We start from the raw sequence: 72,089 nt of genomic DNA, 5'->3' as shown, positions 1-72,089 counted from the left end.
GATTTTTATTATTCGTCTAATTCCTAATTTAGAAAACTTTGAATTTAACACAATGGAGGAAACTCTTGAGAAATATGCAATGGCTTTCTAAATTGTAAACATTCACAAATCAGGAGTATACAGCAAAGCAGGTGTTCAATTAATATTAATATAGAGGGTTTTGTGGACATTATGAAACTTTTATAGTTTAAATAATGTACTTATGTTTTCAAGATCACAACTAGTAAGCTGGGAACGGCGGGTAGCTGTTTCGTCCTACTATGGGATTACTCAGTAGTGAACACCTATGACTATGCATTCGGGAATCGAATCCAGGATCTTCCATTTAGAGTGCAAACACCTAACCTCTAAATTTAAGCCTAATGCGCCAAAGGTTAAGTGTTAATCCTATATACCGAGTGTGCTAGGTTCGATTAACGGATACAAGATGGCGTATGCGCATTGTTGAGGAGTCTGATACTAGCACAAAATGGACATCCAGTGCTTCCAGGTTTATTGAACACTAGTGACATTCAAAGGGTTTCCGCGTTATCAGCTGCCTTACACTTATAGTTCAACCTGGATATAAAACATTTTAAGTTTTTCATCTTTGAGAAAAATGTACTTTTAAGTCGTACTTCATAGCTAGAGTTTTATAAAAACCATATATATGGTTAAACTATTAAGATTCATTAATTTGTAAGTGATCACTAAACTATCATAAGCAATATAGCAATCTGTAAGAGTTGTAATTTTAATGTTATGGGAATAGTGAGCTTTATAAATACTTTTAAAGTATGGGAATCACTGTATTTTTATTGTATTTTCTATCTAGTTATACATAAGAACAGATTATTCATAATGATAATACAATAAAATACGTTACTGTGGTAAAATTTATAGTGATAGAATCATGCAAGACACTTTCAAATATTCAACAAGATTTTGTTTTAGCTGATGAATATCGATATTTTTTAGCGGTTATCAACTATAGTGGGAATTAGCATTATATTTCACAAATAATTTCTCACCAATAAATTGACACATAAGTGTAAAGCAAACTATCGAGACTAGAATGATCAGATTATTATTAGATTAGACATTATTACGTTTATATCAGTGATGTAAATTGATTCCATCAGTTATAGAATGGAATACACTTTCGAGACAGTCCTCATAATGTACATAAAAAAATATAAAACTATTGAATTAACTTATCAGAAATATAAACAATCAATTTGCTCAGAGCTCATATCCAGACAAATTAGGCAATATACTTATCGCATTACATTTAGAACAGCAAAACTGACATATAATTTTACGAAATGCTGCATTCGCACAAGAATAAATTAATTCTTCATTAACTGAAAAGAATTATAGATAAGACTTGGATATGATTTGATATGCTTATTTCTTTAGTTTTCATATATGAAATGGTCTTGTAAAACACATTATCAATGTCTTTTCAATCCATATATTTGTTGTTATTAATCAATTCTAAACACGTTCCAAGCCTTTCATGATCTACTCAATGGAGAAGAAACTACTATGGAGAGCAACTGGAAGGGGATCAAAGAGGCAATCACTTTAACATGTCATGAGGTTCTGGGATACAAGAGGCACCATCAAAAGGAATGGATCATTGTTGATACACTGGATAAGATTCAAGAAAGGAGGAACAAGAAGGCAGCAATCAATACCAGTCGAATAAGAGCAGAAAAAACCAAGGCACTAGCTGAATACACAGAATTAAACAAGCAATTAAAGAGGAGCATCAGAACTGACAAACGTAAATATGTGGAAGATTTAACAATGACGGTGGAAAAGGCTGCAAACGAAGGAAACATGAGACAGCTGTATGACACGACAAAGAAACTCTCTGGAAATCGCCGCAAACCAGAACGACCAGTAAAAAGCAAGGAAGGCGAGGTAATCATCAACATTGAAGAGCAACAAAACAGGTGGGTAGAACAATTCAAAGAACTCTTGAATCGACCAGCTCCACTGAACCCACCCAACATCGAAGTAGCACCCACGGACCTCCCAATCAATGTTGGCCCACCAACAATTGAAGAAATCAGCATGGCCATCAGACAAATCAAGAGTGGCAAAGCAGCAGGACCAGACAACATTCCAACAGAGGCACCGAAAGCAGACGTGGCGGTAACTGCAAGGATACTCCACATTCTCTTCAATAAGATTTGGGATGAGGAACAAGTACCAAAAGACTGGAAAGAAGGACTCCTGATCAAAATACCGAAGAAAGGCGATCTCAGCAAGTGTGATAACTACAGGGGCATCACTCTTCTCTCAATATCGGGAAAAGTCTTCAACAGGGTATTGTTAAACAGGATGAAGGACTGCGTAGACGCCCAACTTCGTGACCAACAGGCAGGATTCCGTAAGGATAGATTGTGTACAGACCAAATTGCAACTCTACGGATCATTGTGGAACAATCAATTGAATGGAATTCATCACTCTACAACAACTTCATTGACTACGAGAAGGCATTTGATAGCGTGGACAGAACAACACTATGGAAACTTCTTCGACACTACGGCGTGCCTCAGAAGATAGTCAATATCATACAGAACTCATATGATGGATTACACTGCAAAATCGTGCATGGAGGACAGTTGACAGACTCGTTCGAAGTGAAGACCGGTGTTAGGCAAGGTTGCTTACTCTCACCCTTTCTCTTTCTCTTGGTGATTGACTGGATCATGAAGACGTCAACATCTGAAGGAAAACACGGGATACAATGGACATCTAGGATGCAGTTGGATGATCTAGACCTCACAGATGGTCTGGCCCTACTATCCCAAACGCAACAACAGATGCAGGAGAAGACGAACAGTGTAGCAGCAGCCTCAGCAGCAGTAGGTCTCAATATACACAAAGGGAAAAGCAAGATTCTCCCATACAACACAGCATGCACCAATCCAATCACAATTTATGGAGAAGATTTGGAAGATATAAAAACCTTTACCTATTTGGGCAGCATCATTGATGAACAGGGTGGATCTGATGTAGATGTGAAGGCGCGGATCGGCAAAGCAAGAGCAGCATAATTACAACTGAGGAAAGTCTGGAACTCAAAACAACTGTCAACCAACACCAAGGTCAGGGTTTTCAATACAAATGTCAAGACAGTTCTACTGTATGGAGCGGAAACATGGAGAACTACGAAAGCCATCATCCAGAAGATACAGGTGTTTATTAACAGTTGCCTACGTAAAATACTCCGGATCCATTGGCCGGACACTATTAGCAACAACGTACTGTGGGAGAGAACAAACCAGATTCCAGTGGAGGAAGAAATTAGGAAGAAGCGCTGGAAGTGGACAGGACACACATTGAGGAAAGCACCCAACTGAGTCACAAGACAAGCCCTCACATGGAATCCTCAATGCCAAAGGAAAAGAGGAAGACCAAAGAACACATTACGCCGGGAAATGGAAATAGACATGAGAAAAATGAACAAGAATTGGATGGAATTAGAAAAGAAGGCCCAGAACAGAGTGGGTTGGAGAATGCTGGTCAGCGGCCTATGCTCCATTGGGAGTAACAGGCGTGAGTAAATAATAAATTAAGTAAACAAGAGAGTACATGTTAAAGAGATGATGAGACTATATTGAAAACCTAGAACTACTACTTAGATAACATTGCAAAGTTATGTGGGTATTTTCGCTCACTCTAAATATACATAATATGAACAAATGATCATTAATCAGAAAAAAGAAATCTAGAAAGCATTATAATGTCTTGAACAGAACTGAATTTCCAAATACTGATTTCTGTTACTGTTACATTTATTTGCTATGACTATGATTTGACTCATACTTTCTGTTCATTGGAATGGAACTAGACTGTTTTCTCGAAGGAAAGAAAAAATTAACTGAAGAAATAAACGGACTTACTTACCAACCACTAATTAAATGACATCCACAACAATAGTAATTGTAAATTGCATAGCATTTAAGATTTTTCTGTCAATCGATAGATTTTAATGATTCCAATTGATAGTTAATCGTTAGTCTAAACTGTGTACACAATTTTTAAAATCAATAAATTGACTGACGAGTAAGAATAACAAGTCATCCCGGAATTATGTGACAACGACATCAAGAATCGAAACAAACACGTTCGAAAACGCACTTGAACGCTTATGCTCTAGATCACTTATATGTGGTCGGACAGTGTTAATGTATAACTTTAATTAATTTATAATGCTGAGCAATTTTCATTAATTGTCTGGGGTAGATAATGACCACTGGTAATCGTGGCTTCGTACTAAAATTATTCGAACCCTAGATCGACGGTTACGAATACGATTCCTTGTGATGAGGTCATGAATGCACACTACTGAAGTGTCCTGTAATCGGATGAAACGGCTTTGCAGTGCTTTCAAGTTTTCAATGGGGATCTAGTAAAGAGGAGTTCATGATTTAAATTATGAAAATTCCATAATCCCCACAAATCGCTCTGTTCTAATAATTATGTCATTATTCTTAACATTTACAGTACATTTTTATTTGTAAGAAATTCCCTACGTTTATGTGCTGTAAAGTAAGTTAATGTGAAATGTTGGTCACGAGTTACTTACTTCGATGTGGTGCTAAAATTCAATTCTTCATATGACAAATTTATATCAAGACTATCAGTATCTTAAAATTAAAGGTTCTAATTAAAAATGTTAATCATAATAAAAACGTATCACTGAAATAATCGATTAGTTCTGTCTATGCTTTATTAGTTCCGGAAATGTACAATTCATAAAATCATCTTTAAACTAGAATCATTTTTCTTTGTTAGATGAACTATGGTTAATCGGATAGCTGGTAAACAAAATAAAATCTACCAGATATACAGTAGGTTAATTCACCTTTATCATTTAGAGCTGTCAAACCACTCTTCTTGTTAGAAGCAATACCGTAATGAAATAATACTCTCAATTAACGAACTATTAGATAATGAATTTCTACTAGACTTTGATGATATACATCAATCAATGAATTAAAATGTATATACATTCTCATAAATCAAGCAATTTTTTGAAAGGTACCGAATAATCTGAGAATATTTTCTTTTTAATGCTAGGAAATCAGTATGTTTAAATACTTTAGTGGCCCGGGATCTGACTCCACCTGGATCGTACGATTGATCGTTATTCAGATATACATGTCGAAATTTGTATGTTGCCAATCCTCGTGCATAATTATCAACTTAATCCGCTTTAGTAAATAACGTATTAAGTAAGTCAGTTACGAGAATAAATTTCGAATACCTATATTTTGTACACTCACTGTTTTGGACAGGCAATCAAAGGTATGAAGTGAAGGAAGCGAAGTGAAGAAAGCAGAGCGAAATGACGCGCAGTGTAAAAGGCGTGTGAGCTAACTCCGTTTAATCAAGTGTTAATCAATATTTACAGTCACAGTTACAGATATATGATGAATAGGATAAGAAGTGTACACATATACGCCCATATATGAACAGTTAAGATTGATCAGTGAATAACTAACATGGTCAAAACGTGACTCAAGAAGAATGGATAAATTGTCCTGTCCCGAAACTAGAATAAACTATATGAGCTCGACATAGGACCAGCCACTACTGTACTTACAGTCTTCTGTATATTTTAGTAATGAAATCATACACATATTGTGATTCATTTGTTATATTCACATTCACATGTATATTAGATTCAGTTCATAGATCATTTTGGCAAATATTTAAACACAGACACATTTAATTTGGATTAGTCTATTATTTATTATCCGTATTGTTTTATGATTAATTATGATAAATGCTTGAACTGGTTTTTGAATTAGTCCATCGTTATTTATACTTACGGTTAAAAATATTACATTGGAGATAATAAAAGTAGGTAAAATGAAAATACAATTTATGATTATTAACAAGAAATGAATATAAGGGATTTGTGGAGATTGCAGAATTTTCAAACTTTTAATCACTAATCGAGCTAAGTTAGAAAACTATTGAAAATCTGTAGGAAGTGAGTGACTGTTTTATTCTAGTATTTTACTGATGAGTAGAACGCATCATGGCCCATTTACGAACTATAACACTTACGACGTTTTGTTTCATATGAGAACGATTAACTTCAAGACCGCAATCTCCACAACCACATACTAATAATTATCAAATGCTCAATAGTGATAAGCTTCAAAATGCTACTTCAAGAGTTTTAATGATAAGCCGTGACTGGTTTAGTTCAACCATGTCAGGTTTAAGACCGTTATCTAACACAAACAGTTGTGCAATGTCATGAATTGAATGGAATTAGTCATGGATGCAAGCTCATTGGTCTATTAATTAAGCGTTCTCGTGTAAGGTCAAAAATCGTGAGTTCAATGTTCTGTCGTGAGGTCGTGGATCAGAACTACTCAGTCATACACGGGGAAGAAATGTCCGTTCAGTGCTTTCAGATTTTGAACTTAGATCATATGTATTCGTCAATATGACATATTTATTCACCAAACATTTAGACTATAAATATTTTATTATTATTTTAGATATCGTTTAACTCAGTGGTTGTGTAATTTGTTTGTTTGTTTATAGGCAAATACTCATCCAGTAGTTTAGCTTCTTTCACTGCATCGAGCCATTTAAAACTTGTTCCGTTGTACAAGTATCTGAAAGCAGTTATTTCACAGTCATAACTACAAAATCATACAATATAGTAGGAATTAGTAAATTTTGGCAAGATATAACAAATTTCCATTATTTATTAATCACATTGAAGGACTTCAGTGTCCTGTGTCAAGGAGACATCTCCTTGATACAGGACATGAAGTCGATACACTGAAGTCCTTCTAACAAACAATCAAACTTCAAACTTTAGAAATTTTGGATATCGTGCATTTTTTATAAAGTAATACATCAAAAACGGGACGATAGATCTTTACTGAGAAATAATCAATATTCGATTGTTTAATTGAATGACTAACCTGATTACCTCAGTTCTATGAACATGTTTATTATTCAATGTATATCAATATAATGTTCATATGTGTATTTATTTTGTAATAGTGTAACGTCAACTTCTACTATCTTAAAAGCTTTTTGAATGTAAACTTAATTCTTTAATAGTTTTTAAAGAGTAAAACATTAGTGTCTTTTAATCCAAATGTAAATGAAAAATTTCTGTATTTCCTCTGTTACATATCATTGAAACATTGAAATTACCTACTCAATTCATATATGAAAATAGAGGAGAATGTGGTGAATTTCATTTATCGCATGAATCTTATAAAGTCGTATGAAGTGATTTTACTTAACGATTTACTGTTAGTCAGTTGCATGGTAGGCATCAGTTACAAGAGCATCCAGCCTTTGCAAGTTGAAAACGCCAATGAGGTCCGTTAGTCTTCTGAGGATTATTTTTATCCCTTGTTATCAGGATTGTGATGGAGTATACATTTACTGGTAGAAACTTGTATTACAAATGTCGAACCACCGATTAATCATTAGAGACTTTGAGTAACATGGTTTTGAATCTTCTGAAGTGGTACAAGACCATTCACTCTTTATGTGGTATGATAACTTAAGCCGATGCGAACTTATGTCATTTTTTACATAGCGTATCACTGACTGATTCATTTGGTGTATACTGGGTTCTTATGTATGTATGTTACCGAACTTCTGTTTGCTTGTTCTGTCAGCCTCATGAAGATATGGCTAGGTGATTGAAAGTTACTACTTAAATATTTTACTAACTGAGAATGATAATAACTGTCACGAAGAATATTCTTTTCAATAAATTCTCTTCAAGCTCTACAATTATACAACCGAACGAATAATCGAAAAGCAAAATCTATTCAGCATCAACCTCTATTTACTAATACGTACCTAACTCATATTATTTCTATATATCACGTGATTTCTGATTTGTAACTACATCATTATCTCCCTCATTCCATGTTAACCACATATATTCTGATCATTTATATCAAAATCTCATTTAACGTATAAATTGATTCAAGTTAACACTTCATATTAGTTACCCCAACATTAACCATTTTATTTTAGTTCATATTACAAACAATCCTAAACTCAAATACTATGATTTTAAACGATGTACGTTACCTTAAACTTAGCCAGTTTTTCGGATTATTAATTTAAATATATAACTATAGAATATTATCAGTAAAGGGTGAGAATTGTTGAGTTTTTATTCAGATTATGAATCGATCGATGTTAGATAACCATTGAAAACCTGGAACCATTGGACGGCCGTTTTTTCCTAGTATGGAACCCATAAGCAGTGCGCACCCACAATCCTGCACACGGGATTCGGACCCAGGACATTTGGTCCCGTGCACGAACACTTGATCCCCAGATCATTGAGACGGCGTTTAGTGGTTTTAATATCTATCTCCCTCCAAACGTTTAGACCAACAAAGTAACTTTCACTATTGATCAAAATGACTAGATTTTAGAAAAATTGCTAAACTTTGAATTTTGTTTTTCAGGTATACAGTTACATTGATTCATAATTTCTTTTCAGATAAAATCTTTTTTTCAATTTCCAGACATTTGTATCGTACTTGCAAATGTACAACTAATTAAAAAACACATGTCTTCATACCTGTAAATTATGGTTTTTCATAGCAATCGTTAGGTTCAATTGATTAACATTCTCACAGTTTTCATCATCATCAATTAGCTGTCAAAACTATGATTATTTTTCTCTTTCAAAAAAGGTTTTATTAATGTAGATAAGTATTTTGTCAAGTGATCATTTTCTTTGATAGTTTCTATTGATATAAAGAAAATTGTGGATTGGTAAAAAAAAGAGCACAGATACGAATGTAATCATTATTGTGATTATCAGTATGCAGATTGTGAAGACTGTAAAATTTTGTTAAGAACATGAACTGATCTAAATTAGGCAATCATTGAAAGCCTGAAAGCATTGAACTTCCGTTTCGTTTCAAAAGGAGACTCACTAGCAATGTGTTTCTACAACTCGTTCATTACAAAATCAAACTCATGACCCACACTCTTACGTACGAATTCATAAAAACTGGTGTGTTTGCCTAACCCAAATTGCTTCACCGAATCAGGTTACCATCTTCCATTGTTTTCTATGGGTAACAATTTCACATCTGACACAATTGAACATTACTGATTACAGTTTTCTCATTAGAACTCAGGGAATTTCCGCTCAAAGCCGGTCATTAGACAATATGTGATAAATTATGATCTTCAGGATAACTTTAATATAATTACATAATATATTTTGTGTTCAAAGAGACAAATAGTACTTTAATAAACACCAATTTTATTATTACTTTACAGTTAAACGCAATCGAAAACTAATTCCCATATGATGAAAGTAGCTTATCAAGTTATTGAAAAATAAGCGATAAAAACAATTCAGCGAAAAAGATTTTCTGCTCGACAATATCACTAACTGATGCTGCACAATCGAATTTATGGTTATTTAAAATACAGTCTATACAGTGCTTGAAGTCACTAACTTCTAGTCTTAGCCATATTGGTAGATGCAGACTACTTGGTTGGGGTCCGCGTGACTATAGTGACCAATGGTTAGAGACTCTTGGTGAAATGGCTCAGAATCGATCACAATGGCGTCGATGTACACACTCTCTGTCTTCCCTTAAACTAAGAGATTAAAATCGGTTCATATCTTTCTTTCTACGAACTAATTCTTTCTTCCTGTACTATATCCTTATTGCAATCTTTCTTTTATACATTACCACCTCTGAAATAACTACTTTTATGAATCCGGTTTTCATCTTGTTGTGTTAATGAGGTATGGCAACTTGGACCGATGCATATATGTGCCTGGTCCTACGTTGTAGCTGACTGATTGACTGACTGTAATTAAAGATAACCAGCAACCTCAAAAATATTAGCTGAAATTGGTTAACACAGCTAAATATAGAAAGAAAGTTATGCAATGATGTGAACGTAATGTAATGTATTTTGTAGAAAGGGGGGTGGGCATAGTTATTAATCTGGTGAATATGAACGAACAGGATAAATAAATGCTACACTTGTAGCTAATTAATAATTATTAAAAAAATAATAATGTAGGATTAGTAGTAATACATTATTGTATATTAACAATAAAAAGAAAGGTTAATATCATGGTAAACTTGAGTTTTCTCTCTCTCTCTCTAATAATCACGTTCTAACTGTGGATAATGAATGTGCTACAGACTAATAAGTATCTAAGAAATCTTCGTGAGTTGGCATGATAATTAAAATGTAAATGAAATATATAACAGAAAATTTATTTTATTCAGAACATATAACACTAAATTAGCATAGAATAATGTAAGTTTAGCATTGAATAGAACGAAACGTTTAATCGCTGTTCAACCTATTGCGTTGAAAAAAAAAGAAAATTAATATCAGAAAGGGTTTTGTGAATATTATAGTAATTTTAATAGTTGAGATAATGAGTCAACTGAAACTAGACTACCAAGTAAAACCTAGAAGCACCGGACACGAGATTCTGGGTGCGCGCTACGGAAGAGTCTCAAAATAGGACGAAACAACCATCTAATGCTTCCAGGTTTTCCATGATGGTCTAGCTTCATTTGACTCATGATCTCAACTATTTAAAAAGAACGAAAATTGTTAGGTTGTTTTTACAAGAAGATCATCATAATCTTAACGGTATGAATTAATTTCATCTCATAGTGATACAACAATTTATTCTAGTTCATCTTTAATTATCCTTTTATTTCTGATCATTAAGTCAATCCTGTGTTATGCTTTTCTTGAATTTAAATTTATGTTTGATTGACGAATTAAGTGATAAATCATACCAGAGATTATATTTTTATGAACGTGAATTCGAGTAATCCAAGTTGTATTTGGCCTAGTTGTTTTGACCTAGTTTATTACATATCAATAGTATAAGAGTGAAGTATTCTGATCTGTCAGCAATAATGTTCTTTATAACAAAACATTAAAACGAAATCCAGTTGTTTACATTTTGAATATCAAATGGTTAGCGATTTAATGATGGAATCAACCCGTTCCAGGTAATTTGTGAACTTCGCTTAATCTCGTAATCCCTAATCTCATTTATTGATTTCTAAATAATACCATCTTTTGTTCATTTTGGTTTTTATTATATCTTATTTTTTTCATCGGTTCTGTTCATTGATTTAAGTTTAATTGAATTTACGTTCGTCAAACTTTGTTTGCAGTATGCTGTTTAAATAAATTTATTAATTTAGAGGTTCGTAAAGATTAATGAATGTTATTGATTTCATGAATCATCCAAATTTAAGCATTCATCGAACATCACGAAGTACTGGACAACTGTTTCGTATCAGTGTGAGAACTCTCAGCACTGAACATATATGACTCTACCGTGGATCAAACCCAGGACCTACAGGTCTCTCACGCAAATGTCTAGCCTGAGGTCAGTTCTTAATATCAATAACATTCAACTTCTCCACAAACCTCTATATTGATCATTTTGATGTGGTCACTGGTGAGCAATTTCAAGAGGTAGTTCTGGAGTCATCTTGAGAAACTTTGGTCCGTGAAGTTCAAGCGTGTTGAGTGTGAGAGAGTTACCCATGGGAGATAATAGAAGATAGTTTCTTAATATCATGAAGTTAGTCATGTACACTATTTAATTCCAGTCTAGTGGTCTAAAGGTTAAGCATGTAAGAGCATGATTTAAAGTTCGACCCTCTGTGATGAGGACGTTGATGCTGACTGCCGAGTAATCCCTTACTATGACAAAAGAGTTGTTCAATGATTACTGATTTTCAATCACCTGCACAAACTTATATGCTCTTAATATCTTAAATCTTTACATTAAACTAGGTATCATCCATTTCTTTTCGAGAACAAGATATACAAACCAACTCATCTAAAATTAAAGTTACTGATCTGTTTAAACCATCGACTCTCTCGTATGCTATGGCTCTTTTATCAAATATACATTGCTCTGATTTATTCTATATGAAATTTTCATGGCTTTAAATCACAAAATGGTCTTAATTAAACCTTCAGCATCTTAGTATGGGTTAACTAAGATCAGTAAATTATTAAAAGAATAGTGAAAATTCTACAATCTTCACAAAGCCCTATGATATGAAATTGCTTCAATAATTTATTTTACATTACATAAGCGCAGCAATTCATAACGATGTTGTTATGTCCTTATTCCTGATGAATTATATCACGTGGTACAACCACCGACTTATACGACCAAAAAAACGACGCATAAACCTGTACGAACAGCCTAGAATTCTTATTGGTCCTTTGAAATAGTAGCTTCTCTCTTAACCCAGATGGTTCAGTTCAGGACGCCAATATCAGCCCCCGCGATACGAATAATATATTTCAGACATACTGGGTTTATATATAAACAAAGCAGACCGCATCACACCATAAAACCGAGAATAACAATTATACAAGATCAAGCCAAAAAGTGGTGTGATTGTGAAAGACTGTTGCCAATAGATTTGAAATATCCTATGAATAGAAAATCGTATAATAATGGTCAATAGGTCAAATAAATTCTTATAACTAAAGAAATATGAATATACATATAATGCAGTTACTTGATGGTTATACAACAAGAATATATATTATAGCAGACCATAAACAGATCCTAATGGTTACTATTCACTTATTCTTTGTTCGGGTATAACAGATACATCACTATGTACTGAATATTGATGCATTTGTCATTGTTGCGATCATAATCAAGTGTAATACATACTTGTATCATCCCATTGTTATTTAGGACTTCATTTGATCAGTCTTATGTTGGCATATGTGCATCCTGTGCGGGTTGCCTCGATATAGTCTGAAGTCACAAGCTTTTTAAGCAAAGGTGGATAGTGGCTAGTAGTGGAGTAGAGGACGCGCGTTTCTTCTTATTTGGGACGCGATGGCGTTTGAAATGAACCGTGCTGAGTTCGAGTCCCGGAATGAACATCAACTCGTGCATTTACACCCAGCTGACGAGTCCCAAATAGGATGAAACGCGCATCCTGAATTCCATAGTCACTATCCATCTTTGCGTAATACATACTGTTTAAGAAATTCAAATTTGAGTTAGTGCTTCATCTGTCTTTATCATAAAACCGCTGACAAGTCGTCGGTGAGTAAAATCTGTGGAATTTTCAACATGATAAAATATTTATTGATTGTTCCATTGTTCATTTATACTTATGAATTTTACTAGTTGAATTTTTCTTCAGTTTAATTTGAATATAATGAGACTGTAAAGCTATCGAAATCCCTTTAAGCAAGCACTTTTACAAAAATAAATTCGCTAGTGGAAATAAGTACTCATTAGAAGAGAACAATCACACTATAGTCAGTTTAACTAATGAATTCAAAATACTGGCGAGACTATAATTTATAGGTGAACCAATGAAATTAAAGACTTGAATTCCGGGGTGTAGTTCATTCATCCCTATAATTAAAAAACCTTTTCGCAATATAGATGATATCAGTTCGTGATAAAAACTCCAACCTTACTAATCCTAACCTGTGACTCTTAATCCCCATCCTTATTTGTCACACTAATTAATAACCCTCTTTCAATCCTAGTAACTAGAATGAGTTTTCTCAAAATCCCATTAGTATCACCATAAATCATAATCTCAACAAAAATGTCTGAACTATCTAAAACACTGTTAGAATGAATAATGTTTTAACTTAAAGCCCAATGACAAAATTCACTTAATTAATTATTTACTTTGAATATTTCAGTTTTCAGTTCAAATTACGTAATCAACTTGGTAATTTTTTGTTTCTCTTTTCTTCACTTTAATTATCTACTTGAAATAATGAAAGGCATATTTAATTATGTTAAGGAAAGATGATTAATTTGAATAGCCACATAGTTACGTGATTGTTTTTTCATGTAATAAAGTGCAAACTAATATCATGTGATTGTTATATTAGAGAATTTAGTTTCTCTACACATATAGACAAGTTATGCGCTATTAGCCTTGTTACTATTCTAAAGTGTATATATGTATATATATTTCATAAAAACAAACATTAATGTTTTGTTTATATTCTGAATCTACATGGAATAGATCAAGATATTATCTAATAAAATTGCATTATTCAATGAATAATGGAATTCCCATCTGATACAACAGTTTTATATAGTCTATACTGTATTGGATATTATCTGTTCATATTCAGTCAAACATTAAACAATCGAGTAATTTACACAATTTTAAAAATAATACAGAAGATAACTTAGAATTTGGTTACTATCGATGGTGCTACACTCTAAAATCTAATTAATTTAATTGGATTTTTTCCAACTATCTAAGCAATATCATTAATCCTCACGTTTACCTGAAGTTTGTATTGTATAATTAAACTATACAATTCAGAGTATGTGATGTTAAAATAATCAGCAGTAATGTCATTATTAAATAAAAATAAGTATCAGAGGGGTAATTTTTTAATAGTTGAGATCATGAGTCAACTGAAACTAGACCACCATGGAAACCCTGGAAGCACTGGACTGCTGTTTTTCCTATTGTGGGATGTCTCGTCAGTAAGCATCCACGATCCCGTCTTGCAAGATTCGAACCCAGGACGGGTCATTCAATTACATGGATCAGCTGAAGTTAGACAATAACACCCTTGGATGCCGGTTCAGTGGTCTAGAGGTTAAGCGTTGATGCGCGAGATCGATAGGTCGTGGGTTCGAATCTCGCGAGGCGGGATCGTGGAGGGGGAAGTGTTCCATACTAGGACGAAACGACTGTCCAGTGCTCCCAGGTTTTCCATAATGGTCTAGCATCAATCGACTCATGAAATCAACCACTAAAAAATAAGTAATATGCAAATGTTTACATGTAAAATATTTAGTAATCAACGATCTTGTTTGATGTTGCATATACATATTTGAATGTTTATTTGCAAGTTGTATGGATTGGGTATTTTTTTTGTTATTGTTAAGAGATCTGAAGATTTATTTTTTACTAGTTGAAGCTAGACCACCATGGGATGTCTAGAAGCACTAGTCGGCTGTTTCGTCTCATTGTCGGACTCCTCAGCAATGCTGAAGTGTTGTTTTTTTTCCTGTTATTAATTATAATAATAAAAGTATTCTCGATAAATGTTTTTTAAAAACATATTTATCTAATTCAGTAATAAATATTTCGATAAATGTCAGAATGAAAATATTGAAAAAAAACTGGTTATTCTGTTCCAGCGGTGATTTCATTTTTCGATTTTGCTTTCATCTGATTGAAACATTTCAACTTATCTAAAATGGATAGTTTTTCTTACATTGAAGTCTAAGTTTTTCAATATTTTGTATAGACATATATACGTATCATAATTTAGAAAATTATTGAAAATGCCAAGATAATGTATAATTTATATGAGATCCGAATTCCCTTATTATTATTATTATTATAGTGCTTCTTTTCAATTTGATACTAGAATAAATATAAACCTATTGTTTTAAATAGTATACCGAAATAACAAATTAGTTTTATAAAACAAAATAGATGGGTTTTGTCTGACAGTAGGATTCTAGACATATATTCAATTCAGTTTGATAATGGTCAGTTTTAAAGAGAGCAAGAAGGAAGATTGGTGCAGAATAATCTGAATTCATTTTATTTCGTTAGGTTCTCATCAGCTGCTTACAATCTAAAATATTTAAAATTCAACATTATTACAGATATTGACATACTTATACATAAGAGGGTGGTTAAATGTATCATGGTGTAGCGAAGATTTCGATTGAGTTAATGAGGTCATAAAATTTTGTTTCGAATATATAGAGTTTGGGAGGGAAGGTTCCAGAACATTGAAATAGTGATTAGAACTGATGAAAATAGATTAATGGTAATAAAGAAAATATGAATTGAAATCATTCAGTTATGTATGATGTAATTTAAACTTCAGAAAGAGTTGGAATAATGACGCGTCATTATTACCATTAATCTATTTTCATCAGTTCTAATCACTAATTCAATACTCTGGAACTTTCTCTCTCAAACTTTATTTATTTGAGACAAACTTTTATGACCCCATTAACTCTATTGAAATCTTCGCTACACCATGATACATTTATTCATCATAAATCACTCTTATGTATAACTATGTCAATATCTGTAATAATGTTGAATTTTAAATAATTTGGGTTGTCAACAGCTGATGAGAACCTAATAAAATAAAATGAATTCAGATTATTCTGCACCAATCTTTGTTCTTGCTCTCTTTAAGATAATAAAGGGAACTATGTGTATGAAATGGTCAGTTTAATGTACCAATGTTTTAATTATAATATACCTTGTGAAGCATAAATCTAGTAGGTTTTACTTCAGATCCTTACAGTTTTATTCGATGGAGCTGTAGATAAAAATTCAATTGTTCAATGGATATTGTGAATTTTAAATGGCATGAAATATGCGCTCCGAATTACACCGTAAAATAAAATCAATCTATTCTGTGTAGTTTGTAACAAAGTAATTGTTATATCCCGATAAGAATAATGAATGGTAATTTTTGGGATCCATTTATGAACCAATATTATGAGTACATTTTTATCGTATAATTGTTTCGCAACTAAACTGTTCATATTCATGCCCCTCTTATTATGAGCTTTATTTTGACCTATGAACTATAATTATACTATTATTATATTCCCTATCTGTTAATCGCTAGCTCCCTCATTCACAGCCACATCTGGTTAATTCTTGTACAAATGTTGTTTCATATTTTATTGGTACGTTGTGGTCGGTTTGTTTGGTATATAAACTCAGTATGCTTGAAATATAATGACTCATATCACAGAGGCATGGATGGGTGTTCTGGACTTAACTGACTGGGCTAGACAGGGAAGCGGGACCAATCAGAACTCTAGGCCGTTCTTGCGTTTTTACGCGTCTTAGGTCCGATCGATAATACACTGCGCTCTAATCTGCAGCCACAGTCATAACAGTAATTATACCGAAGCAAACATTATACTTACCATTTTTAATTGATTAAAAGTTACACGAACTTATCCCATCCCTTAAATTAGTCCAAATGTTGTATTAATCTACTTTATTGTGATAAAATTTAGTAATGTTGTAGCAAATTAGAATCTCTAGTTGATGCATTCATTAGTGTGTTATTTTTCGAGGAAGTTGGTCTAAAAAAACTTACAGACTCGAAAAGACAACTAATGTCTAACAAATATATTAACCATGTTAAGTAAACCAATACCACCAAACAGACTTCAGTTCTTAAGAATCAAAATAATATAAAACAACCTAACAGATTACCTTATAAGGTACAAGAAAATATATGCTTGATCTAGGCTGGGAATTCATAACTAAATAATTTCTTACCTGTTTTAAAATATCTAATTGATAGCTTTCAAAATCTCCACATTAGGACATCACAATCATGCCAATGGTCTATATATAAATAAGACTAGTTTTTTTCTAAAGTTCTATCAATCACTTTATAAACTATTAAGAGACATTATAGACAACAAATATAACCAGTTAAGATCAGATCTACTCCAATGAAGTCTCATCGAATCTGTTAATCAAGCTCGCGTAAGCAATGTCTTTATTGTACTGTTTAATCAATAATCACATCACTGCTAAACTAATTACTAATTACCTTTTTGTTATAAAACTGTATCTAAACCAATTTATTAAATTTATTTATGATACGTACTTTATTTAACATCACCAACTATAATAAATTTTCAATGTACGTTGAATTGTAACATGTTTACTTAAATAATTTTGGTGTTAATATATTTCACACTGTGAAGAAATGTTTTTTTTCTTTTTGTTATTATCTTTAATAACCAAATTTACAATTAGAGTCACTAATAAAACTTTATTGGTTATAGTCTAATTAACAATCAATTATCAAAGAATTCACAATATTCAATCTTTTCTAAGTTTTGGTTAAGCTTGAAATGAATTATGTTAGATGGCTGATGTAAATCAATAACAAAAAAAAAACGTGAAATTAAAACAATCTAAATATGAAAACTACAAGTGAATAAAGTAAAATACAAATGAAGAAAAAAGAGGTGTGTAATTAAACAAATATGTAAATATTAAACAAACTTTGTTAAAATTTTTACTGTTTATATATGTAATATAAAGTGCATTTAAACAAAATCCTCATTATGATTGGCTAATAGTTAATTAACCAATCAGAAAAATGACCTTGATGAATTTTAAAGTAGAAAAATGAATATCCCATTTTTAAAAAAAAATTAATTCATTTATTCGTTTAGAAAAATTGAAATAATATTTTGTAGAAAATATTGCAGGTTTCAATTATGGAAATTTTATAATAATGAAGTTGTACAAATGTATTTATTAGTAATTGCGTTAATTGTATTACTTCAACAACAACAACAACGCCAATAAAAGTATTCATTTTCTTACTTTATTGAAAGGATAATTACCGGAGGATAATAATATTTAGTAATTGAATGTTATGATTTACAAAAATTGAATGAAACAGTCAGGATCTATTTACTTTTTCTTTGTTGTTGTGATAATTTATTTGAAAATACACTTAACAAATATTCTCATGGAAGAGTCATTTCAATTGTTGATAGAATGATTGGATAATCGACTAGATTATAATGACGTAAGCATACTCATAGTATTTTGTTGAGTCATTGTTATGAATTATTCTAATTATTATATATAGAATAAATGAAATTTGTCAAGTAGATGAATTCGGAAAGTACGTTCTGTCTTATTTGGGACTTGTCAACTAGATGTACCTGAAGTGGAAAAGTTGATGCACCTTGCATTCCCCTTTTGATCACATCCTATTTTTTTATATATGGAATAATGGATATATTAAGGCAATCAACTTTGAATTTACACATACAAACTAAGAATGATCAAGATTCAGTCAGAATATTGAAAACGAAATACTCTGAAATCATTGTAACGTAAACTTAGATATTTAGTATTACAAAACTTTTAGTGAGATCTAAAATGTTTCTAATTTAAATGTAGTCAATGTTGGATTTAGTTCATCTCTTTTAACATGATCATAACTATACTGAATTAATTATGATAATCAAACCCTTTTCTTCATGAATGTTATGGTTATTAAATATATATATACCGAAACTGACTACATAAGAATTGATCCACTCTCAGTTACTACATCTCGGAAATATTTATTTTTTCTTATATTTGAGTTACGTTAGTCTAGTTGCCAATGTAATGATCTCAACAAGAATTTCATGAACATTTCACTCTTTAGCAATTAGTTCTTTTATTTATGTCATTCATAGTTATTGTTAGTAAACAAAGTAATTTGTGAATCATTTCAGAATTTAATTAGATTAAGTACTCTAACATATCTGTTAAAAGTCACAGGGTGTCATGTATATTTTCCTTATATGAATGCTATTATTCAATGGAAAACATTTTTTTATAATAGAAAACTGCCAATTGACATAGTACACAAGCAATATTCAAAGTGTTTATGTATATGTATCTACATCATAGGAAACAAGTAATGGAAACAAATTCAGTTTTTAAAAAAGTATGTAACAGGTTAATAATCTATAAATATTCAAAGCGATAATAATAACCGTAATCAAATAAATGACCTTTATTTGCATTTAATGATTAAACTAAGGCATACTAACAATTAGTTATTGCTAAGACTGATAGCTCTTGGGTTCGAATCTAGCGGGGGCGGGATCGTGGATGCGCACTGCCGAGAAGTCCCATACTAGGACGAAACGGCCGTCCAGTGCTTCCAGGTTCTGCATGGTGGTCTAGATTTAATTGATTTCAACTACTGAGATTTTTAAAAATCCCCACAAAACCCCTTCTGATATTGCTAAGATCATAAGTTTCTCAGTTATTATTTCTGTTATGAGATTCTCTACAACTAAACAAAAAACCTCATTCGTACGAAGATTTCTACTTTTAAATATGTGAAATGATTGAAAGATTTCAATTAATCATTCTATTCTAATTATGAACACTGATTTCTCTAAGTTTACATTTTCATATACAAACTTAGATCATTAGGAATTTTACAATGCTGTTTAGCACTGGACTATTTTGTATGATAAAATGATTAGCTAACTAATTGAAATCACAGCTTTTTTAATTACATTTCTCCAACTATACCAATCTGGATTTTACCGAAATTTAAACAGTCGCAATAATACTTGTCTATTTTCCACAGAAACCTAAAGATCTTAAGTCAGGTTCTCACTTGTTGGGTAAGGATGCTCACTGTTGAAAAGTCCCATACTAGAAAGGAACGACCATCATGTGTTCCCGGATTTTTAGCAGTTATAAAACTTTGATTGGTTTATGATTTTAGTAAAATTTATCAAATAGTTAAAACGTTATATTTTTTATGCGTAAATAAAAACAATCTTTACCACTAATAATCTATTCGTAAGATGATTGATGAAGATATATTCACAAAATGAAGCTAATACTTGTTTAAACCATAGATATTTAATAAATTCAAAAACCCGATTTGAAACATCAAATAGTTTACAATGTGTCATTGAAAACTGAATCATTTTAATCGGGATTATCGTTTGCTTACTTATACTTTAATACATTAATCAATTAACTAATTTCTCAAGCTGTCAGAATAGTCTTACAATGATTGAAATTTATTTTGAGTTCAGCTTGATACAGTTGTATTTCAAATTGTACGAAATTCGATTCGCAACTATGTTGTTATGCTGTTTCTTTTAAGAATCTGGATTAAATTAGTATGTTATTGTTGATCTATCCAAGAATTAATTTACCAAACGAGAATGAATAAAGAATATTTTGTTTCTTTTCCCATTTTCCTCATTCCATTGTAAGTCACATTAATTCATATTGAATGAGTCAATAATGTGAATATTAAAAATCGGCATCATTTTAGTGATAAATAAATACATAATTTTTTATAGATTTAATTACATTTTGATCTTAGTATCAGAAGGGGTTTTGTGGAGATTGTAGTAATTTCAATAGTTGAGATCATGATTCAATTGAAGTTAGACCATCATGGAAAACCTGGAAACACTGGACGGCTGTTTCTTCCTATTGTGGAACTCCTCAGCAGTGTGCATCCACGATTCCACCTCGCGGGATTCGAACCCTGGACTTATCAGTCGCATACCAGGCGCTTAACCAACTCTGATCTTAGTCAGATAGTCTTTGAAAGTCAAGAAACATTGGATAGCTATTACATTCTAGTATAGGACTCTTCTTTAGAGTGCATCTATGACTTTGTCACACTGGATCGAACTCACAACTTCAGAAATAATGTAATATATTCGAAAAGGAAATTTATATTTCGTTAAAAAAATGTGTAAAGATGTAGTAACGGTATAACACTAACCAATATCTGCTATTTTATTACTTTATAAGTAGTAAATATTGTATTGAAGTAAAAAAAGCAACTCAAAATCATTCAGCCAAGTATAATCAATAACTGTGTTACTCTAATTTAGCTGAATAAAATTAGAATATTAAAATACCACATAGTAATTACTGTCATCAATATTTAAAATAAGGAATATTATGCATTTATAATGAATATTCATCTTATTCTGTATATGATTGATGTATCTCGGGATGTTTACGCCGTAAACAAGGTATTTCTTATGTAAGCAAAATAAACCCAGGTCTAAAGTCAATTTCATAATGTATCATTATTATTTTCTAATTATCATATCGATTCATTGGAAGAAATTATATTTTTCGGTTCTTGATATTTAGGACTATTTTTGAGTACTCTCCATCGGAATATTTACACTTTAAGTCGATACATCGTTACGTTTTTTTTAATTAGTAAATAATGCTTTTTTAGAAGTGATAGGTATAAATGTTAATACTGAGATTGAGGTACATCGACTTCACCTGTCTCAATGGGTGTCTTCCATTTTACTGATAACCACAACAACGAAAAATGTGTCATATTTACGATTACTAGTGTAGTGAAGGAGAACACAGGTGAGGACAACCGAATTATATTTAGCACAAAATTACAGAGTTACTTGGTAAAATAGAAAAAAACCATACTATAATACTTAATTTGCAAAATGTTCAATAATTGTCTCGAACTTCGTTGTTCTTGCATTTCCATACTAATTGCTTTCTATTCCCTCTCTTCCTTTCTTGATCTTCCCACATCTTCTGTTGCCGGACATTACATTCCTGACTCGCGTCATATACTAATTATATCAATATAAGTAGCACGAACCACACTAGTACCAGTAACATTATTTTATGAGGTACTGACAATATTTAATATAATCACTTGTGTACTTTATTGGGCTGTTTATGACACTATTAAACATTTATATAAAGTACAGTGTATTAAAATACTGTTCTTAGTGTAATACTGAATAACAAAATCCGGCTGGTTAGAATTTAGCAGTACGAATTCGGAAAAGATAACATCCAATATACAAATAACAAACCTGTTAGAATTTAACGTAAAGAGGTGTAAACCTATTACCCATTACCCATTTGTGTAAAATATATACACCTCACTAAGCCAATATTTATAATTTACACAACTAAAAGAATTTTCATTCACCTAGTTTTGATTATTAAGTTAGTCTTATCTTAGTAACCAAGTGACCTGATATTATTGCTGTTTTAAGAAGTGATATATCAAGAAATAAAGTGTTTTACACATGGTTTACGAATATTATTGATTTATTTATTACCAAACGTTTGAAAAGTCACCTGTTGAATATAGCTCAAAATCGTTTGCAATGACACAGGTGCATCCGCCCTTTGTGTTCTCTCAAATTCTAATCTTCTGAATTCTTCATGTCCCTTTATTCCTCTTTCCAAATTTATTTCACTGGATTATACTCCTTGACTAACATCTTTAAACCCTGATCTTTCCGATTACTGCTTATACTCTTACCACCTCTACCATTACGGGTTTGAATCGACAACCACATCTCTGTGCTAATGTAGTATAGCAACTCGAACTGATGTACGTACGTACAAAGTTCCACGTTGTTACTGACTGACTATTGAATATCTACCTACAATACTGATGAATTATTGGATTATATTAAACAGAATATATCCTATTATAATTTAACGATTGCTTTAGTAATCATTTGCTCAAAATGAACATCAGATTTAGATAGTGACAATTTTTAAAATATAAATTACTAGGAATATTTATTTGCCGACATTTTTTAGCGCTTTGTTTCTTCTAGATTTACGTAAAATGTATATAAATAATAAAAAAGTCTACTAGATATATAGAAGGTAAGAGAAAACAAAGAAAACAAGGAAAATAATATGAAAAACAATTTGAATATTTATTAGTGTAGGTTTAGGGTGAGAACATAATGTATGTGATCAGATTGTTCCAAATATATCATTTTAACATATATCACATAGTTCTTATAATCTTAGTCTTACTATGACAGAAAATTGCTGTTAAACAATACAGTAAAGGTAAGTGTTTAACATAATATCATTGTGTAATGAAATTGAGCATAATAAATTATAATTCATTGTTGAGTCACCTATACTGGTGGCTACATTACAACTTGGTTGATAGGATTCTATCTACACTAAGAAGCACCTGATATACATGGTGTTGACCACCACCTAGTGATCAACCAATTATAAATACATCTCAGTTCTATAGAAGGTCAGTAGTAACGTCTCTGACAGTGAATCTGGGTGGTACAGGATCGAATCCATCATAGAGCATTAGTTCCCTCAAGCTTAAGGTACACCTTGCTGACAAGTGTCAAGTAGCACAAAATCTAGGTCCAAGGTTTCCTATTGACTACCTCCAACCATCATCTTATCTCAACATAGTGTACACAATGTCGAGTCACCTAGACTGTGGCCACATTGCAACTTGATCAATAGGATTCGAGCTGCACTAAGAAAGCATCTGACATTAATCACCACCCAGCGATCAAACAATTGTATATAATCGTTGTTTATTTATTGAGAAAGAACAAACAAAGTAATGCTAAAATATGATAATGGAGTTTGATTCAATACTCTACTACTACTTATTCATGTTAATACGTTTTAATTACTGTATATCAAAGAGTGCTTACAATACTACAACAATGTCAAATAGAAAGGCAGTAATTTAAAACGAATACAAATTATAACATGTTCCAGTCGTGTTAATATACTGATTTAACCGTAAGTCCCATTCAATTGTAATAATAATAATAACAGATCGAATTATACATAAATCTAACTATATAATATATATTATTGATATATTAATGGGATATTAATTTCATTATGTCTATTGTTTCTTTTCTTATCATAGATAAATTACCAAAATAGACATTGTATCAATTAGTGCTTCGTATCATCACTCCTCGTTTTTTCTCTCTCTCAGAATGATTCAATCCCATTCATTAAAAAAATAGAACATACTGTAAACTGTAATGTGACAATGATATTGTGTATAACTGTATTATTGATGACATGATAATTATTGTCTTTATTAGTCAATATTTACTGTGTATAGAAACAAGTGAAAATATGTTTCAATCTTTGAAGGTAAGCTGTTCATTATTGATTGTATCATTCTGGTATATAATAATAATAATAATAATAATAATAATAATAATAATAATAATAACAATGCGATAAATATGAATTATTTATGTCGCGAATATGTTTGATTCCAAGTAATATTTGGTTTTATTCATTTTAGGTGAAGTTCACATTGAATTATTGATACAATTATAAGAGATGATAAGTAGTGATTGAACTTCAATAGCTTTTTAAGGACCTATTTTTTTATTTAAAGAAAGTTCTTTATCTCTTATTCATATTATCAATGTATCATTTCTATTCGGATGTACAGTATCGTTTAGTGAAAAGTTTCAGTTTCCCTTACTGTTTCACAATAAAATCTATAAAGTCATCGGTTATATCTTTTGTAAGTTCATTATGTTAGTAAATTTGTAACGTATTATAATGAACCCGTTATTTTGGGTAGTTATTCATAAAGATGAAGGCAAAAGAGTGACTATCCGAAAAACGTATATTGATAAAGACGAGCATCAGAAACAGAAATAATTTTTTAAAGGTTTGAAATTGTGCCGATTGATCATTTGTCTCTTTACTTCTAAGACTATTCAAAACATTCAAGGAAGAGTCAATGTCTAACAGTCAGTGTGATTTTCTGAATTAAAAAACAATTTGTTTCAGAAGGGGTTTTGTGGAGATTGTAGTAATTTCAATAGTTGAGATCATGATAACACTGGACGGCCATTTCTTCCTATTGTGGAACCCCTCAACAAAGTGCATCCACGACTCAGCCTCACGAGATCCGAACCCAGGGCCCATCAGTCTCGCTCGCGAGAGCTTGACCACCAGGCCACTAAGCCGAGTTCGAATCCCGGGAAGCGGGGTCGTGTGTGCCAACTGATGAGGAGTCCCACAATAGGAAGAGACTGCCGTTCAGGGCTTCCAGGCTCTCCATGGTGGTCTAGCTTCAATTGACTCATGATCTCAACTAATAAAAACAATTTGTTAATCTTATTATCCTAGTTATGTTATCTCATACATCTATTTGGAACAGCGTAGCTGACAATTTTTTTGATGTGCCTAATGATTTGTATAAGATTCTACAGTAATAAAATTCTAACAGTGTGTCATTCTCACTAATCAGTGAATACTTTTTCGATATGATATTCTCGGCTTAATTATTTTGAACAGTCTATTGGTTGTAAAAGCAAAAGGACAGAAGGTCAACTGACGAAATTTGCAACCCTTATAAACGTTGTTCCCATTTGCAATTCTCACCTTTATTATTCTAATCGTTGGTCTATAATTCACAAGGCGAAACAAGCATAAGTAAGCTCTTTAAATAGTCACCTTTAGTAGTGTTGGCCTGCGTTTTAGCTTTACATTAGTAGTATATAGTAGTCACACTTTCTTCAGTTACTTAGTTTCACTTATTGTGGCCTAAGGCATTTGATTTACATTACTATAGTTTCTAAAGCTTTATTTCTTACATATTCAATTATCTTGACAGCCAGAAAATAACAAATTTATAGGGATGTAAAAATAGATATAAAAAGTAAGCGATCTCTTCACGAAATATTGCATTGTTTATAAACACTCAAGATTTATTGGACATTTCTTATGTAATAGCTCGAAATTATTAGCGGGTTTATGTTAAAGCAGGAATTGTTTTATTCTAAATTCGCAGGATTCGGAATTCGAAGTCCACCCTCTGAAAAAAAGATCATTAACAATTAAACATCATCGAGCACAAGAATGAAATAAGAGTTATTTTTATGACATTAAAGTAGTTATGGTTATCAAATGGTTTTACAAACATCACTCTTGGCTTCTGCTGTTTTTGGAAATAAAATTATTAATTTTACTAATAATCAATTCTTTATAAATTTAACATTAGTTAAAATAATTATTAGCCTAACTCATGGAAATAACATTTGTATGTTCAAAACAGAGATGGATAGTGGTTTTGAATGGAGTCCAGAACCCATGCTCCTTCTTATTCGAATTCGTCAGCTGGCTATACTTTCAGCTGAGTATTGAGGTTCACTCTAGAACTTTAATCCAGTTACTTCTGTCTCAGTTAGCCACTGAGTATACATAGACAATGGTTTGTTTAATGAAAATAAGTTGTAATTCAATTTTGAGGATTTAACATCTTTTTTCCGGCGTTTAGGACTGCAGCCAATTTCAAGTGAACATCAACACTGGGAAGCAGATACATCAAGCTAACGAGTCTCAGATAGTGCAAAACACTTAAGTTATATTTAACTGCTATCCACTAACAATCTCTGTTTAAAAATTCTTTTCACTAATACCAAAATCAAGATGATCCTCACAACATCTATATATTTCAGAGCAGATTGGTCACATTTTCTATCCTTACTATCAATAATGAGTAGTAAATTAATTCAATATTTAATTTTGTTTATTATTTATGAGTAGAAAGGTGACATTTTCTATTTGAAACAAAGTAAAACTTTCTAATTAAAGTAATATACAATGTATCAGAAGGGGTTTTTTGTGAATATTATAGCAATTTCAATAGTTAAGATAATGAATCAATTGAAGCTTGTGTCCGAATCCCACAAGGTGGGATCATGGATACACACTACTGAAGAGTCCAACAATGGGACGAAATAGTCACCCAGTGATTCCAGTCTTTCCTTAGTGGTCTAGCTTCAATTGAAATCAACATACATTGTTTTAACTTAAATTCCAACAATATGCGATTTACATATAGAAGTGTTCATAGTAAATACAGAATTGATTACTATCAAATAAACTTAATTATTTACCATAAATCACAATAGTTTTGTTATACATTGATATCATTCACAAAATATAACAAAACATTCTAATTGATAGAGTTCGTTACTATATTGATATATTTATCATTGTATTATGTTTCAATTAAAGCTGTCACTTGATATGATATTATCCAATGTTGTTTGTTTGTTTGTTTTTGTTTTCTTATCGAATTTATATTACTGAAGAAAAACGTTTACAATGACTGATTAATTTTATTTTAATGAATATAAGATAATTAAAATACATCAATTGAATATTTACTATCAATGAAATTCTAGATTAGAAACAAGGTAGATCTATAGGTTCATCAAAATGAACCGTTTAATCGAGAATGTGAATGATTTTTAGTTTTCATTGAACTATGCTCAAACGATAAATAGTGGGGAAGCCTTACGATAAGATTATTTAGTGAGTTGAAGAATTTACCGCTTACGTTGATGAATAATAGAGCTAATACTTCGAGTACTCTGTACTGATGAGAAGTAATGGAAATTTTGGATTCAAGTATTATGTCGATTGTGAGGTTCTGTGTGATAGTGTCTATCATTGATAGGCGTACCAAAAAAGTATGTTAATCTTGTACATGATCTCTATTCGAACACTACTGATCAAGTTAGAGCTTATGACGAACTGTCATCGGAATCGGTTACTTGATGTAGTGTTCATTAGAGTTGTCCATCGTATTCATTTTTATTTATCATAGATATATATATTCAGAAATAATACTCTCATCATCTAACTTTCTAGGGGGTTGATTTTCTGTTAGGATGTTCACTTGTTGAATAAGAAAATACAAATGATATAGTTCAGCTTGACGAAGATGATGACATTATGCGAAGTCTTCTAACCACCTTAAGCAATGATACAAGAATGTTCCGGATTAGGTTCTCTATCTCCTTCAGGATTGATATGAGTCGGCGTCTGAAATTAACGATAGGGTATGAAGAAGTTGGACGTATTGATCGCTTTGCTTATCTTTGGAATTTCGGCAGCCCTGATGGTCTATTGCTTGACAAAACCTCGGCATAGATTCAAACAGCTCAAGTGATTTTTGCTAAATTCCATCACTTGTGGAGTAGGCAAGATATCCTTCAATGACTCAAGTACATCAAACCCTCTGTCTTCTCCTCACAATCTGTTTGTTTTAATTTCACTAATTTAAATTTCCTTGGGTTGTATCGTGGATGACTAAACTTTTCTATTACAACTAATAATCTTACCATCTCTACTATTCTGCAATTTGGCCTAACAGTTTAATCTGTCTGTGCTAATTGGGTATGCAACTCGAACGGATTTACATAAATACCAGGTTCTACGTTGTGAGCGACCGAAAAGTATTATGACATTCAATATAACAGTATGTACGGCACACTATAAATACTATAAATAATTATCAGAATGGGGGTTTGTGAAGATTGTAGTAATGTTAACAGTTGAATTCATGAGTCAATCTAAGCTATAACAGCATTGAAAGCCTGGAAGCACTAGCTTAGATTGACTCATGAATTCAACTATTAAAATTAGTACGACCTCCACAAACCTCATAATCTAATAGTAATCATCATGTGCTCACTAATGAATGGCTTCAAGATGGGTTTCCTAGAGATCTAGAGAGAAGCCGTAACCACTGTTGTTCAACACATCTCGGATAGAGACAGGTATCTGCCTCAGACAATGGATGAAGGACTGAGCATGATCATGGATCGATTGAAGTTAGACATTAACACCGTTGGATGCCGGCTCAGTGGTTTAAAGGTTAAGCGTTCACGCGTGAAACCTAAGGTCCTGAGTTTGGGCCCCGCATGCGGGATCGTGTAGGTGCACTGTTGGGGGGTCCCATACTAGGACGAAAAGGCCATCCAATGCTTCCAAGTTTTCAACAGTGATCGACTCATGAGTTCAACTATTAAAATTGTCATAAATAATTATGAATAATTCTTTGAAATTATTTGCTTTCTAAATATCTTCAACATATATATTCTTTACTTTTCATTCCATTGTCCGATCAACTATCTAGGTCGATTTACCAAATTATAAAACACAAATCAATTTTCACAACGATATGAATCAATCAAATGATTCACAATTGAACTCCAAGCGGATACATATAATATCTTGTAAGTAATTTTCATTTCATAATTCTTTATTTTGTTTTACTCCAATAATCAGGAGAGGATATTTTTATTGTGTTCTACGTGAGCTACTTAAGAAATAGTTGAACACAATATTAGGTAAACAGCGAACATCAGACGTCCCAGCATTGTAATTACAGATCGTATGTATATGTACGAACAACCGATTATTATTCATTTGGTATTGTTTGTTTGAATGTTTCCATTAATGTATAGGACTTTAATCGATCAGTCTGTTATTGGCATATGTTCATACTGAGCGTATTGCCTCGATATAGCCTTAGTTTGAGTCCCAGAGTGAATATCAACTCTGAGATGCAGGTAAATCCAGTTAACGAGTCCCACATAGGACGAAACGCGCGTCCTGTATTCCACTGCAAGCCACTATCCATCTTTGTGTATAATTGATTATTATGTTCATATTGAACTGTGTTTTTATCACGAAATTGTTCTCCGGTATTAGGTGACCATAATTTATAGAGTTGATGTTCAGACTGTACCCAAGATATGTATTAATTTTCACAAAGTAAACTGTTAGCCTTCAAGTATACGGTCTTAGATTAATTTACGCTCAGCGATCCACAATAGATCATATGTTTTCACAATTAATGACAAAGACTAATATGCTGAAATACCCCTTGAATGATAGACTTACTATTTTACGAACTCCATTATCAAGTATTAACCCAATGCGTATAAATGTGCAAAATAGAAAATCATCTACATTCTGATTAATTACTACGGTTCCACTTTACTTTTTACCATAGTTTTAAATATTAATCTTACTCAAATACAGTTGCGTACATATGTTGTAAGTGATAAAATGACCCATAATATCAATAAATAACTAATCAATGCTTTATGGATCTATAGATGTTCTGAAATAGTTCACAGTTAGTGATAAAAGTTATCTTCGTCTACATTTTTCAATGGTGTAAGGCTGTGGATATTATAAGAAAGTTAAAGTGGATTCATGACAAAACTTATATAATTTCAGTACTAGTAAACACTATCTTACCCGTTTAAAAGTAATGAATTATTCAATATTAACTATGTTCCACATAGACGTTCATTTTATACATTTTAATTTATTAAAATATTGAAAATCTACATTGCACAAGTTAGAGTGAAACACAAAATCCATTAGTACTTCAATTTGTATTGGATGTTTGAATATTTCCATTTACGTTTAGGACTGCATATACATCAAGTTGACGAGTCCAAAATAGGACCAAACTCGCGTCCAGGATTCCACTGCTAGCCACCATCCACCTCTGTTTATAACTATTATTCCTGTGTTTAATTAGATTTTCATTATGTCCCCCTTAAGGACACTACTTTATTTAAATGCATGTAAGCAAAAATAGTAAGCCAATAACACTTTGCCAATAGTGACCATTATAAATAAAACGAATATTTATAGACACTCAACGTATTCTTTCTCATTTTTACTCGACTAAATTCCAGACTTGCCTCCTACATATTGAGGGGCTTATAAAAATCATTAAAAAAACAATCCTAGTCTTTCCACACATATTCCTATATCTTCTTTCTTAACCAGGGAAGATATAATGAACGAATTGTCTGATTCTTTCAATCTCTATTTATTTGTTTATTTTTTAATCAGCTTTTCGTGTTCAGTCGTTGCTATTTATATATTTCGGACTGATTATCTAAACATTTTCTTTTTTCATAGTATACAAATCATTTGTGCTTAAGCTCTAACTAACTTCCGACTTTCAAATGTCTGTTTATTTTATCATTCTGCCTTCATAATTTATATTTCTGATATGTTACTACTATTACTACTACGAATAATACTAATAGTAATAATAATATTCATAGAGCACTTATCATCCTGATCCATATTATCCTTCTCCATTGACTATGGTCAGCAGTATAATCTATAGCACTATTCTAACTTTCTTACAATATACTTTCATTTTTTTATTTGAGGTAGGCGGCGATTATTGGCAGATAAACCCGAATCTAGGTTTCATATTAATTGATACTAGTCCGCAAGACATATCTACAGTCTTGAACAAATTGTGACTAATTTGATCTAGTGTTATAAACACATAATTACTGAAGGATTTGCTTGCAATGATTTATATTGTATGTGTGTACAGATAAAGTGAATTGAAGCTTGATAAGGAATATACAAACGATCTTCTTTGGTGCTCCAGACATTCTTTCACGTTATTGTTTTGAATCTATATTTTTACCAATGAATCTAGGTGGAGATCCACTATTGATAAGTGTCTGCCGTGTTTTATGGAGTTCTGGAATTGATAGTGTGATTTTATGAATAAGTAATTGTTTTTCCTGTATACATCAAAATTTATAGAATTATAGGTACATGAATATCATGTATTAAGGCATATTTTCTTCAGACTATAAGTAACTGTCATATATTTATCCTTTTTTTATTCATCTCTGAATTTTTGATGCAATAAAGCTAACACTACAAATGAATATCATTCTAGAGAAGAACACAAATTTCATAATAATAAATCGGTAGAAAGCCATGGCGACTACCATCATTCATCATTATCATCAACATCAATAACAACACCAGTGAACGAAGTGAAAACAACAATCAATTTCATAACATTTAAAATATCCGATTGTTACCTACATAATCCATCTATGCATTTGTACGAGAAATTCCGTCTACAGTTTACATTTCGTACATCTCAGGAACACGGTTTAATATTATTCAACTCAGATAAATATGGGGTTGATTTTTTAGCATTTGAATTAATCAAAGGTTATTTACATTTCGTCTTCGACATGGGAAGCGGATCTCAACGTTTTGCATTGACTGCACATAGTGTTACTGATTCTAAATGGCATAATGTGGAATTGTTTAGGTAAGTGGTAAAAATTCCCGTATTTTAAATTAGAACAATACATGACGTATGATAGCAAAAGTAAGATGCGATTAAGTGTTGATCGTGGACGGACAGACATTAGCTGTTTAGTGCGAGATTTCCATGTTATTATTGACCCCTGTAATGGACTCACTGGGTGTAGACTGCTTTATAAATGAGTTAAATAAATTGTTGTATAGCATGCACTTTGGTTAGCCATATCTCGCCATGAATCATGTTTCATATATAACTTAATCCAGTCTGTGTACATAATATCGACCGATTATCCAGTCTAGATGTAGTATAAACCCGGTCATTAGTCCTATTATTAATTATATTAGTGCAGTATACTTCGGAAATAAAAAAAAATAAATTTTTCCTTCACATAAACGTATCAACGAACAACATAGTTTCCAGATTTCCATGAGGTTTTACGCTGAATAAAAACAGAATGTAGCTGAGTTCTAGCACATTTTATCTGTAGCAGTCATGAAGTAAACACAACCAAACAGTTCATAGCAATTTATAATCTATCTCGTATTTTTTTCTTCTGAGGACTTGATCTCGTTGCACGAAGCTATAGAGATTTGAGCTAATAAACCAAGTCTCCGTATTCATGAGAAATTTACAGCACCTTTATTCCTTATTAGTAGAATTAGATTTAGCAAACAACCCTATACATTAATTCATTCTGTATTGGTTGTTTTAACGTTCCCATTGATGTTTAAGACTGTAGTTGGTCAGTCTCGTGTTGATAGATGTGCATCTTGAACTGATTACTTCGATACTGCATCAAAATCACAAGCATTACAAGCATAGATGGATGGTGGCAAGCAGTGGAATCCAGGAGGCGCGCTTCGTCTTGTTTTAGACTCATAAAGTGGATGTACATACATCCTAGAGTTAATGTTCATCCGGTGACTTAAATACAATACTGTTCGCTTTGAAGGCCATCACGTACTGAATTCCACCGCTAGCCACCATGTATTTCTGCTTATAATTGTACATATTATTATTCACCATATTCTTTGTTTATTTCTTCTTCAAACCATTTTCGAATATATTCTTCACTGACCGACTACATAAAAACATAATACGCAACTTTTATATTTCTTTTCATTGTTAGTACACTTGCACTCAAAATGTTGATTTGTATACTTCATTTATTAAATATTTACTTGTGTAATGTATTTCGCTGTTATTCTTGACAAATAAACTGCCTTGATTATTTTAATATTACCGTATATCAATTTAGATATGACTGTATATCACAGTAAAGCTTGATGAAGAACTAAAAGAAAACACGAATTGTTGGCTTATATGTATTGAACTAATCTATTCCTTATACTAATGAACCAAAAAATAGAAAGATCACTTTAGAATTGTAAAACAATACCTAATTTTTAACACTCTAGTTAGGCTTGAATATCACTTTTACCTAATGAGATTATATTGTCTCAGCTACATTTCTAGAACTCTCACCATTCAAAACTAGTTGGAGTACGATAATCGTGCAATGCAATGCAGGAGGTCGACATCGTACTTTTGACTGTGCTTAGATGCTGAGGCATTAAAGTATCTTTATAGATATTCAGCATCTTTAGCAATACGACCACCACAAAATGGGAGAACTGGTTAAACGATATAGTCTCGAAGATTACCACGAATTATTTTTTTCCCAGAATGTTTGATTTAGATACTATTATCCGTAAAGTACCGGTTATAAAATCAATCCATACTCATCAAGCGGCTGTGATTTATGTTGAACGAAATATCTATGTAATTTTATTGTCATTCAAACCACAATGAATAAATGTGGTTTATTATAATTTCCAAGTCAATTACGTTATTTCACTGTTTTCATCACGTCAGGAATACGTATAATCTGTGAAGATAATTTACGCAATATGGCGTCTGTTTAGTTACATTTAGATAGGCTTAAATGATGATTACGTTTTACCTACTAATTATATTCAAACAACTCCACACGACATCTAATGACTGTTCACCTTACTATTTATTCTCTTATCTGTCCATATTCTTTCAGAAAAGATCTTGAAAATAATATACTCCAACTATATATTGATCGGAATCAAAGTATTGAACAATCTTTGAAGATTCCCGTTTTCAATGGTGACATTGCAAGAAATTTCAATTTAAATGATCCACTATATATTGGTGGTATATCTCAACTTGTATTCTTGAAATGGAGAGAGAAACTTAGCTCATACCATGGATTTCAGGTAATTTGACAGAAAAAATACCTTCAAAGATATTCTTTCACATGTATCAACTTTAAACTATATATCAATACAATGTGAGATACACGCGACTTGTAAATAAGTATATAGGAAATGTTTATGGTATCAACTTGAAGTAGGAAGATTTTCTAGCAGTATATTTATAAATAAGACCAAACGCGCTTACTGCATTCCACCATCTATCTCTGCTTTCAATGATTGTAACTCAAGGCAATATCGAGGAAATACGCACAGTATGCATATATGCCAGTAAGAGACTGATCAATTGCATTTCTAAACATCAATGGGAAGGTTCAAACAAACAATACAAAGTGAATTCAAGTATATTTAATGTTAAATATGAGTAAACGATATAACATGAGTATTTAAGTCATACATTAAAGATAATTTCTTGACTTAGAACTTCCAATTTGAACAATCTATTAAATAATTGTACTAAGTGAGTGACTGTAACTCAATGTGAATCTTCAGAAAAGCTCTCGAGAAAATTTACGAAGTTTTCAAGAATGTTCGTCAATATTTCACACTGTAGAAAAGAGCTCTTTTCAATTATATCGTAGGTTTTAGTGAAGGTAGTGAAGACAGAAACAATGGTCAGAATGACAGTCAGCTACCTATCTGAATGAAAATATTGTGTGTTATGTTTGTGCTTTCCGACTGCCATCTGTTCATCTTATTATTGATGAACTTTATTCGGAGAAGTCAGTTGTACACACGATTTCATTAAAACGTAGGACAAGGCTGACTTTTGCTGAATGGCAATCATGTTTCATACAGTGGGAGTAAATATGGAGCGAATGAGTTGCCACAAATGCGAAATGGTTTAAAGTGAATAAAAATTAATTTATCCTAAGCTTTCCTGAACTTAAAGTATTTGTTGATTGCAAAACAACTAAACAATGAAAATACTGAGGAGTCCTATACTAAGACGAAACGGTCGTCCAGTGGTGGTCTAGCTTAAACTGACTCATGAATTCAACTATAAAATTAATGAAAAGAATGTTTAAATATCATTGTCTCATTTAGTATATGTGCATACTGTGCATATTTTCTTGATTCTTTTCATTAAGTCACAAGTATTTTTAAGCAAACATGGATATTGGCCAAAGAGATAACGAGATAGCGTTTGAAGCAAAGGATACCGATTTTGAGTATTGAAATGAACATCAACTCTGTGATGCAGGTACACCCAACTGACGAGTCTTATATATGTTTGTTTTTATTGAAAACAAAAAGTGTTACGTTTCAAGCAAAAGTAATCGTCTTCACAACATACATTACTTTTCACTTGGTATTGTTTGGCTTGTATCTTCCCATTGAGTCTTTTTTAAGAATGCAATTGATCATTCTGTTATTGGCATATGTGCATGCTGTGCGTATGCCTCGATATTGCCTTAATTCACAAACTTTTTGTAAGCAATGATGGATAGTGACGAGTCCCAAATAGGTCGAAATGCGCGTCCTTGATTCCATTGCTAGCTATCATCCATCTCTGCTTAAAATGCTCGTGACTTAAAGCAATATCGAAGCAACACACACAATAGGAATATATGCCAATAACAGATTGATCAATTGCAATCTTATACAATAATGAGAAGATACAAACAAACAATATCAAATGAATTATCAAATTTCATGATTTCTATTGAAATTTAACCATTAAAATTCTATTCAAAATACTTCATATCTATTTTTCTAATGATTTCATTAAAAACATACATTTATATTTATGTCGCCTAAAGTTATCCACATGACCTAACAATAAGTTTATTCCATAACTAAAACTAAAAACAAAACACTAAAAAAAATTATTAGTCTCTATCAGAAAACAATTAATTTTGATATTCATCCATTCATATATAGAGAGGGAGGGAGTGAGTGAGACCAATTAGACAATATCTAATTTATATTAAAATTCATTAGAAATAATTCACTTAGTAACTATTACATAATATAAAACACTTTGAACTGGTTTGTTTATTTGTTTGTTTTATTGGTGAATGTATGTGATTTGTGTAATCTCTAGTTGACATATATGAAAAATATTCATAGTGAACAAAACAGATTAGATTAAGTTTCTTTGATAAGAAAAAAGAAAAGAAGACGGAAACTTTCTATGTTTTCATAATATTGTACTGTTAAAAATTCAAACTTTAATAAGGTATTATATGCTAATGAATTGAAAGTATAAAATATTGAGTTATGTATTTTTGATTATTGTGGAATGACTGGAATATTTTATACCTGCTTCGGTTTAGGCACCAGGGCAGTATCACAGCCTTCACACATATCAAATGAGATTTGTGTGACGCATATGTAACTGGTGCCCCCTTGTGCCAGTATTTATGTGTCCAAATAAATAATAAGGAATATTTTGTAAATGTGTTAAATGTTGGTGTGTTTGAAATCTTATACCAAATTTCAAACTATTATATTAATTATATCGTTTTGTTTCCTGAATAAAATCACTTTTAGAAACCTTATTATGTAATGATGGCAAGACTATCATAATTTATGAATGAACCAATCATATATAAAATAATAAGTGATGAGACTATAATTTATGGATGACCTCTGAGCGATGCTAAAGTGACTTTGAGAGTGTTCACTTAATAACTAAGATCAAATGAAGATTGCAAACCTGTATGATGAATTAGAATTATGATTTACAGTTGATGAGACTAGAGTTAGGCACTAGATTTAAGGTTTTTATTCACGAACTGACATTAGCTAAAATGCTAAAACGTTATTTAACCATATGGATAAATGAGTTTCGAGCCAAAATTTAAGAACTGTTATCGTAAATCTGATTGATTCCTAAAATGTTTTGGATTTTGACCAAAAAACTCATTTATTCATTTGGTTAAATAGAGTTTTTGCATTTTAATCAATATCATTTTTTGATAAAACCCTAAATCTATTTCCTAACCCTAACTATCATCTGTAAATCAAAATTCTAATTCCTCACAGTGGTTTATAACCTTTATTTGGTTCTAGTTAATAGTTGAACATTCTCAAGATCACCTTAACGTCGCTCAATGGTCTTCCATAAATTATAAATTTACCGTGGTGGTTAATAGGACAAACAAAATATGTATTCATTTAATGATATTCGTTATTTTTATAACAAATTTTAATTAAACTGACCCGATTGTGGTTTACAACATTTTAGTGTTAATGCATTTCTCTATCTAAATTAGTTATGATGAGGTTAAATTGATCTATTGTAGACAAATTTAGACATGCAATCATTAAGTGCACTTGACAATATCAACAAATCGAGTCAGATCTTCGGTTTAATTTCACATATATTTCATGCTAGATCGTCGAACCCAATACAGGAAAACAGAAGGATATTTCCAATATCATATATCAAGTATGACATTAAAACCAGTTTTTTTTTAAAAAAAGAGTTATTATTTGTAAAAATTGTTTATAATTGAAGTCGTTTCCTCTTACCAGAACTTCAGGGAACTAGATCTGAAATGAGGTCATCAATGAGCAAACATTTTAATATTCTAGAACAAATCAGCTGACTAGAAATTCCTAGTTATTATTAATTATTTAATCAATGTCAGTTTCGGATAAAAAAACAACCACGTCCAAACGTAATTGAGTGATTTATGTAATAATTCAATAATTTATTTCATCTGAAAAACGATTTGTTCAGTAGATGAGGTTGGTTACTTTCCAAAAGCTCAAAATAACCAAATAAAAATATACTTATGAATGTGGTGCAAGACACCGGATCATGGCTAAAATACATTATACGATGGGAAGTTGAATGTTATGTCTCAATGAGCTTAATCGAATCAAATGCCTGCATCATCAGACAGCCCTGAAATCAGACTTGATAAATCCTACCATGTCATTTATATTCTATAGTTTCATTTTAAGCAAAACGAACTGTACCAATTACTTAGTTGCATTTTGGGGATGTGGATGGATTTAGTGTTGCTGAATCCTCTGAACTTAATAGTTTAATAACGGAAATTTTATTGTAATTGTAGATAACATCATTATCGTTACTTTTATGTAGTGATGATAATGTCCGAAATGACATTGAAAGGCCCACTATTAATCCACTTAAGTGGGAGAATTCAACAACATTATAAACTTATTGGTATACATGTTCATTTCTATTTATTTATTCATTTAATTTTTGATAAGGGTTGTCTAGGCAATTTCTCTATAAATGGACTACCTCCATTTGATTTATTAAATATGGCTAAGTTAAAATATGCGAAAAATTGGACATTACCTGTCTGCCGAGATCAAATCGTGGACAATTGTCATTATCGACCGAAAGGTGTATTGAACTGTAATCAAATTCAACGTATTCAAAATCATTCAACTATTACAAGAACAAATAAAAATGTTGATGGAGACAATGATAATAATAAACTATTTCAACCATATTGCTTAAATGATGGAATTTGTTTACATACATGGTTAGGTGTTAAGTGTGCCTGTGAATTGACTACATTTGATGGGCATCGATGTATAAAAGGTCAGTAAAAAAAGTAATTGTTTTTCATTTATGTTCAAATTTCATTGTAAATTTAAGGGCTAGCTGTTTGTGTAGCAGGTTTTTTAAGCGACTTATCTTTCCTGGGACAAATAGAAGTGGGTCAGACAAAGGTCAATATATTTCCATTGACCTTTATCTGATTTCATTGCTTCGTCATGATTCACAAAAGAGACTTATTGTTGTAAACTTGTTTGTTATTTGATCATTCAATTATCTATTTTTTTGTCCACGTGTATGCGAATCGGAATGTTTTTGTGTAACCTACTTTTTATCACTCTCTATTCTCTTTTTGATTGTAAATAAAGTCCATAAATTAATTACTACTCGATCGTGGATACAGTGATAGAAATATTTAAAGTTCACTTTACATGATCTCTACCTGTGTGTGGTGTTTGAACTGATGAATTAACTGACTCCTAATAAAAATCGATTCCATCCCAACTCGTATTTGGCTACTTGACTTTTTAAGTAAAAATAAATTTGAATTTACTCCGAGAACCAGCCCGGGAATGTATGTGTGAAGTTATAAGGTCGATTAATAATAATTTACACTTCCCTAAGTACACAGAGAATTCTTTTCTGTACCATTATTAGACTATTTATTCGAATTCAGTAATAAATATATGCATGTATCGTGTAAATGAATGGAGATAACTTCCGTGTTGAAGATCAGTTGTCTATACCGTTAAAATACTTTTGTGAACACAAAGTATGGGTTCATTCCGCTTTTCTTAGATAGAGGTAATTATTAAGGAATAAAAAGATGACTTTGACATTCCACATGCTTCATTTTTTGTCTGATCATAAAGTTTTACAAGTCATCAGACCTTGTACAAGTCTTGGTTGATATTAATTAGAAGTGACACATATGAGTATGATACCTATAACTAGGCGTATGTGATAAATGTTAAGTTATTACGTATTATCCCTACAGATTGCTTACCGTTACCTGGGTAACAGTTAGACTAGAGAGTAGCTATTACTTTATTTTGAAACATCGATGAGTTTAAAATGTATATTTTCCCAGTAATATTAAATTGGATGCTTCAAAGTATTCAAAGTTTACAGATTTAACAAGCAGCATATATCAAGGTTAACTAAAAATATACTTGTTAAATCACTATGCATACAGTTGTACATGTATATTAAATGATATATTCAAAGAGAAAGTTTCTTCGATGAATAATCTTAAATGATTCGAATTGTATCGCAGTCGTGGATGAAATTCCGTTTATTTCTCAATCTTAAATTATTATCGATTTGGCGACTATTACCATGTTCTGTAAGATTAATTCTCTTGAATAAAGTCAACAGTTTAATTTCAGTTATGTCAATTTATTCATTAAATAATAATCTCAATTAACTAGACATAACAATTCCTACATTATACACTTTACACACGTGGTTTATTTTATTATGTTAAATATAACTTGACAGCTTGTAAGAAGTTTGTCAGACGCCATGACTAGTGGGTTTCAAGGATGCTATGCGTGAGAAAAGTAAACCGCGAAGTCAATGAAAGGAGTGGCACGATATCGTGGATTATACTAAGAAATCATTAGGTTGTGGCTCAGTAGTCTACAGGTAAAGAATTTATGCACGAGACCAGAGATCATGAATTTAATCATTTGTGATGAAGTCATGGGGGGGAGCACTAATTTTTAATGATTGTCCAACTGGAATCAATTTGTAATCCTAAATTAAAAGCTTATATAGAATTTTCCTAACTTTTTTTCAAATAGCCTTTCAAGTTTATAATTGATACATTTCGGGACCATTTAAGCAATGATCCATGTAAAATTTCGCTGTTTTTACATGAAACAGTGTCTAATTCACTTAATTAACTATGTATCGTTTTGATCTCTGTAACAGACAATGTCATACACTATTCAATATAAGGTTTTGTGAATATGATAGAATTATCACAGACTTTACATAACTAACTGATGTTAATTAGACTACGATTAAAAACCTGGATTATTTTATGATGGGAAGTAGAACATAGTTCATTATTATTTATTTATGCATTTAAACACATAAACATTCGCACAAGGACGCACCAAATATATACGTGCCAAATAAATCATTCAATTCGCATGAGGGCTGAAATGCTGCCCGGGAGCCCAAGCTGGTGATTTTCTTAGGGTCTACACCCCGAGCCTTTGACCTAAAGGTCTGATCCATAACGCATTAGAGCAACGTAAGCAGATTCAATTCCATGGTAGCCAGTGACCAACAATTGGTTCATACGCCATTTGTTTCCTCAGGATCCTGAAGCCCATGTGCACCATTAGTTTGAAATCAGGGTTTCCTAACTCCCCTAGATGGATCCTCCGTATCTACCAACCCGGTTAAAGCACTAGATATTTGCTTTTCATCCTCTCAATTTCGTAGATAACACCCCTGTGACAAGAAAGTAGTGAATAGGACTTCCTTGGCAATGGTTGTATGAACATGACCATGTGAGAGTATTTCGATAGGGAGAACTAACTCTCCCAAACCTCGACTGTACCAGGGTATTCGAGGGCTTTAAAAAGTTGTATCGAATCAAATTCCTACTTCATCAATCAAACCAGGAAAGCTTGTTTGTTTTGTTTTATAAATTGTACATTTAAAAAAAAACTCAAATCTGTTTCAATATTCTACTAATATTTGTTTGTTTGTTTTTCTTTTCGAAAACATCTTTTCTAGCTGGAACAACATTTGCATATGGTGTTAAGTATGATACAACTATAAGTTATAATTTATCAAATAATATCAATCAAACAATTGATAATGATAATGACCATATTGGTTATTTACGTTTAATTTATACAGATCGTGTAAGAAATACAAGACAAGATGAATTTGTACTTGGTATTCAAACAATTTTAACAAATTTAACTTATAATAAAAACCAACACAAAAATAATGAACAAATTTCTCATAATTATATAACCACTTTATTATTTGTTACTAGTTTAACACAAATTGGTGATTTTATACATTTATTTTTAGTAAGTTTATACATAGATACAATGTAGTTTTTGTATTATCATTATTTATTTATTTAACAGTAATGATGATGAATAATTTCATGTTAAATAAAGGTGAATATATGATTAAGATCATGAATTGATTGATGTTAGATCATCATTGAAAACCTGGAAGCAATGGAAGAGCGTTACGTCCTATTATGGTAATTCTCAACAATACTTATCCAAGATCCCATGGATGGGATTCGAACCCAGAGCTTTCAGTCTCACGCGCGAACACCTAATGTTCAGACCACTGAATCGGTATCCATTGCTGCTCATGTCTAACCTCAATCAAGCTATGAAATTTCGACAAACCACCTTAAAGAGCAATTGTAATCAGCTTTTGTCTAGCTGATTCATTTTCTATAAACAGTTGAATTTGTTTTGTCAAAATTGGCTATCCAAAACCTATTTTGGAAACTTCTAATCACATATATTGTCAGGTTATTCCTTTGTTTAATAGTGCCTTTATATGTGTTATATATGGCTGTATAATACAAATCAGTATTATCTTTGAAATCTACTGATAAACTTTAGAGAGTGATCTGATGTGGTGAATAGATAAAATTACACATTTAACTTATCTGGATTTTTCGATCCAACATTACGTCCGTTTTTAATTCAATATGATAATTATTCGGTGTAATGTGTTTTTATTGAGATCATGATCTGATTGTTGTTAGATCACCATTGGAAACCTGGAAGCACTTGATGGCCGTTTCTTTCTATTGTGGGACTACTCAGCAGTGCACATCCGCAATCCCACGGGCGGTATTCGAAAACGGGGCCTTTGGTCTCGCGCGTGAACACTTAACCTCTAGACAACAGACCTGGGATTCAACGGTGTTCATGTCTAACTTCAACCAATACACGAAATTGTGTGACCATCTTCCATTGTACTGAGGTAAATACCTGTCTCTACTTGACACGGATTTGCCTCAATGGTCACGGCTTCTCACTAGAAATCCGTGAATTCCCTCAAGAAGCTAGTCACTAGTGAGCACATGGTTATTATTAGTATAGGGTTGTGGAGATTATTAGGTTTTTGATTGAGATCATGAATTGATTGAACTGATTCACGCGTGAGATCGAAGGCACTGGGTCTGAATTCTGCGGAGCGTGATCGCAGGTGTGCAATACTGAGAGTCCCACAAAAGGAGGAAATGACCATCCACTACTTCGAGTTTTGCACTGATGGTCTAATATCAATTTGTTCATCATCTCAACTAAAAACTTAATAATCTACACAACCCTATAATGATAAGGTGAATATAATTTAATTTTATACACATAGTTACCTTTATTATCCTAAAGAGAACTTGAACGAAGATTGGTGCAGAATAATATGAGTTTTATCGTATTTCGTTAGATTCTCATCACCTACTTACAACCTAGAAAATTTGAAAATCAACGTTATTATAGATATTAACATACTTATTACATACAAGGGTGATTAAAAATGAGTATATGTGTATTATAATATAGCGAAGATTTCAATAGAGTTTAATGAAATCATAAAAATTGTTTGTTTCGGATATAAAGGGTTTGGGAGGGGAAGTTCCAGAACATTGAAATAGTGATTAGAACTAATAAAGTAAACAAACATTAAATGATTATATTCACTTGGTATTGTTTGGCTTGTATCTTCCCATTGAGGTTTAAGATTGCAATTGATCAGTCTGTTGTTGGCATATGTGCATACTGTGCGTATGCCTCGATATTGCCTTAATTCACAAGCTTTTGTAAGCAATGATGGATAGTGGCTAGCAGTGGAATCCAGTTTGACGTGCCTTTCGTCCCCTTTGGGACTCGTCAGCTGGATGTACTTGCATCCGAGAATTGATGTTCACTCCGGGACTCGAACCCAGTAGCAACAACAACACCAAGTGATTTTAAACGTTACCCCATTGCACAAGCAGGTGATTATCAGGACTCAGTAGCTAAGTGGATAACGCGATGGTGTTTGGGGCGAATGGTACTGGATTTGAGTCCCGGGGTGAACATCAACTCTCGGATGCTGGTACATCCAAATAGGACGAAACGTGCGTCCTGGATTCCACCGCTAACCCGTATCCATTTTTGATTAAATAATTATGTAATAAAGCAACTGAAAATAGATTATTGGTGATGAAGAGAGATCTGAATTGAGATCAGTCAGCTATGATGTGAAGAAAAATGACAATGGTGTAATTTAGACTTTAGAAAGAGTTGAGATAATACATGACATATTAAATAAAAGAGGCGTTTAATGTTACTAGGGCAAAGAAAGATTTATTACTGTCTCTATTTGTAAACATAAATTTGGTTTTAGACGTTCGGTTGCTATCGATTCGGAACGTGTTTTCATTTTCATGTTCCATAGTAAACTGGATATTTGGATGGGCTTCATTGAAAAGTTTTAGAAGGTTTATTGCATGTTGTTGATTATTACATACGTAGAGGGTATCACCAAAATATCTCAAATAATACATCATAATACATATATTCATGTTTAGTCAAACTCATGTGTATAAGTATGCCAATATCTGTAATAAAGTTAATTTTAAAATATTACAGTTTGTAAGCAGCTGATGAGAAACAAACGGAATAAAATGAAATTCACATTATTCTGCTCCAATCCTCGTTCTTGCTTTCTGTAATTTAATTGATTCAGTAATTAGTAAACTGAAGAGATCAGATAGATCAGCGTATAATAATAAGTTTTCATGTGTGACTGATAACTGTGACTTCGTGATTCACTGGATAAATAAAACAGTTCAACGGTAAAGGAAACAAAAAAAACATTATGTAGATGTGATTAACCTAATTAGCGTTAACTCTTGATATTGGAGGGTTCCGTATAAGCCCATAGTACTTGAGGAATTAGGATTGGATTTACTTGGCAAATGGATAATGACAGCTAGCATACAATACTTCAACATTTGGCCGCTAAATCATGGAAAACAAAAATTGTACGAAAACATGATATTTAAAATAGAACAAGTATGACAAAGTTAATATATGTATAGCATCGAAAACATAACCTTGAAAAACTCAGAAACTTAGCGAACCAAGCGCAATCGCAACCAATCGATATAGGCAGGGATCATATTGGGAACTGAAATTAAAATAGGTACTTATTATTTCTAGCAAACGTTTTATATTCTTTACAAAATTTGAATAATCTTATGATACCCTTATTATTAATAATATCAATTGAATAGAGGGATGTTTCATGGAGAGATGAAAAGGAATAAAATTTTGAATCATAATAAAGTCAAGCGGCTAATTGTACATCTTTTTGTTGGACAGACCAGACTCTTTTGAGTCAATTCTTATTACTTTCTATGTTTGTAAGAACATATAGCTTTATGTAAGGTTTGATGCTCACAGTAAATGCTACACACATATCATTACATTATCAAAAGTTTAAAGATGATATCCATTTGTACAGATTAGATTTAGTTTGCATGTACATATATCAGTGAGATAGATAACTAAGTGCCGATATGACAAAATCAGACGGAATAAATTCTAGATTTAAAACTTAAATCAGATGAACTTGGGTTTCACATCTCATAAGAGTTAAATTAATTAGATCGATAGAAGCTGCTACAGATATATTTCATTGAAGTGATAAAATACTAGTACACTTAATAATGAGGTAACATTCTTCATAAAACAATCTTGAAAATCAGAAAAATCATTTTAATAATGAATGATAGTCGTCTAGCTAACTTATGAAAAGGGAAGATAAATTTATGTTAAAAGTACTACTAGCTAGGATGAGTCAATTAGAATTCAAGATCTTAACTGTTATGTGACACAGATAAAACAACGTTAACAGTCGTTATGGATCTGATTTCTAAGTTTTAAATGCCTCGAGATAACAGGTCGATAATTCATCTAACCTCTATACGTCTGACCATCAAAGACAATTTTACGAAGAATCCATCTATATAGTTTTATTATGTTTTTATCCTGGGTACTCAAAGGTCATTTGCAGGAAACATTGGTCATTAGTTTCATGTTATTTGAGAATAGCCAACAAGGCATACCTGAACTGTTAAGCCAACAGATATTCTCTATGGGGTTCAAACACGCCTTATTCAATGCTGTAGTTTGAGACTTCATCACTGAGGTATTTGAGTAACAAGAAGTAACAATATCAGAAAACATAATCTAGAGGTTGTCTACCAACTACATATAAATGCCCGACAACGACACCTAGCACATGCGATGTCGGAATATTTAGACTAGTGGCCTTATCGAAACTTGATCTAGAGAATTAGATCTGCCCTAAGGATTAGCCAAATATTACATTCGTCACTAGCAATTAATAAAACAGTGAAAATGTATTTTCATTTTTTTCCAACTTTTTTGAAAATTCCTATTTAGGAATCAGGTGTAGTGCGGCTTAATTATAACATGGGTGGAGGTGTGGTTCATATCAGTGGACCTAATTTCCCAATCAATGATGGATTTTATCATCGAATACGAGGCTATCGTGTCGATCGTCAGATAATTCTTGAAGTAGATGACTCAAGACATACATATGAACTAAACAGTAAGTTGATTTATCAACATTCAAAAACATGACTATGCTTTTAATTTTTCAAAATTTGACTACACGATTTCCATTATGTACATTCTGACTTTTGAATAAGTAGATATTGAAAGGTGTTAGCACTATGCAGTATCTATATTGAAGAATATATATATAGTATCATTGCATATAAATTCACTAACCAAGCATTTCTAATTAAACTGGATTCATTCAGGAATTTATTACAGTTTCACGTTAATTAACAACATTATCAACAGCGTAAAAAAATACAGTGAGATGATCTGCATGATAAGCCCCTAATCAAATCCTACTTATTTTATCAATGTGATATATTAGATAACAGAACATCCTAACGACTTTTCCTTCCATAGTTCAGTGTCCGAAGTCTTAATCAATAACATGATTAATTTTGAATCGAAATTACAGAACGTTTATCGTTCCGTTCCTTTCAAGACTTCAGTTCGAATATATGATGATAACAACCAAGAATTTATCATTATTCTTCTAAACAGTGTAGGCTTATATACAAACATAACGTACTGGATCACAATATCAGTGAAAAAACAATATTGTATACAAACACATAGTAGCTCACCTGCAACTGAGTGTGTTCACATTTAATTCGGTTAAGCACTTTTGTTAACTTATTTAACGGATAAAGTCATCCATAATTTATTATTGTTGTGCTTGTATGAAATATGTGTTTCTGAACATTGCTTACCGCCTACACATATATTCATTCTGCTAGCTTTATTATCGGCTGCTTAATCGATTCGATTATCCATTCATTTCCCTATATATAAACATGTACATTCAACACTCTACACTCTGGGTTTGCTGACTCACTCATTTACCTCTCTGCTTTGTGGTCTGAGTTATCTGCTAATAAACTTTAGTCGTTGCTTTTCTTTTCCTTCTAATTTCAAACACCGTTGAGGATTATATGAAAACGGTTATAAGGTTGATTGGTTAACGAAGCACAGCCACTACAAACAGACCAATATGACAATGAATCTAATAAACGGTAAATCACTTGACTAATTCTAAATTAGAAATAATAAGCTGTATAGTATTAGTTAATGAATCAAACGGTAGCTTACAACACATGAAATATAAAAATATATCAGTTCAATAATTTAGTTATAAGATAATACAAAGATGTATAATAAAAGTTGATCAAATAATTCCGAAAGTTCCCATCCCTTCATTCTGTATTCTTTTACATCAACAGAAAAAATATGATAATATATTTTAAAAACAGTAGATTAGATGGTGACATAATACTCACGCAACAATGATCTTAATCAAATACTCAGATACATCTTAAACACTGTCAAGTTTTTATTAACGACATATTTGAAATAATTTAATAAAGATTCAATGAATGTAATACTCCATAATTTCATACAAATTTTTTGGAAAATCCATATAGCTCTAATAAAAAATTATGTTTAAACGACGATTCAGTAACTAGGTGTTAAGATGGCATCCGAGAAGTACGATGGAACCTTTAGAGTCCTTAAAGGAGTCAAAGAGTTTCCACACAATCAGAACCAGATAGAGTGTCCTAGAATAAAAACTTGTCATGCTACGATTGGATGGTAGCCTAATTTGCTTCCTTGCAGATTGGTTGTTATAGCTAACTCTAATATCTATAAATATCTATGCTTTTCTATACATTTTCTTCAATTCTTACCGAATAATCACTTCTCCTGTTTCTTTTATCTTCTGATTTGCCATTATGAAGATTATATACATTCCATTGTCATTAGTTGTATATCATATTCTACGTTAATCAATTCATGAACGTAATACTAGAGTTCATCTGTATTTTCAATGTAAATGTACTTTAAAGTATTCTAATTCAAACTTATTACACTTTTTATTTCCAGGTAAGAATATTTTATCGGAAATAAAATCTTTAGACCTTCTATTACATATTACATATAGACATGATTACATTAGTTTATAGATTTCTTCAATAATAAATATAAGGAACAATATAGAAAGGAAATGAATTTTCATTTCATCCATTAATTTTCTTCTTATTTGTTTTTTTCTTCTTTGCCGACTAATTAATTAAAACTTTCCACTGTGTTTTTTTTTACTTATCATAGTTACAATAAAATTCAATAGATATTAACCTATCATTATCCGGATATATTTGACTAGTAAATAGACGAATTCTTTTGTTAGTTTGTTTGTTTCAATAATAAATTTTATATAAACATAGGTATATATGGGAAACAGTTCAATAATCAAAAAGTTATTTGGCTTGGACATGCACCACGATTAAATAAGACAGACTTTTTTCATGGTTACATGACCGGTAAGTTATATTATCATATTTTTTTTTTATTATACACCATAGAAATAAGGAATATAATTGATTAATCACTTATGGATTATAATACATTTACAAAAGTAACATTTAGATGTTTTTTTATAAACATTAACAACGTTGGATGCCGGCTCAGTGGTCTAGTGGTTAAGTGTTCGCGTGCGAAACCAATAGGTCTTGGGTTAGAATCCCGCGGGGTGCGGGATCGTAGTTGCTCACCGCTGAGGAGTCTCGTACTAGGACGAAACGACCGTCCAGTGCTTCCAGGTTTTCCATGGTGGTCTAGCTTCAATTGACTCATGATTTCAATCTGTGAAATTTCTAAAATCTCCACAAACGCCTTCTGAGAAAAAAAATTTATTTAAGTTTTTAAGTCACTATGTTTACATTTACAAACATATTAAAGGTGACTATTTTTTTCTCGTTGTCAACATTATTCTAAAACTATAATATCTATGTATATTAGAAGGGGTAATGGTATTTCTTTCATTTTCAATGAAATATCGGTATCAGTATGTGTAAAACTCTATAAATATACAAGTATCTCTTTAAGATCATATTGAATCTGAAGTCCTTCTAGGGTTGTTACTAGATGGAAGCCTTAGTAAAAAGAAGTGAGCTGAACATAGAGGTTTCAAACCCATCTCGCAAACAACAACATTTCTACAAAAACCCAAACCAGAGAAAATCAATTCAATGTATTAATATATATCTAGGGACTTGAATGGTCATCACAAACAATGATTATGACACCTTCAAGTAAAAGCTAAGAGTTTCCGGAAGCTATGAACCCGATATCCCTTTTTCCACAGTTACATTTTTCAGACTGTTTTCAGTACAGTTATTTACACCATAAAATTGCGTTAAAATTTCTCAGTTGTACAATATTTGAATTGACATGGAACATTTTATGTCTCGAATACACATGGTTATACTTCAATATTTAGTTTAAAGAAAACATTACATTTAATAAAATAAACGTTATTTTGTTGTTTACGACATTGGGTGTCGAAATTTTATGTCAGTTACTTCTTTACATAAATTCTATCCAACTTTTAATATTAACAGTTTGCACAAACGTTTTTTAATAAGTTTTGGATAAGAGCTGTAATAGTACCGTCACGAACCATTACATTTACGTTTAAGGTTTCAGACATATTCATAAAGCTGCAGAACGTAGAAGTTAAAAAGGTTTGCACTACAGATCAACCTAAGATTGACCTTAAAACCCTGTATTTGATTATGTACAACTTTATTAATAACACAAACAAAAGTTAGAAAACTGCATGGCCGTTGCGTCATAGTATATGACTACCGAGAAGTGTGCATTCATGACCCAACCATAGGGACTGATTCTAAAATCTTCAATCTCACGCTTAAACTTCTGATCTGTAAACCAATGCGTTGGGACACAATTGTGTACAAGTCTAATTTCAACCAATATTACGCAATCATCTTCCATTGTATCATATTAGAAAAACGTGGCAATTCAGTGTTTCCAGCTTTTCAATGGTTATCTAAATTAGATCAGTTCGTGATCTCAATAAGTTTCAACATTTTTCACAATTCTACACTGACGACTAAATAACAACGTTCTATTTGTTCAGTAATATATGCTTGATTAGAGGATTTTTGGCACACAACAGAACGAAACCCCCATTTTACTGGAATTCTACTTCTAAATATCCAAAATCTACGCATAAGACGTTTTAAATAAAAATTATTTGCTATTCATACTCATTCACAAATATTTAATACCAGTTTTATTATTATGACGTCTATTTTCACATAATACATTTGGTGTATGCATTCCAATTGTAACCGCCTCTCGTTTCTACAAAGCTAAGTTTAGAAAGTTTACCGACAATCCTAGTATTCCATTTAAGGTATCTGATTAATTAGATTGTAAACATTCTATGAAATTGTATAATTATACTCGTTTATTAGATATTATCTGTTCCTGGAAACAGATTTAAACCTGGAAAATTTATGGTAACAAATACATGTTTTAGAGAAGAGATAAGCCGGGCATTTGAACGGGCTATTTATAGATGAAAATTAAAAGAAACTAGGCAATGTGTAATTATTCAAGTGTTACTTATTTTTTTAATTTAATACAATAAACTATCTTTATTCTCTTACATATTTTAATGTTCATTGACTATGCTTTCATTGAATTTCAAAGGTAGAATAGCGTATAATTACCAGCCATTCAAATAATTTCTTATATGTTGTAATCAGTGAACTAATTAACACGCTATAAAGTTAATTATTATAGTAAATATATGTATGACACAATTTGTCAGATTAATTCAAATAAGCTCAAATCAATTCATTCTGGGTAAACAAAGAATATGTGGATTTTATTAATTAAAACGGCCTTTAAGCGACGATAAGGTGGCCTTGAGTAGGTCCACCTACTGACTAGGGCTAAATGAGGGTTTTAAACCTTTGTGAAAGATAAGGATTGTGATTTAGAGTTGATGGTTAAGTATAGGGATTAGATTTGTAGTTTTCATCACGAACTAACATCAGCTAAAATACCAAAACGCTATTTAGCCAAATGGATAAAGAATTTCGCGCCGAAATCCAAGACCTGTTATCATAAATCTGATTAGTTCGTCCACAAGTTATAGTCTCGCTAATAAAACATTGGCATACAGAATATAGGACAGTAATAATAATAATAATGGTCAAGAATTCTAGGTAGGAACAACAGTGATAAAATATGTAAACAAAGAAAGGTTTTCGTAAGTGTAATGCAATTAATTCATTTCATTCAAGAATATATTTATTATTCATGCTTTCCAATATTCTTTTGATGGATGAATATTTCATTTAAACATCAGTTAAGTGTGAATAATCAATTAGGTGTTGTTTACCATTACTTTGTCAAGAAACACATTTTTTGATCGAATATTTCTCAGTAAACACTTTTTTTATTATCATGAGAAAAAATATATGTTTTACTGGGAATGACTAATTTCTATTAATTTTTAAGGTGTTTACTATAATGGATTACTATTGCATGATATAGCTGCCGGTTTATCCTACGTAATGTATATACATGTGACACGATTTGGAAATGTGAAGCATACACCAAAATTTCAACCGAAATTACTCAAATCTGACTACTATAAAGAGTGAGTTTACATTTAAACACATATATTTTCTTAGTAATGAATTTTGAATTCATTTAAAGAGTTAGTCTTAAAAGCTAAGTTATACTGTAGTGTGTACTGTTGATATCGACAGATATAAGTAGTATGTGTCACCAATCGAAAGCGGAATGCCTAGTGACAGAAGGTTGAGAACATCGGAGAGAAGCGAACGACAACAGAGAGTGATTGGAATGAGAATAAAAAATTGTAAAGTCTGTGAAAATTGACCAACATTTTGCAAATGAATTATTTACTGAATGGTTCTCAGATTTTACCAAGATATTCTGTAATGTTATATCTGAATACGCTTAGTTGTCCAAACTGGTGTTCTCGTTCACTACAATATCAAATAACCGACACCGACATCACTGTACATGACGTGAAGTAAGAACATGGAAGACCAGTACAAGTGAAGATTTATCAACATAGAAACACGACGACAACCCTAGTCGAAAATACATTCACTTATATATTGATTTGCACAAATAATGAAATATGGTCACTTGTATGAAAACATAACAAAATTGCAAGCCACATATCATGCTGTATATAGTTCAAGGTAATTTAATATAACGTGTATTAAATATTCAATAAACATCGAACCGAAATTAACTATTGTTATACTGAGAAAAATGGTATACTGCTGAGGAGTCCCACAATAGAACGAGACGGCCATCAAGTGCTCCCAGGTTTCCAATGGTGATCTAACATCAGTCAGTTCATGATCTTAATAAAAACACATTACACTGAATAATTATCATATTGAATTAAAAACGGACGTAATGTTTGATCGAAAAATCCAGATAAGTTAAATGTGTAATTTTATCTATTCACCACATCAGATCACTCTCTAAAGTTCATCAGTAGATTTCAAAGATAACACTGATTTGTATTATACAGCCATATATAACACATATAAAGGCACTATTAAACAAAGGAATAACCTGACAATATATGTGATTAGAAGTTTCCAAAATAGGTTTTGGATAGCCAATTTTGACAAAACAAATTCAACTGTTTATAGAAAATGAATCAGCTAGACAAAAGCTGATTACAATTGCTCTTTAAGGAGGTTTATAGAAATTTGATTGTAATTGTAGATTACGAATTTGATATTCTTAAAACTTTTTATGATTTAAATTGTTGTCCTTCTTCAGTAAATTTGAACTTTTTCTAAAAGCCGCTCTCTTGATTCCGATTGACTTAACCCACTTTTACTTGAAAACTCTTTATTGAAAATAGAAATACGATACTAAATGGACCGCTTAATGTTTTGTGTTGCAATAACTAGAAGTGCTCGATAATGCTTCCTCATAATGTTTAAAAATAAAAAGATTTGTGACCTAGTACATTTGAAATTAGTTACCATTCAAACGTGCATATTATATGTAAAGAGTGATATCGGCTAACAGTTAGATTCAGGAACCACATTACTTCCTACTTGAGGCTCATCATTCGGATGTACTTTCATCCTGGTTATGAAGTTCTTTTAATGATCTTTTGCTTCAAACTTTAATGAATTGGCCACTGAGGTATTATGTCCAGATAACAACTAGTTAGTGGAACATATATAAGTTTTATTTTAAAATGTTTGTATTTGTCTTATAAGTATTGCATAAATGATTTTCACTGAAATCATGAACCCACCAATGTTAGATCCCTACTGAAAATCTGAAAGCACTTACCTGACATTTTGTCTTAGTATGAGACTCCTCGGCAGTGCACATCCACCATCCTACGAGCAGGATTCAAACCCAGGACCTTAGGTCTTGCGAGTAAATGCTTAACCTATTGATCCGTCAGTAAGTTTGTATGATATTTTATATTAAATCAGAAAATTGTTTTGAAAATAACAATCGTCAATTGTCAATGTAGAAACTTTATTTATACTAAACATGCATGCTATTCCAGATTTATATTTACTTCAATGTCAGAATTTCATACTTTGATTAATATATATATATATATATATATATATTCTGAAAATGATAATTACAGAATTCACGCCAGTTTACAGCCATGACCAATCTGATATAAATAGTAACATAAGATGTACAGAACAAACATATGATATAAGATAGTTTTAAGTATACTAGTTCAGTAATTGTTTAGGTATTACATGTATTATAGTGACGAAATGCATCAGCCGGGAACTTTTAATTTTTCTTCAGTGGACAGCCTTTTGATTTATGAACGGTGTATTTAAAGTCATTTCGTGTGCTAGATCAAAATAATGATAATTACCCACAAATATAGAAAATAAAACGAAAACAGAGAGCATGGATCAACAATGCAATAATTACCAAAATATGTCAATCAGGTCTACCAAAATGCATGTGTCATGTGACACAGTGATATAATGTTGATGCTAGATATTATTCAAATGAGCTTAGTTTGCTAGAGACAGTGTTAACGTAAAGTGACAGTAGATAAGTGGTTTTATTTAAGGAATTTACTTATAATAATGTCTAAACATTTGAAGTTTCTCTAATATTACTCATAGAATAAGATACACCTACAGATGTTAGAACATTCAATGCATTTTCAGAGGAGCAGTATGCATCAATGCAGAGAACAAATAATGGGAGTGATTTTATCGTACGGATAGATTGTGGTAGATTATTCCAGAGTCTAGAAAATTTACACACAAAGTAATCTATATAAGGAGATGATTCAGAATAAGTTTATTTCACTAGTGACAAGGAGTTACGGATGTCATAATGAGAAGTTTCTGCATATTGAATCACTTGACTAGATATAAAAGATAGTTTATTAAGTAGTTTGAAGAAAAAGATAAAATTTAGTTTGAGTCTCCTCTTCCATAATTAGTTACACCCATTTGTATTATATAATCTGTTCCAGAATATAAATACTGCAATATTATGTGAAATTAGCATTAATGAAAACAGTCGTTTAGTTACATTTAATTGTAAGTATTTGTATTTTCTATATTTTACAATTTAGTTCATTGTTATTTCTTGAAGATAACAACTATAGTTTAAGTTCAACATATTTTTTTAATAGTGGAGTAAACTACGTGAATCGTGATGAACCAGTTAGTGAAGAGATAACAAAACAAATCTTAACCAATTCATTACCATTTCATTTTTATTCCAATTCTTCCTCTTCATTATTATCATCATCGAACTATAAGTATTTTAATAACAATATTTCTAATGAATCTATACAGTCAGATATAATTCATTCACAGACAAATTATTTACAATATAATAAATGGAAAGTATTTAAAACAATGAGTCGTTTACGTGAACAAGTTAATATTTGGCTGTTAATTAGTTTAGCCGGTGCTGGCCTAATAATGTTAATCTCAGTTACATTTCTAGCTTATAGATGTCATCGCAATAAACATGTAAATTCACATTGTTCTAAATTAACTGAAACAAAGCAAATGAGTCATTTACATCAATTCTCTCCGACATCAGTTACTTATAGAACTGCTTCAGTAGGTTCTTTATTAAGTATGGATGATATAAGATATACTATGATATCTAAACGATTAAAACAAAATCAAGAACAATTATCATCAGTTTCAGATGATCAATCACATTCACTATGTGATCGAACATCAATTAGTGGATATAAAATCAATTATTCTAATACTACAGTAACACCTTTTATCTTAGTAACTGATTCAATAAATTTACCAAGAAAATCATCAACAGGAATAGATCAATACAATTTAATAAAAACATCTTTACCTAAAATAGGTTCAATGCATTTCAATGTTAACGAGCTTCCAATTAAAACATTTGAACAATATATACCAGGTAAATATTTAAAAGATAATGAATATAAAGTTATTTTAAATGTTTCTGATAATGATTATTTAAAAACACAATATATACATGGATTTATTGATACACTAAATAATGGACAATTCAGTACAGGTTCTTCAATAGAAACATCCCAAATGATGTAGTATTCAAATATCAAGTTACTATATATTAATGAAATTCTGAATCAAGTTTATTATGTTATGAATAAATGACAAATACCTATCAATATATGATCAACAATCTAAATAAAGAGGGTATTATTTTTATGTAGAAAGAAAGATTTGCGGTATGTTAGCTCATTTTTATATGACATATATATATCTATCAAAATGACTTTACATCATTTGCTCTGTATGCAGCGATAAACATTGTAAATAAAATTATATTTCAGGTAGGCTTGTCTTCTCATTCTCTTTGAATTATGCGCAAGTCTTGATTGATTTTAATGAAATAATAACGAAAATAACACAACGATAAATGTTATTTGAAAATGTCAAATATTTAACAGTAAATAAATATTATCAGTATATAGTTGTGGAGATTGTTAGGTTCCGGATTAAGATCATGAATCGAACGATGTTAGATCGTGCGCGAGACCAAAGGTCCTGGGTTCGAGTCTAGTGTGCGGAATCATGGATGAACACTGTTAAGGAGTCACATACTAAGACAAAATGGCCATCTAGTGCTTCAAGGTTTTCAATGGTGGTTTAGGTTGAATCGACTCATGATCTCAATTAAAAATAAATAATAATCATTGATAATTCTGCTTAACAACATTGAATGTTACGAAATTAACAAAGATAGTTCCTTAGAAAGCTATATAATTAAAAGCTCAAAGATGATTGTTTTGAATGATTGATCTGATATATTCTTTAATAATTCATGAACATCAAATGTATTCCCATGCAAGTATCACTGTCGGAAGAAGTATTAAATTTATGGCCGACATGAAGATATTAATCATTAAATTAATCGGTACCATAGGTAGTCCTAGCTCTTTTTGAATTTCAAACGAGAAGAGTAAGTACAAAACGTAATTAATCAGTCAGCATGATTAACAATTGTGTAAGTTCTATCTTGGCTTCGACTATATTATGACTACTTCATTTATATGAATGTATAGGAAATAACTTATAAGTCCGAGTGTACTGCCATTTTATTTAACATCATTTACCATGTCAAATTACCATACGCTCTCAATTGGTTCAGTAGAAAATTGCATTCAATTAGTATTGTAATAGAATGTTCTGAAATTCTTACTGAAATATTACAAAATCATTTTCATTGGCGAAGGATGGTACGGCACAACTATTATTAGAAAACAACATTATGCTGAATTCTTGATCATTTTCATTTGCTCATTCACATTTTATTGGCCAGTATATTATTTTTAATTCGAACATACAAATAATCATGTACCTGGGTAAAATCAGATAAACTGAGGAAGATGAATATTCAGTGTAAGTGATAAGTACACTTTTAAGAGTTAATTGCATAAATAAGGGCAACATTCATCGGTATTAGGTAAAAATATTCTAAGTATAATGTTTGCATAATCCTTCTATTTGACCACATAGTTCAACTTTTCAAGAAGATCCATTCTGTTACTGGGTTCTGAGAGTACTCCTGCTGTTCAATTTCGACACTAAGATATTTGAGTATATACTGAAATATATTATGATATCGTAATGTGTTATACTACTTGGTATAGAATGTTAATTGTCAAAATTTATTACTAGTAATCAGAAAGTCGTTGAAGAGCAATATATGGTTATTTTATTTTATGCGAAAATACTTTTTATCATAAAAAACCCATGAGGTTATAATATACGGCTAGTGAAAGTGAGCAAGACGCACAGCTTCCTGATGATTATTTACGTGAGTCCCTTACCATTACTGATTTCTTCTCTGCAATAATTGAGTGTTTGTTGCTTGTAATTGTGTTGAATAAAGTTTTGTCTCACTCATACTCTCTGTTTATGTGTACCGATCAAGTATGCAATGTAGTGATAGAATGAGGTTGGTCTCCGGTCGTAATGGCCACAATGGTAGTATATTGTGGCAAGCAGGAAATATTATTACCTTACCGTTATATCAAGTTACTTCTAAGTGAATCAACCTTCGAAGTACTTTTGTTTTATAAATCTACTTAAAAGTGAGTAGGATGTTTAAAATAATCTATAATCATAAGTGATAATAGATTATTTAAAAACCATATCCCTTTCATTCTCCAGTTGCTTAAATATAATTAATAATCAAACTTTATCACTTGGTGAAGTCCATGGCTGATACAGCTGTTAAGGCTTATACATCAAAACAACTAGTCGTATAACGTTATTAACTCGAAAATTGTATCTAGTTAATTGATGTTCATGAAGTGATCATATATAAAATATATTTTCAGAAATAACTAAAACGTATTTATCAGTACAGGGTTGTAGAAATTGTTAAACTTTGATTGTGATCATGAATCGATCAATGGTTTAGTGGTCTAGAAATTAAGTGTTTCCTCGCGACGCCGAAGGTCTCAAAAGAAATCAATGAATTGTTATCAATCTTTTGTCAAAGAAGGCAGTTATTTGTTTACTATTCTTTAAAAACAACATTACATAAAAGATAAAGTTTTCCTTAGCTGATTTTTCTATTTAAATTAGAATAAATGCTATAATTCATAACCGTTTTTTTTTAAAATGAGAAATTATCCAGATATAAATGTAACAGATTACTTATAGCCATTATTAAACTTATGGAAGCTGCTGAATTTTATTGATAGAACGAACGAGTCATTCAAGATTAGATAAATATTAAAAACTCCTCATCAATGAACCCTTAAGACTCAAGAACCTACGGTTTCACACGTAAATCCCTTTCATACAGATCATTAATTCAGAAATCCAAGTTTGACTTTACTTAATCTATGTTTTCAATGGTTATCTAAATGAAAACAATCCATAATCCTAATAAAATTACTTATTTCTTCTTATATTCTTCTGAATTAAGACCATCAGTATATTGCTGAATGCGTTCTCTAAGAAAAATATTAACTTAATAAAATGTCAGAAGTATTTGAATTATCGTATGAACTAGGAATCCCAGAATTAACGCAATCGAATCAAGAAGTACTAGAAAAGCACGAACAAATGTATTGTATTTAGAATTCGAAATCAAGCATCCAACAAGTAAAAAGGTATGATTAGTTCATTCAAACACCACACTTAACTCAAAACGAATTGACCAGTTTGCATGAATTATCGTTGTTGCAGTTTCCTAACATATTAGAATACATAACTATGAATTTAACCAAATTTCTAAATCAAACTATATTATCAATTTTAAGGCTTTTATCATCTATACTTTCAATTGTCATCAATGATTTTTTTTGGGCAAATAGATTTTATACAACTGAATTCAGTAGTTGATGTAAACTAGACTGTTTCGTCCTAGTAATGAAACTTCTCAACAGTGAAAATCCACAACTGACTCATGAAATCAATTGTGAAAATACTACAATCTTCACATATCTTTATACCAAAAATAAATTTTTTTTCTCACAAATGTTTACTGATTTATCCATAATGTAAACAACTTGTGCAGTTGCCCAGTTACTGGTGACATCACTATTATTTACATAGATTTTTTCAACAAAAAAACTTTTCGTGAGAAAATGAACAAATCATACATTACATTTATTGACTTGATAAATTGCAAATAATGTACATAGAAGATGAATAAATATTCACTGAACTATTATCAAACTTGTTTCTTGACAATATGTATAGATCCTTTTAGATTGTTCATAGAAAATCTTAAGAATTCACTTCACATTATATATATATATAATTCATCATCTATGTATAGTAAAATCTTCGACTAACGTAACGTTTACCGTGAATTTTCATTTATCTTAATTGATTTTCAGTGTTAGAACATTATTCTTTTGGCAATATAATTTTCATTCATCATCTATTAATTGAAAAGTATTAGATATTATGTAAATGAAAATGTTTCACAAATCATCCAAACACATAGTTAATATCAGGATCTGTTCTAGGACAGAGTTGAATCAATTACAGGTGTTGACATTAACATTTAGTAGATGTAAACAATCATTAAAATGTGTTGCTTTGTTTTGATGTATCTAAACTTAGAAACATTGGTACAAGAAGGCACCAAATATATATGCGCCAAATAAATCATTCGACTCATGTGAAGGCCCAAACAGAAGCAGGTGGATTTCCTAAGGTCCACACCCCGAACCTTTGACCTAAATGTCTGATCCACAACGCAGTAGAGCAACGTAAGCAGATTCAATTCCATGGTAGCCAGTGAACAACAATTGATTCATACACCATTTATTTCCTTAGGATCCTGAAGCTCATTTGCACCATTACTTTAAAACCAAGGTTTTCTAACTTTCCTAGATGGATCCTCTATATCCACCAACCCGATTAAAACACTGGATATTTGCTTTTCGTCCTCTCAATTTCCTAAACAACACCCTTACGACGAGAAGGCAGTAAATAGGACTTCCTTTGCAGGGGTTATATAAACATAACCATGTGAGAGTATTTCGAGAGGGTGAGCTGACTCTCTCCACCCTCACTCGTACCAAACCATTTGAGAGCTTTGTTTCTATGTTGTTCAAGTTCATTTAACTTAATTTTATTTCAAATTTATTTCATTTTATCACATCATTTAACAATATTATCATGATAAATATTAAATAAAATAGAATACATTTATTTTATGTTCATTTACAATATCTAAAGGGCAAATTACCCAGAGATTATATAGTGAAAATAACAACAGTTTTTTTCCTTTTTTTCTTAATGGAATGAATAATAAACCGTACATATCACATGATTTCTATGAAATAACCATTTGTTTTTCTAAAACAAAAATCATTTTAATCATTCATATATTAAATGAAAGTAAGAATATTTGACACCCAAAGCATTTCGTTTACTGAAAAGACAAGGAGGAATAGCAATATGTGTATAATCCTAATAAATTTGAAGTAGTTCTAATGTTTCTCTTGGCAATCTAGTCAAAGCTTTTTCAAAGAAATATAATCAAATATCAAAATGATCGAATATAAATAGAAACATAGTTCTTCAGTTAACTGTATACTGAATAGATCATCCAATCATGTTAACAATATTGAAAGTAATTATTTGATATAGTGTGCATGAGACTTGTGATCTGCAACGAAATGTATGTTAAGATAACAGATTGTAAATCAATCTGAGGTGTGAGAAGAAATTTCATTCACTATTTATCACCACTGATCGGTGAATGTTTAAGAAAACATACTATTTGAATGTATAATATGCCCCAACATGCATAAAATGAAGATAAATAAACAAAATAAAAATGAAGGAATAAATGTTTGTTTTATTTCTATAAGATGGTTACGATATGTATTGAATGACTAGTTGTATGTTGAAAAACAAAATGAGACATACTAAATGTTGATTTCAACATCAAGTTTATTCTCTTCGTTGAATGACAAATTTTATCTACCAGTTTATCTGGAAATGTGAATTACAAAGCTTTAAAGGTATGTCTGGTGATAGGATATATGCTTATGAACTTGTAGCTCATCTGTTTTGGATCTGCTTGATGTAAATAACCCTAATATGTGATAGAACGAAAAATTATTCGTATCAGTCGTTGGATTTTTGAAGAAAACAGAATCAAATATACCCCAACATGCATAAAATGAAGATAAATAAACAAAATAAAAATAAATAAGTGATTGTTTGTGTTATTGTGTTATTCACGTTAATTGTTCATCATTATCAAAACTATCCATATAATACCTCTATTAAACAGTATAAATAAGCCTTTAAACTACGCCAAATTATTCACAGCACTTAATCGTTTAAGTTTATTTTATTTATATTTATTTATTTAAACGCATAAACATTGGTACAAGGAGGCACCAAATAGATATGCGCCACATAAACCATTCGATTTGTATGAGGGCTGGGATACTGCCCTGGTGCCCAAACAGAAGCAGGTGGTTTTCTTAGGGGGCCTTGGAACTAAAGGTCTGACCCACAAGGCAGTGGAGCATCATAAGAAGATGCAATCCCATGGTAACCGGTGACCAACGACTGGTTCATAAGCCATTTGTCCCCTCAGGATACTCGAGCCCATGTGCATCACTGGTTTAGAATCTGGTTAAAGCGCCGGACATTGGCTTTCCGTTCTCTCAATTTCGTAAACAACACCTCCACCACGAGAAGGCAATAAATAAGACAGTCATTCTTCGAAATAATAATAATATTACCCAAACAAAAACATTTTACATATCCACATTGTTCATATATATTTAAACAAATTTCATGTTTAACATCTTACATTTAATAACTAAACAACCGAACTATACTTTCATATTTTTATCATTTTAAAATCATATTCATTCTAATCTTATTTACAATATCATTTATCATTAAGAGAAAAGTAATTAATATAAACAAATTTAACATGATTTAAAAGTACATGTATTACATAATCTTACACATAATAATAATCCGTCGCACAAAATTTTGTCTTGTATTTGTTCTCAATAATGACAATTGACAACAAATTGTTTAAAAATATAATAAATTTTCTTGTAGAAAACTTTTTAAAAAAAAAGAACCAAATCAAATTTTATCCATTTTACGATCAATTGAATATTGAATAAAAAACAATCAGTTAATTTTAGTTTGTTGTTTTTGTTTTCGTTTGTTTTAAAAATGGATAACAAGTTCTATTAGTCTTGTGGGGCCCTTTATTTTGTCGTCATTTAGATCGAACGATGTTTTTTTTATGGGCTCTCCACTTAAGTCGCCCGAGATCTCACTCCAATTTGTGATCGTATGAATGATCATTGTCGAAATATATACCTATCCTCGTATATAATCACCGACTTAAATCGCGTTAGTCAATAAGGGAATTAAATAAGTCAAATGATGAGAATAAACTTTTGAATACATATATTTTGTATATGAAGCGAAGTGAATAGAGCGAGGAGAAACGACGCGCAGAGGTGATGGCAGGTAAGCCAACCCCCTCTAACCAAGCGTTAATCAATATTTTTAGTCACATAAAAATAAGTTACAGACATGTGCTGAATTATGGGAAAAGAAATCTACACACACATATGCGCTCATATAAAAACATTCAAGATTAATAAGGAAATACTTAACAAGCTCAAAATGTGACTCAACTGTAATGAATGGATTGACCTGTCCGGAAGTGAAAATAAGATAATATGGGCATAACATAATAACCGATACTACAGTCTTAATAATAAATAAGTAAATAAATAAAATCTCGCGAGGTAGGATCATGGATTTGGACTGACAAGGAATCCTACAATAGGAAGAAACAACTGTCCAGTGCTTCTAGGTTTTCCATGGTGGTCTAGCTTCAATTAATTCATGATCTCAACTATTAAAATTACTATAATATCCAAAAAACCTCTTCCGATAATCATCATCATCTGCTCACTAATGATTGGATTCAAGAGGTATTTCCCGGAGTTCTGGTGAGAAACACTGACCAGTGGAGTTCAACCGACTCTGTTGTGAGATAGTAAATCACTGAAGATAATGATGGATATGTCGTTCAATTTCATACATTAGTTGAAGTTAGACATGAATAACATTAAATGTCGGTCCAATGATATAGAGGTTAAGCGCTCGTGTGCAAGACCTCTAGGTCTCACGAGGCGGGATCGGGAATGTGCACTGTTGAGGACTCCCACAATAGGATTAAACGGTGGTCCAGTGCTTACAGGTTTTCCATTGTGGTCTAGCTTCAACTGACTGATGATCTCAATTATTAAAACATAAAAAAATTAAAAATAATATGAGTAATTCGTTTATTTGGTAAAACAAATTAATATTCAGTGTATTTACATTGCATTTTACTTTTAAAACAAAAATTATAGACAATAATCATTTATAGCGTTTATCGTTAATAAAAATATTGTTATTATTAGCTTTATTCAGTACTATATTTTTGGTACAATATAGAATTCTCAGCAGAAAGTATTTCAACAAGTTCCCTTTTCTTATTTCTTGATCAACCCCGATGATAAATATTGAATGGTCACCAGTTAGATGTGAGCAGTTCAGGAATTGACATTTGAATATTGCCAATAAATACGACATCTCTGATTGGGCTCCTTCGTAACTTGTGCAGCAAAATGTAAACTTTTCACAAACGCATCTGAATAAGTTATGAGATTAATAGGCATAATGATGTGTTAAAACAAACAAAAACATAATATGTTGAATTATCTAGATGGGAAGAACAGGTAGCTCAGATACTCAAGCAGGTCGAAAAAGAGTAATTGAATTATACATAAACATTTACTAATATTCTATCATACGTAAAACGAAAAGCCTCAATTCCAATAGAAATACACAACCGCCTGTATGTTTCAATAAAAATTACAAAATATTTGAAGACACGTTATTAAGTCGTATTTATTTGATGCTTAGTCATACACAACAGTTCATAAGAAAAATTTAGTGTTAAGTAAATTTTTATTAAGGAAGCTTTCAGAGACAATAATTCCTGACATCAGTAAATCTTCAGTAAGTATTGGTTGAATAAAATAGAGAAATAAGTAATTAATCTGTCGGTATTGAGTTTTATCGATCGATCTTTATAAAATGTGAACTAGGTCATTCTACAACTTTTTTTCCTTATAAGATCACTTTGATATATAATCATTTATTATAGGAACAGATGGATGGTGGCTAGTAGTAGAATCCAGGTAGCGTGTTTCCTCCTAATTGGGACTCATCACAGGAATGTATCTGCATCATGGAGTTGATGTTTACTATGGAACTCGAATCTAGTACCATTCGCTTCAAACACCACCACGTTAGCTATTGAGTTCAGATAGCCACTAGCTTGTACCATGTGGTGTAGTTTTAATTGAAATGCAGTTACAAACATCAATGGAAACATTCATAAAACCAACACAAAATGAATATGATCAGTAATCTTTATAATAAATATTATAACGTGTATTTATTATGGATACAACGAAATAACCTCTAAATAATCAAAGCATTCATACTTTTCAAATATTTATTCTAAGGAATAGTTATATATTTATGATAATGGTCGGTCGAATAGTGAGTTTCACTGACTTGGAGGTTTCTCCTTTACAACGAACGTATTCATTGAAAAAAAAGTATTTTGAACATGTTCAAAATATGCAGCACTAAAGATTACAATTGAAGTAAAACAGAATCTTGTGATAATGAACATAATATTTGAGTATAAGTCAAATTATCACTTCTTGACTAAACTCATTTACTGACAAAATATCTCCGATATAAAATCTTCCGCAACACAGAGTTAATTTATAAAGTATAATAGTAAAACTATTAGAACAAAGGCTATCTACCAGACGTTTTGTGCGTGAATGGTACTGCAGTAAATTTCATTCTGATTTCTCTTGTCTCTTGACATTAAATGAAAAGCTTTAATCATGAATAAGAGATTCATAATTGACAAAAGAATACTATTTAGTTTGTATATTGATGTCACTATATTGTAAGACGTTCTTATAGTTAACTATGATACTCAATACTAAACCGATAGTCTTAAAAATTCAATGAATAAATGGAAAATGGTTGGAATATTGATTTGTGTTTCATTATAAGAATATAAACTAAAAAATGTCAGGGATACATAAATTTTACAGAATTCGAATAAATGAAACCAAATTTTCTTTCTTCATATTAAAAATATTTATGATTATAACTTTGAATAATATTATGCCCTAAATGAATATTAAGGGAATGATAAAAAACATCTTTTTAATACCCAATAACATAATAGAACCCATGATCTGTGAAATTCAACCGTGTCCTGTGTGAGGTACTCACCTACTGTAAACACTAGAGTAGATTTATGTTAAATAAGTACACCATTAAATGCCATATCCATGTTCTATTAATTAAGCGTCGAGCGTGAGAACGAATGTTTTCTGTTCAAACTTTGATAATAGGGTTGTAGATGAGCAGTGATAATGAATCCCGTTCTAGAACAGAACAGTCTAGTGCTTCATGGTTTACGATGGTTGTCTGACTTAGGTCGGTTTATAATACTAACGGCAATCAATAATCTTCTCAAACGTCTATACTGATAAACGAGATTCTTTCCAAAATGGTGTTGAGAAACTAATGTTTAAAAATTGTATTCTGCTTATGAAAATACAGCTGGATTAAACACATCTTTTTCAACTTACAGTGTCAGGATCATTCTGAGCTAGTAACCCGTTTCTACTATCATTGTTGTAAGTATTACCCTCTTGAGTTATATCACCATGAGTTGGTTTCAACTATAAGACTAATGCAAGTCTAAGAGCTTTGTAACATAACGTTCTCTTATCTTGAAAGGGGTTGACAACCGAGATTAAGGGTTTAAATAATATTGTAATTCTGGCTTGTGTCATATAGCAAAGATGATTTTCAGTGACTAAAGGAATGCACTACGACCTGTAACTCACTCATTTCCTTCACATTTTGTTTCTTAAATGTTCGTCTTCAAAGAATCTCATGGTTGTTTAATATTTTCAGTGATGACGTGAAATGCCTAGATTTATTGTTTAAATGATTAAATAAACATGAATTACAAAACTAAATAGAATCTAGCTTTATCTACATTCCTAATACTGGCAATACAATTCTATGGATTGATTAAGGTTAGACTTGCACGTGAATGTATACCAAGTCAGTAATCCACAGGTTAAGAGTTCGAGATTAAAACCGAAGATCTGTAAACAATTCATGAACGAGCACCGCTGAGGAATCCTATACTCGAACGAAACGGCTGCACAGTGTTTCTAGGTATTCAATCATGGTCTCGCCCAGATCAGTTCTCGATTTCAACGGTGAACATACTAAAATCTCCAAAATTCCCCTATACCAATAACTAAAATGAATAGCAGTAAACTAAATAAACACCCATATTCAAATCTCGTCACATTTAAACCTCAGCAGTATGATGTTGAGAAGTATATTTGCGAAGATTGTTTTGGGAAAATGTTTGCGTTTAAATTATGTACATGTTTCTTGCATATGTTTGTTTTGCTTAACAAGTACAAAATCTGCGTATAATGTAACGAAGATACTAGGTGAAACTATCGTATTACCGCTGAAAAATAGAATGACAAGTCAACTGTTTTGAAAACACTTGAATTTCTTGTGTTAAATACTGTCTCGTTTTTGTGTGCATCACGTTGTGATTGGGTATGTATGTACAATCAAAAGATGTAATATTGGCGAGCAATCTTGAAATAGACAATTGTCTGTAATATGTAAGCACATTTTGTAAAGGAGCAGTTATATAACCTAGTCAATCAATTATATCTGTTGGTTATCAACGTCAAATTGCATGACACTGCAAAGATGTATTCGCATAGTAAGTTATTAATCAAATGGCTTTAAATACCGGCCATTTCGATTTATATAAATGTTATTGAAATCACCAATTACACTGAAATGACAGTGATAAATGATGATTGAAATCTTGACATTTTATTTATCTATAATGTGACTTGTAACGTGATGCAGTTTGTCATCGACAGTATTAATAAGCTTCAAAATAGTATTGATAATCGAATAAAATCCAGAGAAGTATGGAACGTAGCTTGTAAAAATGAGATATTTTAACAATGTAATTAATACTATGCTTCTCAAAAATGATGCTGCCTTTACATATTTGGGCAGCATCATTGATGAACATGGTGATGGATCTGATGTAGATGTGAAAGCGCGGATCGGCAAAGCAAGAGCAGCATAATTACAACTGAGGAAAATCTGGAACTCAAAACAAATATCAACCAACACCAAGGTCAGTATTTTCAATACAAATGTCAAGACAATTCTACTGTATGAAGCAGAAACCTGGAGAACTACGAAAGCCATCATCCAGAAAATACAGGTGTTTATTAACAGTCGTCTACCCAAAATTCTTCGGATCCATTGGCCGGACACTGTGAGCAACAACCAACTGTGGGAGAGAACGAACCAGATCCCAGTGGAGGAAGAAATTAGGAAGAAGCGCTGTAAGTGGACAGGGCACACATTGAGGAAAGCGCCCAACTGCATCACAAGACAAGCCCTCACATGGAATCCTCAAGGCCAAAGGAGAAGTGGAAGACAAAAGAACACACTACGCCGGGAAATGGAAATAGATATGAGAAAAATGAACAAGAATTGGATGGAACTAGAAAAGAAGGCCCAGAATAGAGTGGGTTGTAGAATGCTGGTTGGCGATCTATGCTCCATTAGGAGTAACAGGCGTAAGTAAGTAAGTAACTTCTCAAAAATGAATCATTGTGACATGGAACATTTACTTAATATATACCATAGAATATTAATAATCTAACTGAGGAATGAAATGAACTGTGGTAATTTTGAGTTTATTAAACTTATCAATATATATTAAATCCATCAGAAGATGACAATCTGGAGCTAAACTTTTGCATCACAGCTACATATATTCTGTACAGAAGAATGCGTATTATGATACTTTGTAATAATACCTATGGTACAATGTTGAAGCTATCATAAAATTGTTATACCTGAAGACAAATACATAATTCATCAACAAATAAAGAAGGAACCAAACACAGAACATTTGAATAAACAATCGTATTTAAGAACTTCATCATCAGGCTCTACAGCTATAAATCCATAATGATCGTATTACAATGGTCGAAATAAGGGATACATGGGCGAGTAAATTAAACAGTTAGATGTTAAAATTGTGAACGTTTGTATCAGTTATGATTTAAGCACGCTTAAAATGTCATTCGTAAATTTAAAAGGCCATTTAAGTAAAATGAATAAGAAAACTCATTGTAGGTCGGCGAGTTTCAATCATTATTATAAAATAGATCATGTAAACAAAAGTTGTTCGATTAGTTGAACTAAGTTTTTCAACGATATTACTCGTAATCCATTCATGTGAGTAAGAAATATGTAACGGGAGAAGTGTGACTGAGATAGGAAATTCCTGTGAATTGAGAAAGACGAATGTGGAAACTAACAACACAGTGACAGACATAAAGGTAGAAGGAGACTTAGAAAAGGACTGTTGTATGGTATCTATTGACTCGATCGTCGGCAGCAGCATGTGGAGAGGTTGGACGTACCTCTTTTGGATACATAAGTTCAGTTTTTGTTAAAGTTGATCGTGATATTTTCCGCTATCTAGATATGTTGTAATCTTGCTTTATCAGATATTTCGGACTCGATACGGAGACGATAACACTTCAACCCCTTTTTCTAAATGACTTTTCAAATTCATAGATGACATATTCTAGGTGTATTTAAACCTCAACTGATGCAAAAGTTCACTGTCTTAAATATGTAACAGTTTGTAATAAAAAAGAACAAATCCTTGAAGGGAAAATATAACTTCATCTGATTTCGTATGGTTCTCATCAGCCGCTTACAACATGTAACATTTAAGAACCATAATTACAAAACAGATTTAACTTACCTATATGAAGAATTGTAGTTGAAAGTACCTACCTCTATTTAGATGGTGGTTGGAGGTAGTCAACAGGAAACCCTGGACCCGGGTTTCGTGCTACTTGGCACTCGTCAGCAAGGTGTACCTGTAATCTTGAGGAAACTGGTGCTCCCTGGCGGATTCGATCTCGTGTCACCCAGCTTCACAGTCAGAGACGTTACCACTGAGCTATCCGAGCCGTGACTAACCTCCTGTAGGACTGAGATGTAATCACAATTGATTGATCACTGGGTGGTGACCAATGTCATCTAAATCCCAATACATAGTGCCCGCAGTGTCGAGTCACCTAGACTGGTGGCCACATTGCAACATGATCGATAGCATTCGATCTGCACTAATAAGGACTAGACAAGCATGACATTGATCACCACCTAGTGATCAATCAATTGTGAGTATCTACCTCTGGAAAACTGAGATATTTAATGGACCTTGAAAAAATTCCTGAAAGACAACTGCTATTCACGAAAATTCATTGATAATTGTAGGAAAAGCCAAAAACAACAAGTCGGATGTGGACACAATCATTAATATGCCAATATTCATCCATCTCAAGTTCACTTGTGACGAAGTCACAAGTACAATCAGCAGGAAGCATAACAATGCACTAACCAGAACTGATTCTGCAGTCAAGCTATTGATTCTGCATAAAATAACATGTTCAGCAATTTAATAAAAGTTGATAAAGTACCCCTTCATATTACCGTCAACTGTGTCTATAAATATATACCTACCAAATCGACTACATTAGATCAACAGAAAAGAAGACAAATCGTCCGTTCTTTGATATGTTCCAAAAAATCTTTGAACAAGAGAAAGAACTACTTCTGATAGTGTGTTTACTAGACATTTCGTTCATACAGGATACCCCGAAATCTTTCAAGGGGAGTATTCAACACTCAACTCTGATTTCATAAAGTTTGTTGAAGCTATTTTTATCAGGGTTTTGGGAACACGGCTTATGTATTTAAAAGAAAACATCCATCTTTTCTTATATTTAAAAGAAAACACTCTACAGTTTTTCACTGCCTCCATAATACATACGTTTTCTTTTTGTTGTATTATAAAATTCTGTCCAACTGTTTATCTCAGCTGATTGCATCATCACTATGCTCTTTTTTCAAGTCAATTCCAAATTATGAGTTTCATTTGATCAAACCGAGCTTTGCTCATTCTATTCTTACATATCAGCATTTGCTGATTACGTAAACATCCTTTATTACTATCAATTTCATAAAATGCTCTTTCACATACGATATATATAAATTTGTAGTAGTCTGTTTAATCTCTTAAATTTATTTACATTCTTACTATATACTATACTGATGCTTGTTTGAAATGTTTTTCAACTGAATTCATTTATGTGGGTATTTTCAACCGATTTTGTAATCATAGTTTTTGAATGGTTACAGGTTGCAAGCAGTTGACGAGAACCAAATGAAATCAGATGAATTCACATTTTACCCTGATTAAATCTCTGTTGAATCACTCTGAAGGAAACTATGTACATGAAACATAGAACACTGCCTAATTTACTCATTCATATTGTAGTGTGTGCTACTGATGTTGACAGATATAAGTAGTATATATCATCAATGAGAAGTGAAACACCTTAAAGCAGAAGATTAAGAAGATCGAAGGAAAGAGAATGAGAACAGAGAGTGATTGGTGTGGAAACGAAAGAACAATGAAGTTGGAGACGATTGATTGACATTTTTCATATTAAAAATTCACTGTATGGTTCTCAGATGTTAGTAAGACAATCTTTAACTTTGTATTGAAATACCTTCGGTTATCTCCACTTATGTTCTTGTTTATTACTATTATTTCGACCATTATATTACAATAAATATTAAGTTTTAACTGCTAATTCTGGTGATGCAGTCACAGTTAACAACGTGTCACCCAAATATTTTTGATTTCTTTAATATTTTATAGGAATATTTAAACTATTAAAACAGATTCTGTTGAATCTGTTCAAGAATATATATTTGGAAATACCGAATCTTCATAACAGACTATTACCTATTTTACGAAACAAACAATCTGACTGATGATACAGGAAACTCCTAGGAAAACATGTCGATTAGCATCATACATAAATATCTCAATTTTACCATAAACGACAAAGACAGTGACATCAAAGTAAACTAGAACACATAAAAGTACATACATATTACATTACTATTTACTTGTCTAACACTTTTTAATAGGTTGAAATTAATTGAGTAACTAGATATGAAAAATTGTGATGATTCTTTAAAAGATGTTCTTAGTAAATACACAAGCAACATATCCTACTTCTTAATCAATTCGAAGATCTTCATAAGTCTCAGCTTAGTTTTTTGAAGATTCAGAATAGATGTTTCTTTAACATTTATAACTTTAGACGTTGAAAACATCGCTTTGAGATGGAGGAAAAGACTTGTAGCTCAGGCGGATGATTTTAATGAGGTTTTTTTTCCTCTGAGATGGATGGTTTAATCGTGGAGTTTTCATTGTTCTTCTGAAAAACAATCAATGGGAGATATGATCAAAATAACACATTAAAGGTCAAC

At 31.6% G+C, this 72,089-nt stretch overlaps 2 protein-coding genes across 2 annotated transcripts; both read left to right on the top strand.

Moving 5' to 3' along the window:
* Positions 1-1,791: 1,791 nt before the first annotated feature.
* Positions 1,792-2,196, top strand: MS3_00002854 (uncharacterized protein; the record flags this gene model as incomplete). The annotated part of the gene is made up of 1 exon (XM_051210508.1): positions 1,792-2,196. A coding segment is annotated over one exon (405 nt), but the record flags the coding sequence as incomplete, so codon positions are not given.
* A 16,045-nt stretch (positions 2,197-18,241) lies between these two features.
* On the top strand, positions 18,242-56,365 carry NRXN3_1 (Neurexin-3-beta). The gene is made up of 11 exons (XM_051210499.1): positions 18,242-18,613; positions 24,293-24,528; positions 29,330-29,429; positions 31,903-32,317; positions 34,365-34,560; positions 38,749-39,088; positions 41,801-42,105; positions 46,504-46,672; positions 48,906-49,001; positions 52,015-52,156; positions 55,199-56,365. Exons 2-11 carry the CDS (start codon positions 24,454-24,456, stop codon positions 56,112-56,114), a joined length of 2,754 nt encoding a protein of 917 aa, XP_051073172.1. The 5' UTR covers positions 18,242-18,613; positions 24,293-24,453; the 3' UTR covers positions 56,115-56,365.
* Positions 56,366-72,089: the final 15,724 nt, after the last annotated feature.

This window comes from Schistosoma haematobium, chromosome 1, assembly GCF_000699445.3.
Source record: "Schistosoma haematobium chromosome 1, whole genome shotgun sequence".
NCBI classification, from domain to species: Eukaryota; Metazoa; Platyhelminthes; class Trematoda; order Strigeidida; family Schistosomatidae; genus Schistosoma; species Schistosoma haematobium.
The sequence above is the reverse complement of the archived record's forward strand: the minus strand, read 5'-3'. Positions and strand labels throughout refer to the sequence as shown.

What these genes read in the sequence shown, in the direction of transcription:
- NRXN3_1 (XM_051210499.1), top strand. Translation starts at nt 24,454, where the DNA reads ATGATAATTATTGTCTTTATTAGTCAATATTTACTGTGTATAGAAACA. An exon ending in CATAATGTGGAATTGTTTAG is followed by an intron (nt 32,318 to 34,364) that starts GTAAGTGGTAAA and finishes ATATTCTTTCAG; the next exon opens with AAAAGATCTTGAAAATAATA. An exon ending in ACATACATATGAACTAAACA is followed by an intron (nt 46,673 to 48,905) that starts GTAAGTTGATTT and finishes ATATAAACATAG; the next exon opens with GTATATATGGGAAACAGTTC.